General features: G+C 36.3%; 4 protein-coding genes and 2 long non-coding RNA genes across 6 annotated transcripts; 4 read left to right on the top strand and 2 right to left on the bottom strand.

Annotated features, from left to right (window-relative positions):
* Window positions 1-847: 847 nt before the first annotated feature.
* LOC125185699 (zinc finger CCCH domain protein) lies at window positions 848-6219 on the top strand. Its single transcript, XM_048082277.1, has 6 exons — window positions 848-1339; window positions 2884-3063; window positions 3227-3352; window positions 3557-3760; window positions 4589-4753; window positions 5570-6219. The coding sequence occupies exons 1-6, from the start codon at window positions 1106-1108 to the stop codon at window positions 5921-5923; spliced, it is 1263 nt and encodes a 420-aa protein (XP_047938234.1). The 5' UTR covers window positions 848-1105; the 3' UTR covers window positions 5924-6219.
* Window positions 6220-31968: 25749 nt separating this feature from the next.
* Window positions 31969-38974, top strand: LOC125223444 (KH domain-containing protein At2g38610-like). Its single transcript, XM_048126595.2, has 7 exons — window positions 31969-32210; window positions 32296-32384; window positions 34381-34547; window positions 37166-37282; window positions 37363-37479; window positions 37697-37849; window positions 38334-38974. The coding sequence occupies exons 1-7, from the start codon at window positions 32122-32124 to the stop codon at window positions 38475-38477; spliced, it is 876 nt and encodes a 291-aa protein (XP_047982552.1). The 5' UTR covers window positions 31969-32121; the 3' UTR covers window positions 38478-38974.
* A 902-nt stretch (window positions 38975-39876) lies between these two features.
* Window positions 39877-40469, bottom strand: LOC148933369 (uncharacterized). Its single transcript, XR_016129789.1, has 2 exons — window positions 40320-40469; window positions 39877-40247 (listed from the first exon to the last, which is right to left on the bottom strand). It is a non-coding gene; the product is annotated as an uncharacterized LOC148933369 (long non-coding RNA).
* Window positions 40470-43360: 2891 nt separating this feature from the next.
* Window positions 43361-46485, top strand: LOC125223733 (AP2/B3-like transcriptional factor family protein). Its single transcript, XM_048127010.2, has 8 exons — window positions 43361-43416; window positions 44505-44585; window positions 44836-44898; window positions 45088-45180; window positions 45457-45515; window positions 45601-45760; window positions 45852-46058; window positions 46138-46485. The coding sequence occupies exons 2-8, from the start codon at window positions 44508-44510 to the stop codon at window positions 46303-46305; spliced, it is 828 nt and encodes a 275-aa protein (XP_047982967.1). The 5' UTR covers window positions 43361-43416; window positions 44505-44507; the 3' UTR covers window positions 46306-46485.
* An 871-nt stretch (window positions 46486-47356) lies between these two features.
* On the top strand, window positions 47357-49183 carry LOC125219577 (uncharacterized). The gene is made up of 2 exons (XR_007176167.2): window positions 47357-47682; window positions 48719-49183. It is a non-coding gene; the product is annotated as an uncharacterized LOC125219577 (long non-coding RNA).
* A 573-nt stretch (window positions 49184-49756) lies between these two features.
* On the bottom strand, window positions 49757-51747 carry LOC125223201 (large ribosomal subunit protein uL16). Its single transcript, XM_048126225.2, has 4 exons — window positions 51630-51747; window positions 50241-50742; window positions 50068-50149; window positions 49757-49981 (listed from the first exon to the last, which is right to left on the bottom strand). The coding sequence occupies exons 1-4, from the start codon at window positions 51637-51639 to the stop codon at window positions 49916-49918; spliced, it is 660 nt and encodes a 219-aa protein (XP_047982182.1). The 5' UTR covers window positions 51640-51747; the 3' UTR covers window positions 49757-49915.
* Between the last annotated feature and the right edge of the window lie 20342 nt (window positions 51748-72089).

Raw genomic sequence — 72089 nt, 5'->3', positions numbered from 1 at the left:
ACAAATTTAGGCATGTTTCATACAAAATGTTTTACCTTGTTTCAATTTAGTACAAAAATATTAAGTTTACATATTTCATACAAAAAGTTACATTAATATTTTAAATTAATACATTCCGTTAAATATTTTAAATACTGTTAGTTAGTTTATAATTTGTCCAACTTATCATCATAATAAAAGAATAATTAGAGATTTAATATAATTAATCACTCTAAAAAATAACAATTAATATCAATTCTTCCGGTAATTGATTGTGGTTTAAAAAAAATTTGTCTCTCAATATACTTTATTTTTTTATTGTATTCTTTATAGAACACAATATAAAATAAGTCCATATTTCGTCTTTACAAAATGGCTAATTTGAGCTTCAAACAGTCAATAAGTCAATATTTAATTTTTTTTACAAAAAAGATTCAATATCGTTTTAATTGTATTCTCCATTGTTATATGAGAAATCTTCGGCAATAAAATGCAATTTGCTAATTTGATGGTGAAGAGTGATGATTTTTTTCTATGCGTGAGTAATAAAAATAATTATGTTTGAAATAATTAATGGAAAGTTTTAATTTAAATTTTTTTGTACAAATTTGAAATTTTTTGTACAAATTTTTTAGAGTTAACGGAATGTATAATTTTAAACATTAAGTAAATATTTTATATAAAATATGTAAACTTAGTATTTTTTATAGTATTAAATTGAAACAAAAGTACAATATTTCGTATGAAATATGTAATTATCCCACAAATTTACCATAATTGGTTTTGGACTAACGTACACGTAACATACGGATCGATAAAAATAAATTAAATTGGATAATGGATTATGTGTGCAATTAAAGGAATCAGATCCAGATTCCATGCCCAGTCCCCAACGTGAACTCAACTGATCGTCTTCACCGCGTTGACACTCAGTTCATTTGTTCTTTCCAATTTCTCCATTTCGATTCCAATCCACAATCTCATTCAAATCCCCAATGAGATTCTGATTCCAACTTCATTTCCAATTGAGTTGATTTCTCCTCTTCTTCCGGCTAAATCCCCCAATTTTTGAAGAACAAAAACCGTCAATTTTCGCACGAGATCCAAAAGGAGAAGATCTATTTCCATGGCTCTTAGAAGGAGGCAGCAAATCGGGAAGCCAGACGGCGGCTTATCCTTCACTTACGATTCTCCGCCGGCGCCCTCCGCCGACAGTTCTTCCTCTTCTTCTTCCGCCTCCTCGCTCGCCACTAAAGCTATTAGAGCGTCTTCGGCGTACAGGGAGTCGTCGCTGTCTTCTGTCTACGAACAGTCGGCTCTTTCTTCTCCGCGCGGTTCTGCTCCTTCCGCTGCTAATAAGGTGCGATTTTGGCGTTGCTATTTTTTGAACTGAAGTTGTTCCCTCTTCTCTCTCTTCTTCTTTTAGATTTGAGTATATTGTTTTATAATAGCAAAATGTGTTTTTCTGTTACCTAATATGAGTGTACGGTGCAATGTTCCTCGGGGTTTGATGTTTTGTGCTTCTGAATGATGAATGTGAGATCAATTGACAACCTTTGTCGCCGGTACAATTGCATCTGCAGGGTTTGCATTTCCAATATGTTGTGGAATGTAGGATTTGCTCTAGGTTGGATATTTTCCCTGGATAATAATTTTAGTGACGCTATAGATAGATGAAGTGAGTGGGTATGACTTATGCATTCATGATAGACTCAAGCAAGTAATCTCGTTTCCAATCGATACTTGGTTGAATTCTTATAGAATGATCTGAACTGGGACACGTATGGAGAATACATGTTGGATTGGGAATTCCATTGAAATTTTACTGCCATGGTTGTATTTGGAAATGAAAGGTACAATTATGAAAATTTGTGGATCTTGGAATAAGCAAGAAACTTTTATCATAATATCATTTGATAACTTAACTTTGGTACATGCTTAAAGCTAAGAGATTATGCAAGTGAGTTGATGGGTTTAAGGGTTTTGGTGCAAGGGTTGGATGGCCTTGGATTTGGTGGTAGGATGTGTTCTAGCCAAATATTTCCACTTTTCATCCTTATTCCTTGCCTGATGGTTGTTTTCTATAGTTATATAGTCTTATATAGGTAGATCCCACTATGGTTCCCAAAAGCACTCTAATACTCTGTAAATGTACCAAACCACCTTTTGTGATAGTAATACATTAAGTAACAAATTCTAACACTCCATATCACAAGGTGGATATTACCCTTAATTCTAGGCATTAGAAACTTTGTTAAGAGGTTGGTGGCTTAATTTATGATATTGAATAATCTATCTGAATGCACTCTTCCACCCATGCCCGAACCAGTTTCCTTCTCCTTGGCTTTCTGTAGTACTATCTCTCCCCACCTAAACTAAAACCTCTCTTTAATTTCTCTCTGTGTGTGTGTGTTTCAATTCAATGAATGATACATCATTACATTCTGTTATTATAATTTCAGAATTATATACTCCCCCCGTCCCACTCTAGTTGACAAATTTTCCTTTTTGGGATGCCCCACTCTAAGTGACACATTTTCCTTTTTCGGGTGTCCCACTCTAAGTGACACATTTCTTAAAAGAGAAACATCACACTCTCTACTTTATTCTCTCTCCACTTAACTCACAAAATAACACTGCACAATATCCCGTGCTAAATAAGAAATGCTCCACTTAGAGTGGGACGAAGGGAGTATTAGTTAATATTGTATATCGATTGAATTCGATTAAGCTATTGACTTGTTCTTGCAACCACTTCATTTATATAGGTTAGTGAATTTTGATTTAACACAAACCTATATTGATTTGATAATATTATGGTGTTGTTGGAGTACTAGATTGATGGTGCAGATCTCTACGATCATCTTATACCTGCTGAAGTAATATTGTCAGTATTAAATATAGGATCCATACATCTATGACCATGCACCAAAGAAGAGCATAAATGAATCTAAGCAAGGATTCTGGGGGACGCTTGCTCGTAAAGCTAAGTCAATTATTGATGAAGATGATGATACAGCTCAGCAACACGAGACACCCACAGGGACTAATTTTGAGTCATCTGATAGAAGCAAAAAGGATCAGGTGTGAAAATTTTGCTTCAAAATTTCAGCAATCTGAACATACTGAATGTCACAAGCACATTAACTTTATGAAGGACTGTGAAATTTATAACCTTGTTTTATAAAAATTTTCACTTTTTCACATGACTCTTTTACGCAACTTATTTCTGTTCTCCTTTCTTCAGTACTATAGCACATATAATTCTACTGACAACCGTCGAAAGACTGAAGGTCCTGGGATACAGAAGGGACTAGATGCTATTGCTTCATCCCTTAATTATATTGGTGGCACTATTGGAAAATCTCTTGAGGTAGACTTTTGTTCTCTTGTTTCTGATTCACTGGCAAGAGTATGCTTTGTCATGTTATGTCTTTTAACTCTAGTTTTATGCTTTGGTGGAGATTTTATTGATAACTGTTCTACATAATTAATCAGACAGCCGCTGCTGGTATCTTAAAACTACTTTTTTGCCATAAGTCACTCAAAATTAAACATTCACTCTACTTGGTTGCAGGAGGGTATCACAGCCGTTGAGAACCGTACTGCAGGCTTAATTCAAGAGACTCGTAAGATTCAGATAAGAAAAAAGAATAATAACTCTGGATCACAAAACCAGGTGTCAAATTTTGACAGCCTGAGACGACAACCTTTGCAACAGAGTCATGTGCAACCTGAGAATCACAGTACAGTCGAAATACAGCTGAAGGCATCTCGCGACGTAAGGTTGCAACTCTGTAGTGTTAGTTTTAGAACACGAGAAATTTTTAAGCTAACACAATTTTTTCCTTTATGCTATTTTGTCTAGTCCTGCATTTTGAACCAATGATGCACACTATAATCTCTGCCGTATTAATAAAACTTTTACAGTGGTATCTAATATTAATGGAATTATGTTGATTATACTGTATTCAATAACTTGTATGAAAACGTATGATTGTGTTCAAGATACGTTGGATGCTTATTCAGTTAGAATGCACAGAATGATTTATAGAGATTATTGCTTGGTATTATGAACACAATAAATCGAAAACAAGTTATGCTTGATCAGAGGAAACAACATAGAGAAAGAATACATTTAAAGAGAGCTTGTATTGGTCTCAGATAGCCTCTATGTGAACTCTTAATTGATTATACCATTCCTACTGGTGGAACTGGCAAGTTCAAGGGGAACCCTGCAATAAAAAATGGGTTTAAAACACTATCTTATTTTAACTTTGTCACAAGATGAGTAATCAGCATCTTCTCATTTTCCTTCTAATCTTGTGTCTGCCTCTGTCATGTCAGATTGCTTCTCTTTTTTGAAATTTCTGATCAGAAATCCATCTGCATTCTGCACTCATTTGTGCGTGTGTCATTGGTTGCCTTTATGCTTGTCAGGTCTTCCACACAACTTGTTTTGGTGGTAATGTGAAGTATATAGTATATATTGTTGGTCACTAGAAGCATCTGATCCATCTAATTTCATGAAGCTGCTACTTACTGTTTGGAAATCAGAATTTTGGTAATATTTATTAGATGCATGATAGTCTCTGTTCCAAACTCTCAGGTTGCAAGTGCAATGGCTGCTAAAGCAAAACTTCTAATGAGAGAGCTGAAGACAGTCAAAGCTGATCTTTCTTTTGCGAAGGACCGATGTGCCCAGCTAGAAGAAGAAAACAGAATGCTTAGGGAAAGCCGTGAAAAAGGAGACAACACAGATGATGATGACTTGGTAAGTAATCTCTTGCCAAAAGAAGGATATCCACCCTCTAAGGAGGGGGAGGAAGGTTTAAAACTTAAATAATGAAGATTTAAAATCTGAAAACCTTGACCTTGGTCCAGTGTCATTTGTCCCTTTTTTTGAAATCCTCCTCCGTGGTTTTTTCATATCCAAATCATTTTATCAAATGCCTCTGTCAATTTCCCAAACATCATGATGGATCGAGCTATCATCCTTAATTTTATTTCGAACTCTCATGTTTGAAGATATCAAAGGATGTGTATATTTTATGTGCGAATATGTGCTGTATCCAGTATATTTGATGTTTTGCGGACAATTTGTCAAAGTTCTTGAACCATAAACAACTATATTAAAATCTTGTTGGAGCTCAAAAACAAATAAAATTCCGCAACATATTTGTATCTTGTAGGGCCTCTACCTTTTGTTAGTCAGTTGCTTACCAGAAATAGAAATATCATTTGTTGGGCCAAAATCTGAAGTTTCCTAATTCCTTACACAATTATGTATCTGAGAGTCTAGTTACTGTTGCCCGAAGTTTCATCATTTAAAAGTGATGGTGATATTTTTATTTTACTTGAAAATCGGTGATGTTACATATATTTGTTTACAGCGCTGTATAGGGTGCTTTGTTTTGATGCCTTGTTAAGTTTTAACCACAATATTCACAGCAGCTTAGGTGTTTGTAAACTTCACATTCCCCTAATCCATCATATATTAAAAGGGGGTGGTTCATTCAACTGCTAGTACAGATTTGTTCTGGATTTATAAGTACGTAATTAACAAGTGAGTTGCAATATTGTTTATCAGATAAGGCTCCAACTCGAGTCCCTTTTGGCTGAGAAAGCTCGACTTGCCCAAGAGAATTCCGTCTACGCACGGGAGAACCGTTTTCTAAGGGAGATTGTCGAATACCATCAACTTACTATGCAGGATGTTGTGTATTTTGATGAAGGTAGTGAAGAGGTCACGGAAGTCTACCCCATCAAGTTAACCACAGCCACAAATACACAACCCTCGTCAATCTCTCCAACTCCAACAGTTCCCCATGGGGCAATGTCCAAAGCACAGCAGCATGTCTCTCTCAAAACTTCCCCATCCGAAGAGCTCCAAGAGGCTCCACAAACTATTGGCGTGACCAACCCGTATGTTCAGATGCCTTGAGAAGATGTTAGAAAAAAGTTGAATGGATCTCAGCTACGCGTTCTCATCCTATCCATTTATAAATGTAGTTGAGTTGATCTCAGTCTCTCATTTTTGTGAATTTGGATTTTTTTTTGGTTTTATTTCTGTAAATTATTGTATTTCTGATGATCTTCCTCTCATTTGAAGCGCCTAATATGCTCCGATGATTTACTTGGTTTTATTTCTTCTTTTTCCTATAGAGAGAAACTGGTCCAACACTTGTAAGCGTGTCTACTTTTTATGACATTATGAAATTGGCGATTGGGAACTGTAAATTTATATCTTCATCTTGATGAAGCAACTGTAATTCTGCCTACTCTACTTATCTTGCATTCTGTACTGAAATGATACTCCCTCTATTACAAGTCCACATTTAACATAAATATGGGTTTTATGAAATATAGTAAAAAGGAGGTGTGAAAAGGTCAGTGGAAGGTGGCTCCTACTTTTGTATACAACCTTCGTCCCTTAAAAATAGAAACTATTTTCATTTTCGGTTGTCCCTTACAATTATAAATTTTTCTAAACGTTATATTTTTGGACATGGACCCTATAATCCACTGACACTCTTTCCACTACTTTTTCTCTTCTTGTATGTTACTTTATCTATTTTTCTCAACATCTCTCTTACTTTACCAATTCTACATTAAAACCTATGTTGTTCCAAAAAAATTTATTTTGAAGGACGGAGGTAGTATTAGTATTACAATGAAATGTGAGTGAAATAAAATTGGTGGGATGTGGGATTCATTACCATAAATGGTAAAAAGTAAATGCGACTTTTATTGGTGGATGGACGAAAATGGAAAAATGGGACCTTATTGGTGGACGAAGAGAGTAATATTTTTCAGTTTACATGCATGGTGGTGTGGGCCCAAATGAATTATTTAATAATTTTGCCCTTTTAAAAAAATTATAGGGGTTGGAGTAATCCAGATGCCCTTCGATGTTTTGTCTTGACATGTTGACAAGTTTTACATCTTTCAACATAAGCTGCAAGGTTCCTTTACATATTCAGCCACCAAAACATCATTCTCAAGTTTTTATACATTCCTAGGATGAGTAGTGTATGTCCGTGCAATGAGCTTCACCTATAATTTCTTTACCAATTTATCTTCTCAAGGCACGCAAATCCTGATTTCATACATCAACGCATCATACTTGGGGCTCCATTCCTATTTTTTCCCTTTATTTTCTCGAGATAGACATCTTTATGTTGAGCTTCAATGATTCGACCATACAAGTGAGGCTTCATTATCAATGTAGCTATACGTGTACTTGTGCTGATGATATGTTCTTGTTTAGTTATCAAAGAACCCAATTATACTCAGTTCTTTTGGTTAGCGCATCAGAAACAACGTTTGCTTTTCTTGCATGGTATTGAATGTTACCGTCGTAATCTTTGATTAGCTCCAATCATCTCCATTGTCTCATATTGAGCTCGTTTTGATCGAACAAATACTTTAAACACTTGTAATCTAAGTAAATAAAACATTTTCCGGCATACAAATAATGTCTCCAGATTTTTAATGCATGCTGGTCATCAGCTAATTCCAAATCATGTGTTGGGTAGTTGTTCTCATGTTGTTTCAGCTGACGTGAGGCATATGCAATCGACTTCCCATTCTGCATTGAACCAGAGGCGGACCCACTAAGGGGCATGGGGGGCCCTTGGAACCCCCACTCATTTTCGATGTTCCTATATATATAGTATTCATAAATTAATTAGCAAGTTAGTCCATAGCTTAGTTGGTCAATTAGTTGGCCAAGTTACAAGGATGTCACGGGTTCGATTCTTTGAGGTTGCGAATATATGTTTATTTTTGGGATTTTCTCAAAGCTAGGGCAACTAAATAGATTTATTTATCTATTAACTTATTCATGGCTTTTTACTTTATCGGCTAGATTAATTTATTTATGTTTTTTCTAGTTATATAATTTTTATTTGTGTAAAAATTGTCATTGTAACATCACAAAGTAGTAGTAGTAATTTTTATAATCCTAGAATAAAAATAATTATTTAGTTACATTAATAAGCGTATATATTCATATTATTTAAATTTAAAGTTATGCTTTTTATTTAAAATTATATTCTTCAATTATTTCGACATTGACACTATCTTCATATGTACTTTAACTTATATTGCTCATTTTTAAATTATTTATCTCACGATATTTGTATTGTTCATGTCGTGATTGTTTCTGGCCTTATTGATACTAAAAGTACACAACAATTGATAATGTTAGTTTGGACCCCCCAGTATCAAAATCCTGCGTCCGCCACTGCATAGAACACAACCTAATCCCTGCTTTGAAGCATCAGTGAAAACCACAAATCCTTCAATTCAACTGGTATAGTCAATACTGGTGCAAGAAACTTTCTTCACATTCATTTGTCCACCGAAACTTATTCTCCTTCTTCAATAGTTGGGTCATGGACTTTGCTACATTTGTTCGGGTTTTCCATGCACTAACTGCATTTACCTTGGCAGGGTCCACTATAATTCCTTGATTTGAGACAATGTGCCCCAAAAATACATCTTTAACCAGAACTCACACTTATTAAATTTGGCATAAAGTCTTTCTTTCCGTAATGTGTTCAACACCACTTCCAAATGCATGATATGCTGTGCCACATTCTTGAAATATATCATAATATCATCGATGAAGACAATTACAAATCTATCTAGATATGGGTGGAAAATCTGATTCATCAAACTCATAAAATCTGCAAGGTATTGCTAAGCCCAAAAGGCATCACTATACACTCATAGTGTCCATAACATGTACGGAATGCAGTTTTCGGTGTATTATCCTTCCGATTTTTTAGTTGATGGTACACAGACCTTAAATCAATCTTGGAGAATATACCCGATCCTTTCAGCTAGTCAAATAAATTGTCAGTTCTGGGCAGTGGACATTTGTTCTTGATAATTAACTTATTCAACTCTATGTAGTTTATACACATTCAAATTGTGTCATCCTTCTTCTTATCAAATAAAAGACACGTGCTCCCCATGGTGAGATGTTTTCACACCTAAGAACAGAAAAATCAAGCTCACAATTTGGGACAGAAAAAAAAAAAAAAAAAAAAACCAAACTTTCTCTCAGTCTCACATCTAAGAGCAACAAACAACTCGGCTCTCTAACTGAGGAACCGCTACTCAAGCAAACTAGCTAGCCACGACTAGTTTATAGTACAGCTACACCCAGCTCACCGAGGGAATGATCTGGTGCAGCTGAGACGACCTATTCATGTCTCACACTTGGATTGAATATAACCTTTGTAGTTGCACTTTTAACTCCTCTAACTCCTTTGGAGACATGCGATACGGTGCTCTTAATACACGAGTTGCTCCTGGAAGCAAGTTTATAGTGAATTCAGTTTTTCTGTCTGGAGGCAAACCTGGTAGTTTCTCTGGAAATACATCTTAGACCAGAAGTAGTGTCAGCTTCTGTGACTTGTTTATTATCAAACTCAATAAGAAAGATTAACACCCTTCATTTTGAGCATTTTCATTGCTTTCTAACTTTGACCCATGAAAAGTAAATTATGGTTCTTCTGGTTTTTGAAAAATTAACTCTTTTTCCAAGCAATTGATTGTGATGCGGCTAACTTCCAGTAAATCCATCCTTAGGATAATGTCAAAATCTCTTATGTCTAAAACATGTCAATCTGCTATTAGTAATCTGCAAGGTCCAAATCTATGTTTTTGCATATTTCATCCGCAATTAAGATTCTCCGTGAAGGTATGCACACTTACTTCTACGGCATCACTAAGTTTTTCCTTAATTAGTTTTAGCTTAGAGTGTAATGTGGTAGATATAAATGACTGTGAAGCTCAAGTGTCAAATAATTCAAAAGTATAGTCCAAATCTTGTGTGTTATATATTGTGGTTGTATATAAACAAAAATGGTGTACATTGAATATTATTATTTTAGTCATAATTTCGACTTGTATGTCATTTGTAAACTTAGTTATTTTGTAAAAAAAATTTAAAATCGAACTAGTTATATAAAAACAAATAATGTTGATTGTTGATGCAGAATAAACAACATGATCATGCATAATATAATCTGCAGAAACGTAAACGGTTACTTGAGCAAATGAAGTTATTGGGCCGATTGACAAACCCATACGTGTTGTGAATATAATATATAGGCCTTAGATTCAATTAATTTAAATGAAAGCTAAAAGGATCGTTTTTATTTGTAGTTTATGATGTTGGTTCTATTTATTCCATCCGTTTCTTGTTAATAGAGACACTTCTTTCAATACAAAGTTTAAGAATAATGTGTTAAGTGGATGGTCAATAAAGTAGAGTGATAAAGATAGAGAATAAAGTAAGTGAGAGAATAACTTTTTGCCAAAAATAGCAATGTCTCAATTATGTTGGACTTCCCAAAATAGAAAAATAACTAAATAAACATGGAACGGGGGGAGTATCTTTTAGCTTATGATTACTTGGTTGTACCCGACTCGTGGAGCTTTCAGTTTCCTTTTCTTATTATGTTGTTGAATTTAAGTCACTTATAGGTTTGAGCTGTGGTTTGGAATGACCGATTTTGATTTTATTTACGATAAAACTAATAAAATGATCATAATACACTTCTTCCAACTTAAGGTAGTTTGGGTTGTACTCCTTCCATCCTCAAAGAGTATGAACTGTTTTTTTTCAACCGTCTCTGAAAAGTATGAACTTTTTAATTTTGAAAAAGTCAAACAACCCATTACCCATACACATAATATTATTTACAACTTATACCATTTCTATTAACAATTTATACCACTACAATAATGTTTACCCCACTCTCAATTAACATTATTTCCACCACCCTTTCTCTCTCTTTATATTATGTTTTCTCTAATTTATTGAAATTCGTGCCAAATCCATTGTTTATATTTTTTGGGAATAGAGGGAGTATTTCTTTTTAGGTCTTCCAAAAATATGTGAGTTGTTTCCTCTTTTTCGCAAAAAAAAATATTCTCTTATATTGACTCTCTTTTTGTCTCTTTTATTTTTATTGTCTTTCTAGTTTGACCTTTGAACATTTATTTCTTAAATAACTTGTTATAAAGAAATGCTTCAACTAATTTGTATCCAAGGAAGTAATTAATTTTCATAAACAATAATAATGTGGAATTGTGGATGACCATTTTGTGGTGAGATGATATCACATAAATTTATGTGTTTGAAAATTTAGTAAATATGGGCTCATTAAAAGATCAGACTTAATCGTTCTGGCATAGACCATTGATAAGTTTGGATTCTACTATCAGTTAGTCCCTCCGTCCCTCAAATGCGGAGCCAGGATTTTAGTTCAACAGGGGCAAAAATAAATATACAAATTTTTTTTTAAATTTAAGGTAGGAAATTTATAAAGAAAATTAAATAACAAAGTACTAGTATACATAAAATAAATTGAGGTGGGGCAATTGCCCCTTATACACATCAAGTAGATTCGCCCTTGCCCGCAATATGAGTCTTATTTAATTATGACACCGACTTTAAGAAATAAAAAAAAAAAAGTGGATTGAATAAGTTAGTGGAATATGAGTCACATTTATATATATATTAATTTTATAATAAATTGTGAGTGAAATAAATTGATATAATGCAGGACCTACTTATCAACCAATTATGGTAAAAGTGAAATATATAATTCTTTCTTGAGACGAATCAAAATGACAAAATAAGACTCTTATTCTAAGACGATGGATTAATCGTTTAGCCTCAAAGGTAAAATAGATCAGCTAATTTGATCGATTCTAATCCATATTTCATTATTTGAAAGTTGATGGGCCTACCGCCTACGTATTTCTTTTTCATTTCCACAAAAAGTAGATATGCTTACATTACTGATTGCCTCACACAGGTTCTTCATCGGTCACACCTCAGTAGTCCTGATTTTTTATTTTATTCTATCATATTTTAAGAGTTTAAGTTTAAATATTTAATAAATGGTAATAGGTCTCATTCAACTAACCATATTTCACTAATATTAAATTATAAAATTAATATATAAAGTGAGATTCGCATTCCATTATATTTTTTCACCAATTCTCTTTACAATTCTTAAAATCAGTGTCGGACTCAAATGAGATTCCTAAAATGCACGGAGAGAGTATAATTCTCCGTCCACCAAATTCTAAATACTTCCTTTGTTCCATGTTAATTAAGTCATTTTTCTATTTTAGGAAGTTCCAAGATAATTGAGTCATTTTTATTTTTGGCAAATAGTAATCTTCTCTCTTACTTTATTCTCTCTTCATCTGTCATATTTTATTCACTCTTACTTTATTCACTATCTACTTAACACACTAATCTTAATCTTCGTGCCGAAAAGAAACGCATCTATTAACAAGGAACGAAGAGAGTATATATTATTATAGTTTCAGGATACCAAGATAATATTTTAAAAATATAAACTATTTAATTTAAACTTTAAGTAATTCCCTGAAAAGTATGAATTATTTTCTTGTTTGTCCATCCCTGAAAAGTACTCCATTCGTCTATTTGTAGTTGAGTCATATTCCTTTTAAGTTGCCCCACTATAGTTGAATCATTTTTTTTAGCAAAAAGCAAACCTATTTCTTCTCTCTTACTTTTACTCTCTTCCTTTATTTTATCTTCATTTCTCTACCTTTTTCCTTTCACACTTTATACTCCCTTCACTTAAATCACTTTTAACACAATTTTTTAAATCTCGTGCCGAAAAAAAACGTCTCTACTATAGAGGGATAGAGGGACTGAGAAAGTATGAAGTTTCTAATTTTGAAATAGTTAAACATCACATTACTCCTACACATCATTTTATTTTTAACTTATATTATTACACTACACTACACTACTACTCATGTAGAGCTCATTCTCTACTAACACTACTTACACTACTCTTTATCTCCATCCATCTTACTTTATAATTATACATTAAAATCCACGTCGAACCAAATGTTCATACCTTTCAGGAACAAAGAGAATAATGTCTTAAAATTCCTTTTGATCACCTTAAGTCCTTAACCTTTTATACGGAGTAACAACTTTGGACACCACATGAAATCCTAATAGTAGCACTTACAAAATTAAAAAGTTTCGGTCAAGCCTTATTGAATTCATTATCTGGTCGACTCATAGTAACCCGATATATTTAGTTATATTCATTAGGTTCGTGTAAATCAAAATATAATCGTGAAATTAGGTTTAAAAGTCATGTTTAATAATGAAATAACAAGTTTTAATCAAGTCAATTGGTTCATGTTGTTTTTGTGTCATATCAATCCAAATTATATCATTTCATTTAACGGATTCGTGTTGTATGCGTGTAATGTTCGGGTTTGAAGGTCGGATTCGTGTTCGGATTGACAGTTTTCACAGCAATTCGGGTTAGACCTAGTTCTCACATAAATACCTAACTGATGATTGTTAATAGGATGCATCAATATGAATTATGAAGATGAAATAAAAAAAATAAAAATATTAAAAATAAAAGTGAAGCATTGTTTATTAGAAAGTAGGAACAGCTTGTGGAGTAAAATATTGTCAATATAAAATTCATAGGTGAATCATAAAACTATTTTGCAGAGTGGGAGAGAATCTGCATCCTATAAATAAAGTAGCACCTATTTAACTGTTTCTCAGCAACACAATATAGTAAGTTTTCTCTTCAATTAGTTTAGAATATATGCACGGAGAGATGCCAGGAAAGAAAACACCAAACTCTTCTCTAGCACCAATAATATCTTTCCTGGATGGTATCCAAGAGCTATATCACTCTAATAAAATATAGTATATATATCAAATTAGTCTTAAACGCCAAATACCAAACAACAACATTATAAGATAACTCGGAGTTCATTATAATGAACTAATAATAAACTTATAACGTACTCCAGATTTTTGCACTACGCCAGATGACATTATTGTTTTTAAATCTCAGAATTCCCTATAATGAACTACAAATAGAATTGTTATGAACTTTGCTTTGTTTTATAATGATGTGTTAGCGTTTAGCATTTAAAACTATTTTTGTATATAATACAACCCCTAATAAAATATATATATGGTTATTAGCTAACTAAAACAACACATTTTATTAAAAATGTCAGTATAGTGAATATTTTATGCACTTTAATGGACATTTTATATTAATGAACTATCCTCTTGCAATGAACATTATTCTTTTTATTGTTGGAGTCTGATTAGTACATCATACTAATTGAAGTTGTTTTTAATCTCGACCTCAATGAAAATCATGCGTAATGGTGTCGGTATATTTCTAGAATACTAATTTTGAGTGGGTGTGAATTATTAATAATTGGAAGGATTGTTGCCATCCACAAATTTTTGTCTTCACACAACGTGCATTGCCATCTACTTTTCAAATAGATGTCTCAGGTATCCTATGCTGCTTATAAATATCATTAAAATCACTCTTAACAAGTAAAATATTCGGTTGACGAAAGTCTAGATACTTTCTATTTAAGGTAATTTCAACATACATTTAACATTACTTAATGGTTAATTGTATTAACTTTCTATTATTTCAACATACATGTAACATTACTTATTGGTTAATTAAATTGAAAGAGTTATGTTTTTAGTCAAACATTGTATTCTAAATTATTTGAGGTTTGTATTCTTTCAAAATATAATTAGACGGCTTTGGAAATTGATATAATAACATTGGAAGGAGTTTTGCACTAATATTTTCTGCAGTCTCTCTCTCTCTAAAATATCATCCGGCTACTCTCGACATAGAAAAAATATTGTTGGAGTGAGACTTTTGGCAATATTGATATAACAAGTAAGAGGTTTGAAGAGGACCAATGATAAGGATCCATGTGATTTAGATCCATCTAATAACCCTAAGATATGTCCAATGATGTTTAATCTCTAATTAATCACAAATTAAAGTGAATTATAAGTTGGATCTAGCTATGAAAACTAGATCCCAAAGGATTGGATAGAAAGGTTAGAAGATGAAGAAATGGATGTGAGGAGTCATCAAACTTGGGACCTCAAAACCTCAACCAAAACAATGGAAGCAACCCTAGGTTGGATTGTTTAGTGCCCACCCCAAGGTTGATATTAAAGTCTAACAAGCACATTTTACTTATTTGTGCTTGTGGTTTTTCTCCTTTTCGGTGTTTTAATTTTCTCTCATCCCCACTGATGCGTATTTTATAGTATCTAATTCAATTCACACAATATATCAAGTTTAATTAATAAACTTTAGTAATATCGCGATACTACAAGATTACAGCGTCGGTAGTATTATTTCAAGTGTTGATCTACAGGAAGGAGGTGAAAGATTGTTTAAAACATTATAACTCACAAAAGTGTAACATAAAAGATTTAGTTTTGGTTTTCAAAGATGTTGACCAATTATAATAAATGATTAACTATTGAAATATTTCACAAGCGGGAAGAGATATCTCTCCAAGTTGCTCATTAGACTTGCATTGTTCTACACCTATATCCCAGATACATATTCACATACACTGAACATGTATACGATCTGTAGTTCACAATTAGTTGAACACTTCATCAACGAACCAATTTTTAATGATTACAAACTCCTGCAGAAGCACGGGAGTAATACTCATCTACTATGATCTCCTACTTAAAATCTACTATCAATTTATCCTCTGAACAATTGAAATTCAATAGCACACCAACAATTAAACACTCTCAATCTATGTTAAAGAGAATATAGAAAAGGAAATAACAATACTTTATTAATGGCCAAAAACATAGTGCATAAAAATCAAGCACATTGTTGGTGACAAAACACATGGATTCAATGGTGTAGAAACATTCACACTAGCCTAAATTATAACTTGGAGCAACATAGATAGTTTAGCTTAAACACATGGTGAAATTTGCAATAAAAACGATAGGAAGCATGCTCTTGTTGAGTCGAATAGAGATTTGGGATTGGTTCGTCGAAATATTGGTTGGAATTTCTTCCTTCACTTCTTCCTCACCTCTCTCTTTTTTTTCCTCTCATTTTGTGTTTGGAAATCTGGTTATACCCTTAAAAACTGCCCCCCAATCCTATTTGAAAACATAATTTGGCTCTGGACTTCGCGTGCATTAAAAATGTTACCCGGTCGGGTGCCAAAATGGCTTAAGAACTACCCAGCCGGGTGGGAGACTCTGGAAACTTCACGTCTTAAGAATGTGACCCGATCGGGTACCAAGATGGTACAAAAGTCACATGGTCGGGTGAAACTGTTAGAGTTTCTATACTAGAAATCACCTTTCGAGTGATTAAATGCTATAAAAACTCTTATTTTATTTTCCAAGGAATAAAACAGTTTATTTTTGTCATAATGTTGTTATATTTTACATTTAATGGTTGTTTTATTGCATAATTAAATGTATAAGAATCTTAACAAAGTCTAAGTCTTTGTTTTAGTAGATCAGTTGTGGGCGTCGCCCACTTTACGGTAACACAGTTAGTTCTGAACAAAGAAAAAGAAGAATTTCACAACCCGGATAGGTTTAGACTACCTATCGTGAAAGGTTGCAATGTAAGTCCACATATTTCTAAGCCTTATTGAAATAAGATGACATTGGTATGGTATAGCACTGAACGGATCTAACACCAAGATGTGTCTTTATGCTATCTACTGAAAGACGAGGTCTTGATAAATATTTATATCTTAATCAATATATGTTAGCATTGAGCATACGGTATTGATTATGCACTACTTTAACTTATCAAATAGTGCGGGTTTTCGCAACCCAATAATCCTGATATATTGGGTAGTGGTGATTAATATCTAGGAGTGCTAGGATTGCTATTATATTAAAAAGTGTAACATAATGAATTTCTATCCCAATCGGTTAGTTATTCCACTTTGTGTATCCTCACTCACATTTTTTAAACTTAGTGTGTAAGCTAATGGCTCCAATAAATGGGAAGCATTTTAGGCTCAGTTTGGCTACTAAGGGTGTCTTTCCTCTTTGGCAGGTTTATTTAATTCTGAAAGGATTAGGCTCAAAGTGGCTATTCGTATTGCCTTTAATCCTCACTACTTCATGTCAAATCTTCCTCTTAGTATCTTATGGAAACTTCTCTCATTTTGTTTGTACGTAGAAAGTGTTCTACTCTAGACTTTTCTCCCTTTTAAGAGGTTGTCACATTTGGTTAAAACTTAAGCTTTTTTCCATCATACTTAGTTCATTCAAATTGACTCCAGTTTACAAGAAGGGGTTGATGGGGTTGGCAGCGGAAGCACAAATGAATCAGAGAATTAGATCTATTTAGTAGATTATTAAACAAATTATATTTGCATAACTATCACATGTAGCATACTCGAAACTTGAATTAAAACATGTTTTTGATTAAATGAAACATAATACATGTTTTTCTACAGAGATGATATAATACCTTCTTGATTCTCCAAAAAATCGAAGATTGCTTGCTACTTCTCCACGTGATGCTCTTCAATACTAGACCATAAATCTTCTGACGGGTTTTTGAACTGAAATATGTATTTCAGGGTGAGCTGGTCTTATCAAAATACTAGGACTTAAATAAAGAAGACAGAACTCCCACAAATCGGCGCCTTTTGCAGAGAGAGGGAGGGGACGAAAATTTTCAATAATTGTATCTCTGTCTCTCCTTTATTCTCCTATTTATATTAAGTTACATATTGAGCCTAATTAGGGATCTATGGAGGTTTGGATGAGGCCACACTAATTGGCTCTTCTAATTATATTGAAACTCCAATTTAATTCAAGCCTATATTGGATTATTATTATCAGCCACTACAGTAATAATATTGAATTACTCATCCAAATCTGAAATTACAAGTAATTCAGGTTTCCACTTTTAAAGAGTTATTTCCCACGCTAAAGATACAAATGTCTATTAATTAATTAATTCCTGCTATTGAATTAATTAATTAATATTTTTTTAATTCAAAGAGTGAACTCGACAAGAACCGTTTATTTATTGTTCATGTACTAATTAAATTCCAACTATCTAGGTTCTGAATAATAAAACCTTGTTTCGAGCTCCTCTTGAGGGCATTATCAAACCAGACTCACCAGGTGAGCGTTCCAATAGAATAGGAATCTTAGTACCGCTAGATATTAATCACTATTACCCAAGATATCAGGATTATTGGGTTGCAAAAAAATCGCACTATTTGATAAATCAAAGTAATGCATAATCAATAACGTATGCTCAATGCTAAATATTTGTTATGGGCCTGTTTTTCAAAATTGAATGTTTTGGACCAAATTCGTAATTTGGTCATATGTTTGGGACCAAAATTGACCTTTATACATACATAAAATATACACAAAACATGTATACATTTGCGAACTCCCCCCTTCTTACACTTGGTCCCAACTCACTCTCGAAGGTTAGAATTGGTCAAAGTGGTGTTAAGAGAAAGAGTGAATTTGTGACTAACTCAAGAAAATAAAACACAAAAAAGTACAAAACAAAAAATAAAACTAACTTAGTCAATTAGATGGGGGGGGTTACTGCTTCTTCTGACTCATCTTGGAGTCATCTGCCATGGAGTTCTTGGCCTTTTCTTGCTCGATTGGGGGGGGGGGGGGGGGCATCATCACGTCGGTTCTGAACCCTAAACCCTGAACCACCCGACGGTTCGGCATTTCATACGGTTCGGTTCAGGTTCGATATTTTGAGAAACCGGAACCGCCGATTCAAAATCATCAGTTCGATGGTTTGAACCGGCGGTTCAACTTTGACAACTGTCTGACGGTTCGGCGTTTCACACGGTTCAGTTATATTTTGAGAAATCAGAACCACCGGTTCAAAATCATCAGTTCGATGGTTTGAAACGGCGGTTATATAGTTCAAAGTAGGATTCCGCCTAGGGGTATAAGTTTTTAGGCATTGCAAGTATAGGTGTGCAGAAAACCGGTGATTTTCCGACAAAAGCAGGTGGTTTTCGTTAGAAACCGCCGGTTTGAAGCATCGGTTCATACTGGTTTCTGACAGTTTCGGCAGCTTTTCAGGTGGCATGCACAAGGGGAATAGGCCTGAAAATCAAAAACCGTGGACTGAACCACTTGTTTCGGCGGTGAACCGGCCGAATTTGAAATTTGATGTTTTTTTAAATCTAATTTCTCCCAATTTTTCTCCTATCAATACCCCCTTCCTCATTATTTTTACTCACCCTATTCTTCTATTGACAAGGATTTCTCTTCTCAATCTCAATTTCTCTATTTTATATCCTCATTCTCTCTAATTTGTTCAAGTTGTTTACCACTTTACTTGTTGTTGTGCTTATAATTGACTTAAGTTGTTGTTTACTTACCATTCAATATTCATATTCCATACTAGTACTACTTTCACTTTGCAATATGTCTTCTTCTCATGATGATGATCGGGGCAAAGGAATTGCCCAAGATCAAAGCAGTCATCCTCAAAGATTAAGGCGACCTAGTCGTCGAGAAGTTATGGAAGAGGTTTCCCGAGTGGCGGCTGAACGCATACAAGTAAGTTCTAATTTCATTAAATTATTTTTAGAATTCATAATTTCATAAGATTGAGTTCTTAATTTTTTATTTTTTATTTTTATTTTTTGGTTTCTACTTCATATCTTCTACTTATATAATATTTGTGGATTGAAGAAGATCATAGGATTGTCATGCTACTCACTCAAATGCAACAAGGTGGCGGGGATGGTGGTAGTTACCGGGCAAAAATATGACGAGTACAATGTGGCTAGAAATGCCGTTAGATTGATCCATCAAAAGTCGTCTATTGGCAAGGCTTGGAAAAAATATTGTCATCAAAAGAAGGTAAATTATACAAATTTTATCATGGATGTCTCATAGATGGAACTCGACATATGATTGTTTGAAATCTACTTTGGGGCATCAAGATGCTATTGTGTGTTTATTTTAGAACTCGTCCATTTCTGATTTATATCTGTCACATAGTTGTGGGAGTAAAGCATGAGTTTAATTGAATTGTTAAATTTTTTAAAATGCAATAGTTGAATTATCTGGTGTTTATTATTGCACAGTTGTTCATGTTTTAGAACATTCCATGTATATATCACTTGCTTTTAAGACAACGATGAAAAATTCTACATCTTATGCTAAATTGATGTATTTTTTATATTATAAGATTAACAAATAACTTAAGTATTTCAGTGAGATTCCAGCGGTGTTTTTGATTACAAAGGTCTTGGATCCAATGGAAATTAAGTGGTACCTCCAAGATTTTAGATTTTTATTATAACAATCAGAGTACAATTGATCTTGGTCCACTTCAAGCATTGCAAAAGGATACCAATGACGAATTGGGAGTAAACCTATCCGAAACATTTCAAATAAACCTCCTGAATAGGTCAGTGTCCAACATACCTTAGTATAACTTGCATGCACTCTATACCGAATATTAAACCAAGTATAACAGTACCCACTAAGTCAATCTAGACCTACCCCTCAACAACATGATTTTGGCTTCGAATTTCATTATGATGACCTCGACGCGCAATCTTAATCAGCTGATCTATACAACTACAACACCGGAGGAATGAGCTCGGCAAGTACGACAAGTGAGTTAGATTTATATTATGATTCACGTTTTTCCTTTAATGATCCCACCCAAATCGATTTCCTCGATTGGTGGGGAACACATGAGAAAGATTTTCCCATACTTGCGTCAATGACCAAAGAGACTTTTTCTGTTCTGGTTTCCAAAACCACTGTCGTCGTCGAGTCCGCTCTGAGTGTTGGAGTATACAAAAAAAGAAGTAGCCTCTCCACGAGAAATTGGAAGTTGTGATGTTACTTGATGATTGAGCCAAAGTTGACATGAGAGAACAAGAACCAAATTGGGACACTCGTGTAGAATAAGAAGACGAAGAATACACCGAGGATGAAGAATAGGACAACTGCCAGCCGTCGGCCAAACCAAATAGGTAAGTAAGGTAAGAGAACTACTTGGGCTTTGATTCCCAATGCAATTAGCATTGAGGATACGTAGGCACCTCAAGTCCTTTTTCCTTTATTTATTTATTTTTCATTTGTTTCAACTTTAAAAATATGCAAATACAATCAAATAATTGTATTTGTATATACTCTAGTCGGTGAAGGAAACTTTTCTATAAGACTAAATCCGGGAAACTTTTGAAAATTCTACCATAATTGTTGATTGTTAGACTAAACTCAACATTTAAGGTTGAACTGCCAAAGGTGTCTACAATTTAGTTATATAGAAACATCTCCTTCGTCGACCAAGAGTATATACTTATAAATTTATTGTTCAAAACTTCAAGTCTTTTATAGGTCTAATTGAAATTTACAAGTATATTTAAATTTATTATTTTAATACTTCAAGACTTCAAGTCTTTTGTAAATTGTAATCGTTATAACTTATAATTGTAACTTGTAGTCTCGTTGAAATTTATATCAATAAAATTGCAACTTTCATCATTTCCACCGCTTTGTTCATTCTTCTCATCTCCACTTCCCACTACTTAAGTTTTCTCCTAACTCAACACTTTGTCCCTCGCTATCACCAACATTTTCTTTGTTCGAAGCACTCTTTTCATTACCAGACTCATTCTCTTTAACATCCTCTACTACTCCTTCAACAAGCTTTGATTCTTGCTCAGGTTTTGTTTTCAATATCCTCTCCGTGTCGGCCAACTCCTCCTCTGTCTGAACAACCATCTCGCTCCCAACATTTCTCTTACTCACACCCTTCTTATCCAATGTTTCTTTTTCGGGTAGGGTTTCAATATGTTTTGTACTTGGTTCAGGAAGTTTTGTAGTAGCTGTGGAGGAGATATGATGGGTTGTTGCTCGAGTATGGGGTTGGTGTTTTAAACTGCTAGAAGGGCTAGGGGTATGCTCCAAGTACAATCCAGGGCTCACACCTCTAAACAATTTCACAACATGGACTAGGGATATCAAAGGGATTTGTGGAGTACTTGATGTCATGGTACAATCTGTTCTTTGCGGCGCTGGAGTCTGCTCTGCATGCAATGCTCCGATGGCCTTTTCTTTCGTCGATGAAGCTTTCATGACTATCCTCTTCTTTCCCATAGTCATATTTGCTCCGATTACGGTCGGTGGGTGGTTGATGCATGGAGAATTTCGGTCTTCCTCGAAGCAATCACTATCTGGTGTTTGAAGTTTGCAGTATTTGATGGTGGGGAGACTGGTATGGTAGTTAGCGCTTGTCTTCTCCGTTTGAAACTGTGAGCTGCAGACAAATTGAATAGGTGAGTTGTGGAGTAAAACTAGGGTTTACCTTTTTAAATGAAGTAAAAATCGGGGAAACTGTTGAGCTTTTTCGGAAAAAAAAAATCAAAATTTTTAGCTCAAATTTCTTCCCCCCGCTTTCCTCTTCGCAAACAAGTTTCTTTACTAGCCTCTAGCACATTTTCGACACTTAGAAATATTTTACTTTTCATTCCATAGTTCGCACTTCCTACTTGACTTAGCGTATTTTAAAAAGAAAGTGAAATTTCTAAACAAACTTATCAGTTGGATAAATAATCCAAAAATTTAACTTCATTTAAAATTACTTCACAGTTAGTTTAGAAAAAAATTTGAAAATCTTTTTGGCGTAAAAAATTTCATTACATTCTCAGTTTGATTAAAAACCCAAACAAACACAAGAATTTAAAATTTAAGGAATCTGATTATTTTCCCAAACAAAATTATGGCAACCAAACATAGCCTAAGAGATGTTAATGGGGTCAAGTTATAAAATTTTGGGTTATTTTTACTCGGACTGCGGGTTAATAGGGTTAAAATACAATTTTATCAAATTATAAATTTTTTACTCAAATTTATAACATTTGAACTAGGTATGCATTTGTCATGAGTGGCTTATAAGGTAATTCAATTCGATGAATTTGTACTATTCTTTCATCTCAATATAAAATATAACACAAAAAAAACAATCTATAATTATAATCCAGCAATGCATCACATATTTTCTCTCATCATTTGAACATTTGAATGTGGTGTCCAATAGTAGTAAAAATTAAGTAGAACAATTAATAAAAGACATACCAAAATAGAGAATTGAGACACATATTGAGAGACAAAGGGAATACATTTATTTCAAACTCTAAAAATTAAACAACGCTAAATACTAGTAGAAATTATCAACAAAACACAGGACATGCCTTTGTTTTTGAAGATTCCTCATGATTTTATTTTGAAAGTAGGTTAGTTTTGGAGGGATTTCGTGAAATGGACAAGTTCTTCCACGGGTCTGCCTTCAAAATCCGTGTTAAGTGTATTCTCAAACTGTGTATTGCACTCTGAGCATGCGTGTCCAATACAGTTACGCATTTTGAGAACGCCTTAGAGCATCCGCGCCGCCATCTCGATGCGGGCTCGGACTCGTCTCAACGAGACGAGCCAGCATCAAGATAGCGATGCAGCCCTCCTGTCGCGTCGCGTGTCCCTCCGCCTCGATGAAGCTGACGAGCTATGGCGCGAGGCGTAACACCCACTTGCGGGCGCGTGATGCCCACTCGCCGGCCCGCGAGTGGGTGTCGTTATGCTAACGCAATAAATAATTTTATTTTTTTTTTAAATCAATTTTCCAAAAAAAAATTTTAAAATTAAAATTTTAAAATGGTAATATTACCGTTTGAATTAAAAAAATTATTTATTTTTTCTTTTTTTATTCTATAAATACTCTCATTACCTCTTTCATTTTACACACAAACACACTATCTCTCATCTTTTTTTCTTCTCATCACTATCATATCATCTCTCTTTCCTCTCCAATTTCTGCAAAAATGTCCGGTGAAGAGGACGGCTACGAATTTAACGCATTTTTCGACTGGGGGGCATGTACTATGTTTTGGGTACTTCCAGTATCGGTTCGTCGCCAGGCACCCAAGGCTCGTCGACGCCGGCGCACCGAACACCATCTTTTCCAATTGATGCATACTATCGTTCCTCCGCCCCGAGGTATGGGCAAACGCAGGGATTATCCCAAATTAGGGAGAATATTCCGGAGGAACACACTCCGAAAAACCTTCCGACTAGAGCTAGAAGAGGAGGAGGCGGAGGAGGACGAGGAGGTGGAAGCTCCGCCAGTCGCGGATCCGAAAACGAGGAGGAAGAGGAGGACGAGGACGAGGTGGTGGAGGATGTAGGCCGTCATCCATACAGCTCTGCGGAGATGATGGCTCTGTTCGACGCTTGGATTAGCACGTCGTACGATCCCATCGTCGGGAATCAACAATTACACAAGTGTTTTCGGGATAAGGTCACCGACGTATGCAACCAGCAAAAGCCGAGGGGGACCCACAAGCATGATGCGGAGATATCAAAATATTTTGTGGGATCTACAAGCATGATGCGGAGAATTACCAAAGCGGAGCCAGTGGAGCCGACATTCTGAGAGCGGCTTTGCGAGTCTTTAAAGCCGACACCGACAAAGATTTCAAATTTGCCGATGTTTGGCAGTCGATCAAAGAGCTTGATAGGTGGGCTGGCAGTGTCCAGTTCAGCACGGGCTCGAGCTCGAAACGCACGAAGCACGCGGCAGGTGGCCAATACTCGTCTAGTGAGGGCGGGGAAGGCAACACCTCACAAGAGGTTGAGTTCCCGACATCCAATGCAGGGGGCTCCTCCGGTACATGACGTCGGCCGCAAGGGAACAAGGCAGCGAAGGCGGATAGAGCTCGCGCAGGGAAGGACCGAGGTGAATCAAGCCAGGCGGGCTCCCAAGGCACGCCGCCACCCTCCCTAATGTCCATGTACTTCACTGCCACGATGGCTAACACTTCTTGCATGACGCCTGACCAATATCAAGTCCATTTTGTCGGCACTGTGTATCTGGCAAGACAACTTGGTATTCCGCCTCAAACGGGTGCATCGCCACCGCCTTCAGGGGATGATTCGACAGCGGAGTAGTTTTTATAATTTAAGTGTGCAATTTTTTAATTTCTAGTATTTTAAATTATGTCTTTTTTTAAAGATTTTAATTATGTGTTTTTTTTATTTTTTTAGGATTTTAAATTGTAATTTTTTTTATTTAATGAAGTGTGTTTTTATTAATAGAATTTGTTGGAAATAAAAATAAAAAATGAAATTGAATGAATAGTTAAATGATGAGATGGTTAAGAGATGGAGGGTTGCAGGTGCTCTAAGTTAAGAGATGGGGTAAAAAGTGTAGTGAGGTAGGCCCATGAATAGTTAAGGGATGAGACGGTATTGAGACAAGATGTGGATGACCTTATGCAGAAAAATATAATCCAGGCCAGTTCGAGAATCCGCTCTTGAAATGGGTCTATTTCGAAAATTTTGCCAAAAGTTGATACGTGTAGCTTATTCATGACATTAAACTATAGCTTATATTTTAATTATTTCAAACTTGAAAGTTGAATAATTTTGCTTTGAGTTAAAAAGAATTGATGACACAAATTTAACAGGGGAAAATATACCATATCAGACTTATTATAGTGAAAATATTGAAAAATATTATATTGAAAAAAATATACTTGAAAAAGTTTTAAAATTTTGGTACATCGTGATTATCGATACAATATGATCATGCCGAAAGATTTTAGTACAATAACGGTATGAATTTTTATATATCGCGACATACCAAAATTTCAAATATATGCCATAAATTATGGTATACACCGTAATTTACAGTGTACCTATATACTAACACCATAAAAACAATATATACCGTGAATACCAAATATGTTTATAAATAAGCTAAAATATTTAAAATATAATATTATATAACAATATAATGGTATTACAGTATACCGTACCAATCCACTCATAAATATACTACTCCATCCGTCCCAGCTTAAGTGAGACGTATTCCTTTTTTGTACGTCCCAACCTAAGTGAGACGTTTCCTTTTTTGGCAACAATTAACTCACTCTTCTCTTATAGTTTATCCTTTTATCTCTCCAACTTTATCATCTCTCTTACTTTATTTACTTTCTCTTTTTTACTTTATCATCTCTCTTATTTTTTTTTCTCTCTTACTATACTATTAATAATTTAATTCATTAAACACCACTACCTAAATTCTTGTGCCAAAATAGAAACGTCTCGCTTAGGTCGGGACGGAGGGAACACTACTCTCTTTGTCGATATGGCAGGGAGAGATCCAGCCCGGTATGCATCACGGGATGCAGAGGTCACCGGGGGACAAGGTCTATCTTCCCTCTCTTGATTTTTTGACGGCTTCGTCTCACACGTCAACCCCAGTGGAGAAGCAGTTCACTGGGGATGACCGTTTCTCATTGCATGAGCTAGGGATCGATATCGGGGAGGTGGACACTCCCGTTCCAGAGGGACGGGCCGCGCCGAAGAAGAAGAAGAAGACTAAGGGGAAGAGCAAGGTGGTCGGCAAGTCGTCGCAGCCGGCTCTTGACGACACCCCACGCGGAGGAAGTGGACGGAGGATGAGTATGTCGCCCTGGCCAAGGCGTGGTTGTCGGTTTGCGACGATCCGCTGGTTGCGAACAACCAGCGGATCGTCAACATGTGGGCTAAGATTAGAGCAGCCTACAGGAGGTACTGCCCGCACGGAAAGGACTACAGTGAAGAGGAGTGTCGGAAGCTGCGGTCGGCCGATTTTCGGGGTTGTACACCAACGCCCTCCACATGATGACTAATGGGCAGACTGAGGAGGACGCCCGGAGGGTAGCGGAGAGTCAGTTCCCCGTGAAGGGGACTTATAAGGAGTTCATCTTCTGGGAATGTTATCTGGTGCTGAAGGACTCCGAGAAGTTTCGGGCGGGGGTCGAAGCTGGGTGGGCAAAGAAGCAAAAGCTGAACTATTCCGGCGATTACAGCGGCAGCAGTGGCGGATCCCACGACCTCCCCCCGGATGCTGAAGAGTTTCCGACCGCTCCATCCTTTGCTTGTCGCCCTCGCTCGGTTGGCCAAAAGCGGGCGCAACGGGCAGCAAGGGGATCCTCCCCCCTATCGCCCCAGGAGGTCATCTCGGCACCCCCCCACGCGCGTACACCTTATTCTCGAGTCAAAAAACGCGGGAACAGATGTACAAGGTCTTCCAAGAGTGGAGGGCCGCAACTGACCCCACGGAGAAGAGGTTTCTTCGCTCGATGCTCGACAGCATGCAGGTATATTTGGATGCCACGAGGGCACTGATGGGGGGCTCAAACGCGGGCTCAGATGGCACCGATGTGGAGGTCCCGCGTGGCAGCGGCAACGGCGGCGAGGACGACGACGGCGGCGACGGCGATGAGGAGTAGAGAGAGGCGGGGCTCGTGTGTGGAAGCCCGGTTTTTTTTTATTATGTACTTTTTTTTGTCTATGTATCTTTTTTTTATTTAAATGAAATGAATGCATTTTTCCGTATATGTCTCGTAAATTTAATTCCGTAATTTATCGTAAATTTAATTGCGTAAAATGTAGTTGTTTTTGAATTATTTTTATTGCGGCTAGCATGTGGCTGGCCTTAGGCTAGCCTATTTGAGTAAAATGATGATATGGCAGGTGGATTTTTAGTGCTAATGACGTGGCAGGGAGAGAGAGTGGCTAGCCTGTGGCTGGCCTATTGCCATTGCGGATGCTCTTACTGTAGATACATTTCTTTTGGCACAAGATTTTTAAAAACTATGTTAAGTGAGTTAAATATAGAGAAAATAAAGTGGGAATAGAATAAAGTATAAAGATAAAGGGAGAATAAAGTAAGAAAGATGTGATGTACAATTGTTTTTTTGACAATAAATAAAATAACTCTATTATAATTTATAATGGAACACCCCAAAAAAGAGTATTCCCTTTATCCCAGCTAAGATCTCAAATTTTATTGCTGACACAGAATTTTAGGAGTTGTTGATTAATATGTTTAATGGAGAAAGAAATGTAGGTATAATATTAAATTGAGAAAGAAATAGAATAAAATATTCTAATATAAAAGAAAAAAAGTGATTGGTGTATTAATTAGAGAGTGAAAATTACTTTATTATTTTAAAAAATAAAAATATATCAAAATAAAAAAAAGTGTACTCCGTAATATCAATATGTGTCTTATTTGTAATAAAGAGAGTACAACTCAGCTTATAGTCAGACGGAGATAATTAAATATTGAAATGATGAAATTATGAGGAGTAAAAAGAATATGTTATACTCTATATAATTAGATATTCGAAATAATATTTTCCCATTTAATCATATTTTCATATCTTGCGAATTTATTTGAAGATTTATTTAAAGAACGTAATTGAAGTTGGAGATGCATATAACAAAGATGAAAGATTCAGTAGCGGTAGTTACCAGAATATAAGGGCATCCACTATAGGGGCGGCGCGCCGGCCGCCCCCTTCCCGGCTACGCCGCGGCGGCGTATAGTGGCGGACGCGTTCACCCCGGGGGCGGACGAATTTGTTGGGGCGGAAGGGGTAGCGCCGGCTTTGCGGCGAGGACGAGCCGCTGGAGAGAGAAAAGCGGCGGTCGCCGCGCCTACCTATTGCGCGGCGACACCGCCGCGGCGGACCGCCGGTTCCGCCTTTTTTTTTTTTTTTTTAATTTCGATTTTTTATTTAATTTATTCCACTCCACACCCATTTAAATTAAATACCCACCAATTTGTCTTCCACTCCACACCCATTTTCACTCCACCCCCAATTTCACAACCCTAAACCCTAGATTTTACCGAGATGCACGGGAGAGACGAAGATTCACCCGGCACGGATGAATCGGGATATGGATACTATCCTTCTTCCCAGCCATCTCAGCTGTGGGGATCGAGTCCCACCCCCCGGGGATCGAGTCCCAGTCCCCCTCCATTCCAGGCGTGGTCACCGTCATCCCCGCCATGGCAACAAAGCCAATATCGGGCTCAATCTTCTCATCAGAGGAATTTGGGTCGTTCGACGTTTGGGGATTATCGACCCACTATGGACTCGCCCAACCATCCGCGGCTGGATACCCCTTCTCACTCTTTCCAGCGCACCCAGACTCCCTTGTCTGATTTCGATAGGTTCACACTAGAGCAGATGATGGGGATGATGAGTCCGGGCCTTCCGGAGACCCCGCCGACGAGATCTGGCGGCGACAGCGGTGGTGGGAGAGGCGGCGGCAACGGTGGTGGTGGGAGGGGCGGCGACAACGGTGGTGGTGGGAGGGGCGGCGACAACGGTGGTGGTGGGAGGGGCGGCGGCAACGGCGGTGGGGGGAGAGACGATGGCGGCGACGGCGGTGGGGGGAGGGGCGGTGGCGACGGCGGTGGGGGGCGGGCCGGTGGCGACGGCGATGGGGATGGCAGCGGCGGTAGCGATTCGCCGGTAACAAGTCGGGCCGTGCACTACACCAAAGACGAGTCGATTGCTGTAGCGAGGGCATGGGATGCCGTCACATCCGACCCCTGTGTTGGCACCGATAAGACCGAGATTGGCTTTTGGAAGCGCGTTTTGTTGACCTACAATGAGTTCAAGCCGAGAGGCGCCAAACCGCGTGACGCGGAACAGATCCGGAAAAAGTTTGGGAGGATTCTGACACCCACCAGGAAGTTCGCGGGCATCTACGGCAACAACCTTATCAACGCTGAGAGTGGTCGCAACGAAGCCGACGTGAAGGCTCTCTCCGTGTCCCAATACAACGCGCTATACAAGCCTAAGTTCACCTAGTGGGAGGAGTTCCGCGTTCTCGAGAACTGCCCGAAATTCAAGGCCATCTGTGCAGAGGAGACCGAGGGTCACGCGGCGAAGCGCAACAGACGCAACAGAGCCGGGAACTACAGCAGCAGCAGCGGCGGACACTCAATCGACCTCAACGACGCCCAAGCGGAGGTGCCCTCTGATACACACACCAGGCGCTCACGCCCTCCGGGGCAGAAGGCCAGTATCCGCAGCGCCCGGATGTCTGCAGGTTCCTCCCGCTACTCGGCGGCCGCGTCTGGATCGCGGGGCGCGCAGGCGCCTTCTGGAGCTCAGTCCGTGGACCATGGGGCCCATGTGGTCTTGAACAGGAACCTGAATGTGCAGTTGATGAAACAACTGCAAGATAACTGTCGTTTCTACGAGTCGGCCACCGACCCGATCACCAAGTCGATATACTATGAGCTGATGTGTAGGATCAGAGAGGAGCTGGGGCTGACTGGTCCAGGGGCGACACCGGGGGCGACGGGGGCAGGGGCGGCGGCGCCGGGGGGAGTGGGCGACGAAGATGAGGCCGATGTTTCCGACTCCGCCACCGAGTAGATGGTGGCGGTGTTTTTATTTGTTTTTGTATGTTTTTTTTTTAAATGTTCGTTGTGTAATTTTCCGGTATCCATGAATACAACGAATATTTGGTCTCATCGCACTTTTTAATTTTATTATTTATTGTCTTGTTCTTTAATTATTTTTAGTCCGATAATTTTAATTGTAAAATTGAATTAAAAAATACAACAAGAAAAATAAAGAGAAAGTTGTCCACCAAAAAGTGTCCACTATTGCTGCGGACACTTTTTTTTGGGGCTGTGGACAAATAAAATGGGGCTATGGACAAAAAAAAAAAAGTTGTCCACCAAAACTTGTCCACCTATAGTGGATGCTCTAATAGTATAATCTATACATATATAAAAGACGAGTTTTGGGCTATTTTGAATAATATTTTATGCTGAGGATATAAATGCAATTTTAAAACCGTTAAAATCTGATGACCAATTGTAAAAACCACTAAATTACCAAGTTTTGGGATGTGAGATCAGATAGTAATGTTTATAACCGTTACAATTTAATCACCAATTGTAAAAATCACTAAATTACCAAGTTTTGTGATGTGGGATAGTAATGTTCGATCGGTTACACTAATTATTTAATACTAGCATGTAATTCAACCATGGAATCAACGGCAATGCCATGATTATAAAACATGTGATGCAAAAATTTAGGGCTATAATCCCAGGAAACTTCAATAAAGCCGTTTAAATTGGCCAAGGAAGAAACGGAGCAATAATTGTCCCTATTAAATTAGATACTCCGTATTTAGTGTAGAGAATTGAATTAATAATAATTTAGTATAAATTTAAATCAATCTATCTTTATATTTTTTGCTATAAATATGTGAGATTACAATAGAAATGTCGTAAGTATTGTGAATACATAGATGCAGGATCTATAGGAGAGCGAATGTCGTCAATTTCGATAAAGTTCTGATGTATGACGTTGGAGGTTATAGGGTAGTCGGTTGTAGAGAATTCGTTTGATGTTTTCCGTCTTAAACTGATTATGTATAATGATGATATGTAGAAATAGGAAGGGAAGATGAGTTGTGTTTGTGCTACAAAGTTTTATGTTTATGTTTCTATTTCGCCGTCAGCCAATTTATTTAGGTGAGATCGAATGGTTGGGTATTTGGTTTATGCATGTTGTATGTTAATATATTGATTTAGGTTTATAATCGTGGTGTGTCTCAATTGATTCTAATATGGTATTCTTAATTATTATATTATATTTGAGCATTAAATTAATATTGTAACTATTATAATTGGAATATTCTATTTGTTATAGGTGATGTAAGTAGATACATATTTTCTTCTTAAACCTTAATCAAATGATCTTTTAAATATCCTTATTCATGTATGATGAATCAAAGCTCTCCAAATTTCAATAATTTATTACTACTAATTTTAAGTTTATGGTATGTTTTAGTTGTATAATTCATAATTAATTTATTTATAATTTTTATATAATAATATTATTTTAATTTTATTCAATCAACTAAAATTTAAAACTAATATTTTAAAATATTTTAATCTGTGCAATGCACAGGTGAGATACTAGTATAATATAATAAAGGAGTATTTTATAAGTATATACCACGAGAAAAGTGATGACAAAGTCATCCGACAAATGCATTGAAAGCCTTAACCTACACAATCTTGCGGCAGAAACCTTTCCCCTTCACCATCTCATCTCTCTCTTCCACTGCAGTAAAAACACAGGAATTCATTATTCATCTCTCAAAAACACCATTTATTTACAGTTTTCGGAGACAAAACTCCAGCCAAGAATCGTGTGTATTATATACCATATGCCCCACACCTATTTATGCCTCCAACTCAACACACCCCAGAAATAGCTCATTCATTTTTCTTATTTCATTTCCCCTATTTTTACTCTTTCCTTCCTCCTTTTTTAGGGTTTTTCCTTTCACACTACACTCTGCCCCTCCCCTTCCTCTTCTACTCCTCTTTATATGCTTAATCTGCCATGTCTAGTTTGTATCCTCAGAATTTGAACTTCTCTCCGGCCAGAAACATCCCTTCTCCCCATCTCAGGGCCAACCCTGATGCCGAGAGGTACTATTTCTTTTTTTTCTTCTTCTTCTTCTTCTTCTTTTTTATCCGCTGCGTTTTGTTGTTTAATCGTGTCGATTCCTTGCAGCCAGTATTTGACGGAGATGCTGGCGGAGCGGCAGAAACTCGGCCCTTTCATACAAGTCCTCCCTATTTGTAGCCGCCTCTTGGATCAAGGTTGGCATCTTTGATCCACTTTTGGATCTGATTTTATCCCTTTTTTATTATTGCTTTGATTTTACTGCGATTCTATGGCTCTGATTGTTGCTGTTTTACATTAACATTTACCCTTGCTGTATTGTGTGATTGGATTGTTGCTATTGAATCGTGTGTTTTTTTTATAATGTTTTTCTGCTTAGAGCAGTTTGGTTCTGTGACGAATTAGTAATTATGCTTCTGGATTTATTTCCTTGATCAATAGCTAGGTTAGTCGGTTTTTGCGATTTTTTCTTAACAATGGTAGAATCAGTAGTGGTGGTGGTTAGCATCATTTGATGAGTGTGATATCATGCATTATGCAATAGCGTTATTAAAACGATGCTTTTGCTCATGTCATGAAGTGGAATACGAAACTGATCTTCTGGGGATATGGTGATAGCTGTTGAAGCACACCCATAATCTTCACGTCATGGAAGCGCCGAACTCTTCACATGATTATGCAATGTTATTATTAGTAGTTTTTGTCGTGTTATGGTATATACGAATCATAATAACACCGAGGTATACAAATGAATAGGCATACCAAATGGCGTTTGTGGTGATGCGGTGATAGTGACTTTTCCTAATTTGAGCATGGTCATCACACTTTATGGTTGATGAGTAAGGTTAATATCTTTGAGATCTTTAAAGTTTCTTTAAACGATATTTTTGCTGTACTACTTTGTCATACGTTTATACTTTCAATTGGTATGTATAAGGTTACTTTTCCTAAATTAAGCATGGTCATCACACTTTATGGTTGATGATTAAGGTTAATATTATTGCAATTTTGAAAGTTTCTCTGAGCAATAATTTTGCTATACTACTTCATCATACGTTTAATTTGCTTATACTGCACATGTATCAGTAGTATTTTTTGCTGGTGACTTTTCATCATCCATTTATCACCTAGGATTCACATTCTGATTAGGAAATGGAACAAAAAGATCATCTATATTTTAGCATTAATAAACAGTTCTGGTGGTAATTGCCATTGGCATTGGGTTGCAGTCCTACGTGTCTATGGGGCCACCTTATCTGCTTTGTGTGTGACATGTTAATCAGCAAACATATATAAATGCCATTAAACAAAAGGAGATACAGTCTCTTAGCTGCATATTATTGACAATTGTGGTTTGATTTAGATTTTGAACATCTGAAAGTATGCACATGCTTCACTTAGAAAAATCATTCTTAGTGGTATTGTCTATGGTTCCAGATTATGCATTGCTCGACTGTAATTGCTACTAATATCATATCCAATTCAAGCCATGAGATTTTATCTTTTGTGATTGCTGGAGACTTCGAGTTTGCTTGTCCAAGAAATTTGACTGTCGTATCTCTCTGCTATAATTAAGCAGCAAAATCTGGTTTTTGATATCTTACTTTCTCTGAAGCAATATTCAAATTAATCTTGCTTTTAAAATATGGGAAAGTTTGGTTTTGTTCTCCATTTGGCAATGGATTTGGTTTCGATGAATTAAAAATATACATGTTTTTGCTAGGTATTCAAGCAATACACATGTTATTACATACTTCCATGAGAAAGAGAGATTAAACATCACACGATCGAATTAATGTCTGTTTGATGATGCCCAATTTGTTTGATTCATGATTATATGTAAATGTTCAAATTGACAAATTACCATATTCTCGTTATAAGCATAAGTTCTGGACACTTTACCTTGTGTGCCGTGCCCTCTGTTTAGGAAGTTGTGACACATATAGTCTTAATGGCTCACATTCCTTTGATGCATTTAGTATAAAATCTTTCTTCACTGTTTCTTAAAACATAGTACCTGCAAATGATTTGCTTCTTGGTTATTTCTAGTTCCACTCTCTTTTGGAAATAGATTATTCTACTTTGCTTTTTTCCCCTTATTGTTATTTGAGATTTCAAAGCACTGCCTGCATTTTTATTGGCTGCTTTCATGAAAAAAATATTTATTGAAAAAGGGTTGTTTCTGATGGGCAGAAATACGCAGACTTACTGGAAGAATCACCAACCATGGGTTTAATGATTATGACAGGCTACAACGTGGTAGTCCTAATTCTGTGCCTTCTCTGGACGTGATGCCTGATGTTGGTGGAAAAGGTTTAGGTAGCTGGAACGGAAATGGCTGGAACAGCATGCAACATGAGGTGAGCTAAGATTTCATCACTAACGAAAGCCTACAATTCATCTTTTGTGTACCCTTCTCTACACACTGATTCTTGTAGATCCTCTCAAATGTCAAATCCATTTACTTCTTTTAAACTCAATTCCTCATGAATAGATTAGTGTAAATACTCAAGTTACTGCCTCAGCTTGGTATTGTTTCGTTGAGAAAGTTACTCACTTATAATGCATGCATGATAAATAAAACCAACATACAGCTTGGTATTGTTTTGTTGAGAAAGTTACTCACTTATAATGCATGCATGATAAATAAAACCAACATACAGCTTAAGGATGTACAGAGTTGGTTTACCTGTATATCATTATTCATTGACTAGAAATCTGGGGCCTATATTTCAGAGGTTATACATGTTCGAGCAAAAAGTGTTTGATGCTGTCTATAACTAACCAAATATAGATTAGTTACTTCTAGGTGACATAATTGATAAAGAAGTAAGATTGTAGTGTTGTAACATGCATTGCTATTTGCTTCTAGCATGTATTACAGGAAAAAAATTGACTAGACTGCCTTGTAAGTGGATGCACAAATAGGTTAATTGTAAGAATTCAAATCATATGCACACCTAAATGCATTTGCTTTTTCGCTCTAAATCTGCTTTCAATTCCTGTTGTTAGAGAAGGTGATATTCTCATAGGAACCTGTATAAAATAATGCATTTTTTTCTAATTAAGGATGAGATTGGTGAGATTAAGTCATTGAATTATTAGTTACCACACTAAGTCATAGCAATACATACAGGCTACAGCTAATGTTAGAATCTGAGTCATCTGACAATGAACAAAATGTTGTAGGTTCACGAGTTCATAACTTTGTTCAAGTATTATAGATTTCTGCTTTTGCTATCTCTATAGATTTACATTTCATTTCCTTATAATATGCTTACTATTAAATAACCTGTCTTGTTTTTTTCAAATTAAGGAACCTGTATAACATAATGCATTTTTTTCAAATTAAGGATGAAATTGGTGAGATTAAGTCATTGAATTATTAGTTACCACACTAGTCATTGCAATACATACAGCTAATGGTAGAATCTGAGTTATCTGACAATGAACAAAATGTTGTAGGTTCATGAGTTCATAACTTAGTTTAAGTATTAGGCAATTTAGCCTAATACCTTTGACCAAATCTAAGTTTGTCTTGAACATTTAGATTTCTGCTTTTGCTATCTATATAGACTTACATTTCATTTCATTCTAATATGCTTACTACTTAAATAAGCTATATTGTTTTGAAGAGAGGTGACATGACGAATTACTACTATTTTACAACTGCTATGGAAATTTTAGAGTATAAGAGTGGAAGGAATCCTCTATAGTTGAACTTTGTATTACATTCTCAGAAGCAATAAAGCATGTGAACTTGAACTAATGCTATAACTTGACACCTTGTATATGATCTTTTCTGTTGCTCCACAATGTTCCCTTAAAAATGTGACCTAATATTTTAAATTGCTCAAAGAAGGCTATTTTTTTTTTCTTTGATGTTTCAACTAACCTGAGAAATATATTACTCCCTCCGTCCCCCATTAAGAGTCACACTTTTCCATTTCGGTCCGTCCCCAACTAAGAGTCACACTTCAATTTTACCACAAATAGTAAGTAGGTCTCACATTCCACTAACTCAATTCACTCACATTTTATTATAAAACCAATATAAAAAATGGGTCCCACATTCCACTAACTTTTTCAACCAACTTTTCTTTACATTTCTTAAAACCCGTGCCTGGTCAAAGAGTGACTCCTAATAGGGGACGGAGGGAGTAGTAATTAAGATTAATGCTTTATAGTCCAGCAACACCTGCAGTCCTCAAGACTATATCCTCCAGGCTCAAATAGCTGCAGGAACTCTTTCTACCATCTAAAAATGTTTTGACTTGATTTCAATCACCGGTATAATTCAAGAGAAATTCTCCACCGTGTTGAGTTGAATGGTTCTTCTAGATATGAGAAACAAAATGTCCCATTCATAGTTGAGTGCATTATCTGATTGTAATGCTAGTAATCTCTAGATGTCTAGGTGGGTGGTCAGTATATTATCAGGATCTACTTCATGTCCAAACTTAGGCTCATTGAGTATACTCTTCTAGCAACAGTATTTGCCATCTTTTACTTTTTTTTCACTGTAGTTGCACTAGAGAACAATTAAACAACCAATACCGAAGAAAGAAAATGTCATGTCCGTTTCATTGTGAGGTATCTGTCGTTTCTATTCCATCATGTACTTGAATATCTTGACCTTTGGAATCTCAAATTTTACTCCCTCCGTCCACAAAAAATAGGGCAATTGGTGTATGGCATGGGTTTTAATATAAAATTGGTAAAGTAAGAGAGGAGAAAAAAGTAAGAGAGAAGAAGAAAAAGTAAGAGTCATGTGTTAGTGTAAGAGAGAAGTTTTAATTCTAATGGCATAAGTGGTAAATAAAATGATGTGTAGGGTTATTATTTTGTTGAAAACTTTCCATAAATGAATGTGCTCTATTTTTTGTGGATGGCCAGAAATGGTAAATGTACCCTTTTTTCGTGGACGGAGGGAGTATTTTTAATGTGGTTTGCTAAGCATCGGTGTTCTATTTTGCAGCATATGCTAGGAGGTCCACAGGGTATGACAATAGACTGGAAACCACCTGGAAGTCCTAGTTCGTTCCTAGTTAAGCGTGTACTGCGCTTGGACATACCAGTTGATAGATATCCGAATGTAAGCCTTTGGAACTCTCTCCTTTTTTTTGTAGATCGATTAATGATTACTAAGTTTGACAAATTGTTTCTGGACGACAGTTCAATTTTGTGGGAAGACTCCTAGGTCCACGGGGCAATTCCTTGAAGCGTGTGGAAGCTTCTACTGGATGTCGTGTCTTCATCAGGGGGAAAGGTTCAATTAAGGATGCTGACAAGGTAAGATCCTCTTCTTGCCTTCGTAATTGAGATTACATTTTGCTATTGTCCTTCTACTACTATTTGTCTGTGAATTACGAATATAGGAAGTAGGCTGAACGTGATGTTGATCTATTGATGTACAATCCAAATATTCTACAAATTGATAAAAAAAATTGCTTATAATTAGCCATTATCTTTCTCATGATAATAAATGCCTTAATATCTTCTATTGAAGGAGGAGAGCTTGAGGGGAAAACCAGGCTACGAACACTTAAATGAACCGTTGCATATTCTAATCGAGGCAGAAGCGGCCGAAGTACCTGCTAGTATCGTTGATGTAAGACTGAAACAAGCCAAGGACATCATTGAAGAACTGCTGAAGCCTGTGGTAAGTTGTGATGCTCATTCTTTTCAGCCACTATTTCATCCCCTCAGATTAGGCAATGCTGGAATTCGACTTCGCATAAAAAAAAACTGTCTTCTGATACTATTACTATCCGTGGGTCAGAAATAAATTAATCTTGAGACCACTACACCAGTTTTATAGATAATTTTTACGATATTAAGATTTTATGCTCATGCAGATTGTAGGAGCTAATAATAATTATGCAGTCCCTTTTGGCTCCTGTACTATTTTCCTCATCCTAGAAAACTGCACAATCATAATTTGGACCACGAGTTTGCGTTTAACTAGTTATTTTGTAGTAGAATATAATATGACCATAGTCTTCAGTATGGAATTTGAGGGGATAAATAAGATCATATATGAACTTCAACATTTTTAAACGGCTGTGACCATTGTTATCAACTTCCGAAGTAGGTAGAGGAATATAAGATTCAAAACTAATTTGATTATATATCTGGAAATGCAGGATGAGTCCCAAGACCTATACAAGAGACAACAGCTTAGAGAACTGGCGATACTTAACAATATCAAAGAAGAGAGCCCTCAGCCAAGGGGGAGCGTGTCTCCCTTCAGTTCCAGCGGGTTAAAACGCCCCAAAACCAGTTGGTAATGGTAATAGATATCTCATCTCATATTCTCTACTGGTCTAGGGGTTGGTTCCTTGAGAAGAAGCTGTGAAGGTTGTAATGCCATATCATAGTCGAAGAAGATGCATATCTCCGATCCAAATGTTGGCAATCAAGACTAGGCTCACAAATGTGGGCCCATGAACTTCAAATGCAACATGGTTGTGATGTGAGAACGAAGGTCGGGGAATGGATTGCTTTACTACTGCTTTGTCGATATAGGTCTTGTTAGAGGAGTCTTGTATGATAATTATTGGATTTATTTGTTGTTTTTTAAAAAAAACTAGTTATGCCTTCTTTTTTTTTTCATTTTTCGCTTTCGTTTAGATGGTAGAAGATGCATTTTGAACCTTTTTGGTACAATTTCTCAGCCTATTATAGGGTTTGAGTATATGTTTATGACATCTAAAACCATGTCATAATAATGATGTTACGGATGCTTCGCCGTTGCCTTATTATATATGCTACTCTTTCTCGGCTATTATAACTTTTAAAGTGTCATTTTTCAGTTATATGCTTGTTCTATGACTATTGTATGTAGATTGAGGGATTATTGCTTTTGAGAAGAATGGTTTAATGAGTGATTAAATTTCGATGTGTAATTCAATCACCATATTAATTTATAAATTTATTTGTTGTTCTTTCGTTTTTAGGAACAGCTTTCTTAAATATTTTGGTGTAATATCATGAAATTTTTAAAAATTTATTTTTCCAATAAACTTTGACATAGACATAGTATTTTGAACTTAAATACTTGTTGAACTTTTTATCGACTACAGAATTCGACTATTATGTCTCATTTGACATCAAATCACATTAGATATTGTTATAAAAAATAATAGTGATTTGATTACAATGTTCCTAAAAGTTAGATATGGCTATTCATCTAATTTTATGTAGCTGAATTTCTCGCGGTGTGAAAAAATTCAACAATTATTTAAACCGGTAATATTATGTCAAGTTTAAAATGTGGAAAAAACATAATTTGAAAATTTTCGTAATATTAGGCGCGGATTACCCGTTTATTAAATCTATATTGTGTTCGTATACCTTATTATGGATTGTAATCAAATGATAATTCACATCTTCCGTAAGTAACTAATAATTCTGGACCACATATTTTTTAGCTATAGTGGTAGCAATTAATTTCTATTTTTCCTTAATTTTATAAAAAAAAAAAAAATAGTTCTGACATTTGAATATAATATCTCAAACAATGATTCATGTCAAATCCTATGTCGAAATCAATTTCTCTCCCTTAGGGCCTGTTCACTTTGTTAGATATAGTAAGATTTGGATCTATTTCTGGTCGTAAAAGGATGTTCACTATACTTGATTTAATTCTGGGCGGCCCTACAAATACAACCGGCCCGCACTGTTGAGTGCGTAAATAACCAATTTTCATTTCTTGGGAGGAGGCTGCTAATTGAAACAACATCGAAAACTGCGTCAAGAATTGAGTACAAAATGTCGACTGTGCCCTTTAACTGTTCAATTTCCACCCCCAAATTGAGTCACCCCTTCAAACAAAAAGGACATTTGATGCCCTAGCTCTGCATCAGCAGTGATAGCTGGAGAGTTCTTGGCCATCACTGGATCAGTAAAACTTCGGCGGTCTCACGGTTTGTCGAAGCTAAGTCCCCTTTTTTGTTGTTTTGTGTAGAAGCTTCCAAGCTCAAGTACTCCATGGTCGAGCTCGACAAGCTCAAAATCTACTGCCACAGCTTGAAATCCGAGCTCGAAAATGGCGGCACCTATTTTAACAATAAATCGATGAATTACAAGCAAATCAAAGTGGGGGATCAGTCTAAAGTGATCGAGTTTACCGCGGTGGGATTAGCGACAATGAGCATATTTTGAAGTTGGAGGGGTATACCGAGATGGGGATAATGAAGTAGTTTTTGTTTGTTGATACAATTAGCAATGGAAAGTAATGTCTGCTACATTTTCTTCATTTTTTTGCAAGGTTAAGACAAGTTTCATTCCAAACTGCTGGAATTTTTTCGTCGAAGCTAAACTCCCCTCTTCCGCATGGAATTTGGAAATCGGAATGGTGTTAGGGGCAATCTAGTCAGTTCAATTGAAAAAGCCAATTAAAAATTAATGCAAAAATCCACCAACTCAAAACTGAAGCTCATTTCTTACTCACTGAACAACCATGAAAGTTTTCAATTGTGTGGGCCCATCAGTTATAAATATGGCCTTGTTTCATTTCTGTTCAACTCATCTCTTACCTAGTGAACAGGCCCTTAAAATGTAAGATTTAAAATTTCACATAAATTTTTAATTTAAATTATTTTTTAGCAAAAATAAATTAAATTAAGGGTAATTTTGTGACAATTCTAATGAAATCATAATTGCATATTTTGTATGTTAAGTAAAGAGAATAAAGTAAGAGAGAGAAATAAAATAGAGATGAATGTGTTTCTATTTTTAGTAATGAATCATCTTGAATGAGACAAATTAAAAAGGAAAATGAGTCATTTTCAGTGGGAAAGAGGAGTATCAAAGATTAGAGAACCCTTGAGAACCCCATCATCTCCTTTATTTGCTTAATGGGCTCCCTATCCCCGTCATTTCCCTTTGGAAACCCTAACCCACCGCTATCACCACTCTTTCAACACCACATCTCACCTCCGTCACCACTCTCCCCACACTTTCAACCACCGACGACTCCATCGGTGGATTGGTCATTCTACCCAAGTTTGGGACAATTGAGACTTCGATCGCCATCCATCTGTCCCCAACCCTCATGTATCCGTGGGAGGACACTTACTCCATGTTCACTGCCACTCTAAGGCACAATGCTCTAGAAACCCTAGCATGTCGCCTCCACCCCTCTCTTCGTCGACCGATTGGTCATTCGACTCCACTTTGGAGTCAATTGAGACAACTAACGCGATCAAGCTGTCCCCAATCTCAATAGTCGTCCTTAAAAAAACACCGGCCGAAGGAGGGGGTGTGTACACCGAGGAAGATAAGCGTATCCTTCAGTTTCTAGCTATCCAATGTCCATGTGTTTTGCTACTCTTCTAATTTTGTGAGTATGCGTTTTGAATTTGTTATGCTTGGTATGATGGAATGGAATGAGGGTGGAATGGAATGGAGGTTTAAATGGAATGAAGATAGGAATGAAATGTCAATTTCCTTGGATTTCCTTTGCATTTTCATCCATTCACAAATTCATTCCATCACACCAAGCAAATGAATAGAATGAAAGTAGGAATCACATTGCATTCCATCATACCAAGAAGCCCCTTAGGATTTCTCAGGGATTTGGCCTTCGGTGGTCATCCCTATGAAAAGTACAGAGTATCCTTCCACTCATTTAACATGGGTGCTTTAGGAGAAAAACTACACGATTTTATTCTTCATTTACTGCTCAGGTTTAGATTATCCCTCTGCTCATCCTCCATTTCCAATTATGAAACGATTCTAAGGGGAATGCTAATTTGAATTTAATGAAATGGGCTTTTTATACTCTCTCTGTCCCATAATAGATGACATATTTGGAAAATGACACTAAATTTTAGAAAATGTTGTTTTGTGTGTTAGGTGGAGAGAAAATAGTAGTACTATATTTATATTAATGTGAGAGAAAGTTTTTTTCACAAAAGAAAATGTGACATCTTTTCTGAGACAAACTAAAAAGGAAAGTGTCACGTATACTATAGGACGAAGGGAGTATTGCTTTAATGCTAGTGGTAGTTCTGTGTAAAATGCAAATGATAGAATGTATTTATTGGGAGTTTAGAAATTTAAATTTCTCTCTTAGAATCTTTAAGAGGGAAATTTGAAATATGTATTCACTATTCCCTCATTTTTTTTAGTTATGGAATGAATGAAGATTTTCTCTAGAACTTATCCATTTCAGTTTATTCAAATGATTTTTAATGTTAATCTTTCAAAACCTAAAAAAAATTCAAAACAAATTTGAATTATAAAAAAACGTAAACTAAAAACTTAAATATAAAAAGAGAAAATTAACCCTAAAAATGTATATTTGTGGTTCCCAAATTGTACTACCACACTTAATGATTATATACTGAAACAATTTCTTAAAACATAGGATTCAACTGGGACTCCAAATGGGAGGAGTATTAGATACTCTTATGTCCTACTCCCTCCGTCCCGCTTAAGATGACATGTTTTTCTTTTTAGTGTGTCCCAACTAAGATGACACATTTCCTTTTTTGGTAACTTTCTCTCTCTAATTAATACACTCAACCACTTTTTCTCACTCCTATTAAAATATCATTCTTTCTTTATCTCTCTACTTTAATACTTACACCCACCTTCTCTCTCTCCAATTAAACACTTTTAACCAATAACTCCTAAAATCCCGTGCCGGCTAAGCAATGTGTCATCTTAGCCGGGATGGAGGGAGTATTAAAAATGAAACAGCTTCCTTTTTGGGTTGTCATTTTAAAAACGAAACATATCCTACAATGGAAGAAGCAACATCCTTTTTATTTTTCATCTCTATAAAATAACATTACATAAAATTCTGTGCCGAGAGCCAAATATTTCATATTTATTAGGATAGAGGGAGACAACTGACAAGCAAGAATGATATGACTCAATAGTGAAAATGATAGTGTAGAGTGGGTCTCATAGAGAGAAAAGAGTTTTCAAAATTAAAAGTGTATTTTCTTGTGGGACGGAGGAAGTAATTTGTAATGTATAATATTTAATTATAGTAAAAAAATTTTAAAAAAAATTACTAGCAAAAGTAAAAATATGCATGACAAAAACCATTTTCTATTTAGGTAGTCCCTTTATCAAGTTGATCTGGGCTTGACCCAACCCATTTAACGAACTCCACTGAGTTGCGACAAAGGCCTTTTCAAATTTCAAATAGTGGAGTACTTCCATTCCCTCTCTCCGCCTCGGCTCCCTCTCTCTCTCTCCGCTGATTTATCCGTCAGTGTAAATGATCTTCCTTTGATTCCGCTTTCAACGTCAATATCTCTCTGTTTAATGTTTATGTTATTTAAATTTGAACTCGAAATCTATTAATACACTTCGTAATCATATTATTGCGTATCGAGATGTTTTCGATTCTTTTACTGACTTTGACTCGTTTTGTGGAGTATGTGTTTATAACTACATTTTGGTAGATTTCCGTCGCAGCTTGTGAAATCTAATCACCCCTCGTGTTTTGTAAAATGAAGAATTTCATCTTCTTAAATCGATGGTGCAAACCAAATTGATTCGACTCTAGAAGATAAAATGTCGACTTGCTCTTCTAAAGATGTACAATTTGCATTGTCAATCTCAAATTACGCCTATTTTTGAAGCTTTCACGAAATAAAAGTTTTAATTTTTTTTAATAGTAACAGGGATTTTGAGAGGAGAAAATGTAAATGATATTTTCTCCTTGTTTTTTTCCCCTAGTAGAGAGGGCTTCTGCCAATTGTAGGTGCAAATGTTGGTATTACTTTCAGGAGGTTTTGTTTGAATTGGTAATGTATAATGATGTTATGCGCCATTGATTCTAACTTCTAACTGCATGTCAATGTCCTTTATAAGTGTATGTTAACAGACTTACATTATTAAGATCCTATTTAGTTACGATACGATTAAATTTCCAGCAACAGCTAGTGACACATTGTTCGTGTGATCTACCTGTTGTTTTCTAATTCTTGAGGCTAGTTGGTCCTGTTATTTTGTACCCAATTATACTGATATTACTAATGATTTGGAGCTTGTCTGGCTGTATGAGTGATGCCACGCTCGCTCTGTATGAATACGTCTTTTAGATGTTTGGTGATTCTATTATTGTTACAGCTCTGTAGTCTGCACAGAGAAACAAAAAGAACATAGAAAACAGACTAAACTTGATTGCTGAATCCTTTTAATGAGTGATTTTAATGACGTGTACAAAGGGCACAATGAATTTAACTGAGGTGATATTGAAGATTATAGCATATGTTAATTGTATCTTGTGTTTGAACTGATACCCGAGATAAATATTTTGTCATAATTCAGGTGCTTTCCTGTTGGTTTAGGTAATGGTGGAAAATCAAAGTGGCAACACTTATGAAGATGCTAGGAAGCAGAGGCTGATAGAAAATAAAAAGAGATTTGAGGTAATAATTTGCTTAGTTTAAAATGCTACGGGAATTTCTGTTGAATAATAAACCAATATTAGCAATTGGTTTGTAGATGAGTACCTCTTTTGTCGCTAGGCTAAAGATTCTTCTTCCTACAAAAGTTTACTGGTGGCTGAAAATCTCTATATTTCAATTGTAGTTCCTAGTTACTTCAAGGAGCAGTTATGAGAATTTGTGCATTTGTCAAAAGTCGATGTTGTTGGAAAACATTCTTTTTCTTTTACAGGATTTGGGATTAGTGAAGTTGTCTAAATGCCTCACAGATGTAACCAAGTCAGTGAAACCCCAGGTGATAAAATTTTCCTGTATTCATATGACGAAATTTTGTGTCTTGATTTTTTGTGTGTTTTATAGCATTTAGTATAATTATGTTCCACATATGAAGTTGTCTAAATTCCTCACAGATATAAATAACCAAGTCATTCATATTGATATTTTAGCATTTAGTATAATTATGTTCTATATTTCTCATATGCAGAACAGGCAAGTTCGTTTGAAACAAACAGCGACTTTCTCAGCAGAACCAAGGCGCTCATCACGTGCTCGAAATCAAGTTTCATATTGTGATGATGTAAGGCTTAAGGCTTTTAAACTGACCATGTTAGCTACTTCACTGAAATTGAAAAGGTCAACATTCACAATGTGATCAGTCCAGTGGAAGTTTTCTATGTTGGTTGTTGATTTAGTGTTGTGAAAGTATTATCAAAACAAGGAAATCAATTTAAATATGTATTGATCTATGTTGATTATCAATTTTTCTGTGTAAAGGAGATTCATTTTCTACTGTCTCATTGGACTTGATTTCCTTCATTTATGGACACACAGTGGTAACTAATCATCATTGCAGGTTGATGCCGAGCTTCCTGCAGTTCGTAAGAGCTCAAAGTTTAATTCTTCATGGACAAGGTTACATGTTTGTACTTACTACTGCACAGCATTCAATCATAAAAATAAATTATTGCATATGAAATTGATAGTTCTAGAATGATAGATACCTTGCCAGACCAGCTGAAGAAGTTAAAGCCGCATCATATGAGGAAAGAGCTCGAGCTTTTAATTGTGCAGATAAGATCAGAAGCAACCTACAAACTGGCAATCCATCCTTCGTCAAATCAATGGTCCGATCTCATGTATACAGTTGTTTCTGGTTGGTAAGTCCCGAATAACTACGCATTTGCAAAATCTTCGAAACAGCTCAAGTTCAAGTTGAGATGGAGATGTTATGATTTATCTTGTGAGTAGGGGCTTCCGAGTAAATTTTGTGAAGAACACCTTCCCAAAGAGACAGTGGATATGGTGTTAGAGAACGAGGAAGGCTCCGAATATGGAGCCGTTTTCATTGGCAAGAAAGCGGGGCTTAGCGGTGGATGGAGAGCATTTGCACTCGATCATAAACTGGACGATGGCGATGCTTTAGTCTTTGAATTGATTGAGCAAACAAGATTCAAGGTAGTTTATGCATGATGTATGATTTTGAATGATGCATCAAGTTTTGGTAACAAAGTGTGTATTGTTTCTTCTTCTGCAGGTTTACATAGTTAGAGCAGTGGAGTGCCAAAATGGAAATGCTAGTGTCGATGCATCGGATGCTGACGAAAAACCAAAGAAGAAGAGAAAGACGGAAGACAGCGACCAGACGGAGAAACTGGAAGTGGTCTCAGCAACAAGGAGAAGTTTGAGAAAGAAAGGCAAGTGAATTTGGGAGATTATGAGGTTCTCATTCATAGTATATAAATTAATGGGAGCTTAAGAGATTTGGTTGAGATGAGCCATTTTGTGAATGTACTGTATGTCACAGCTTTGAACATCATATGTGTGTTCCCAGTTCGTTCTGCTTTCTTAATATATTTTGTCAACAAAATTTTACCACATCAAATCTAGTTAGTGGTTCAACTTGCAAAGATCAAGAAACAACTCTTTCATGAACCAAGAAATTTACAACCGATCATATTGCCAGGTAATTACTGTTACATACAAAATACTTCATCAATGTTTTAATTTAGTACAAAAAATTTTATATTTATATATTCTAAATTGATGCATTTCGTCAAATCTTATCTAACTCCCGTTACTTTTTTTTTTCATTTGCTTCCTACTTCTCTTTTTTTTTTTTTTTTGCTTCCTACTTGCTTTTTTTTCAATCTAATTCAATAAGAAGATAGTAAACGATGATTTTGTTGCTTAGCTTGGTTGCATTTAGTTAGATACTCGTAAATTTATTCCTAATTTCTTGATAAGATGGTTGTCATAAAAATTTCTTAAGATGAACATGTAATTTATAGTTGTATTTCTAGTTGGAATCTAGAATAATTTTGTATAAGTGATTATTATAAAGAAATTTTGTATAAATGATAATTATATCAGTTTTTTAACATTTTAGATATAATTTGGGAGTGAGTAAGATAAAAAAACGAAGACAAGTATCGATGTTAGATGAAATTTGACGGAATGTATCAATTTGGAACATCAAGTAAACTTCCTGTATAAAATATGTAAACTTAAAATTTTTTTGTATTAAATTTAAATATTTATTTGAACATTTTGTATGTGTCATGTCAGATATTATCAGTCATAACACCAACAACTTTTCCAAAAAATCCCAGCTATAGTTCTTTTATTTTAAATTCATCATTTTTTTATCGTACAATTAAATATATTTATTTAAATTGAGATATTTATAAAATGGAAATGTATAACAAATTTTTCAACAAATGAATTATAGATTGGTTGTGTTTGGTAAATGGAATTCAACTCATGGAATTGGAATTGGAGGCTCCAATTCCAGTTTTATTGTTTGGTACTAGAAAAAAAAGTGGATTTGAAATTGAATTGTAATTCCAAAATTTTGAATTCCATGATTTCAATTCCAAACTTTTAGATGAAGAATTCCAAATCCAACATCTCAATTTCGCAGGTCAAATTATAAATTCGCGGATCCTAACCGGGTCAAAACAAAAAAAACGGGTCAATCCAATTTTACTTTCCCATTCACGCTCTTCTCTCTCTCTCTCTGCGTGATGGGAACCCAAATCTCTCGTTCTCTGGAGAGCTTCCTTCATCAACAATCAATCAGGTATTATTCGTCATCGAAAATTTGTTCTTCTTAATACCATCTTGTGTTGTGCTTGATTTTGTTTCAATTTTGCCAATTTTTTTAAATCTCCATTTTTGCAGATCTGTCAATTTTTTTATTCAAATTGATTGTAGTTGTTAGCTAGGGTTTATTTGTTTAATTGCTTGGGATTTGAGGGTTTGAGTGTTTTGTTAGCTATAATTTGATTGCCACATGCTTTGAAAGTAATGTTACTTACTCACTCCCACTTTCCTTCATCTCACCTCCAGAAATTGCAAAATTGCAAAAACCATCTTCCCAAACCAATGTCCTAATCCAACAAAATCCATCACCACTAATCCAACAAAACCCAAAAACTATCTTCCCAAACTCTTTGCTATTTCTAGTCTAGCAGCATATAGAGGATTTGTATAGCACTCTGCCCAAGCTTTATTTTGAAATGGTTAAAGAGCAGTAGCTATTGCTCTGTTATTGTTATCCCTTTGTTGCTGCTCTTTTCCTGTGCAAAAAATGAGTTTAAGTTTACATTACAGATTATATCTAAAATGAATCTGATTGTTGTGTTGGTCTTTGTTTGGGTGTCTTTAATGGTAACTTATTTGCTTATATCATTTGTGATTTTTGAACAATAAGATAAGAGTCTCTAGTTATAACTTAATTTGTAGCAGCCCATTGTTATTGTTATCTCTAGTTGTTTTGTAGAGATCGTGAACCCTTCACATGCATTATATGACTAGAAATGATTATGTGAAGTTTGTTTGGTATGTTAAGTGTTGTAGTTATAGTAGCAACTAGCAAGTTCAAATGCCTAAAATAGTTTGAGTATCATTACCTGTGGTTGAAACTTGAAATGCTATAACCTGCCTTTGCTGTTTAAGTTTTGTTCAGTAAGTAGCTCAACTTACTTTTAGTGTCCAAATATATTTTGGTATCAAAGAATGAAATCCATTCCTTTTAGAAATGTTATATTTCTTGATGTACAGCTGCGGATACATGATTTATATTGTGATTGAATATGCTTATTATTGTTTTGAAGGCATATTCAAAAATTGGACCTTATAGTAGAAAAATTGTGATAGAAAATTGGGAAGATATATATGCTCTTTTCTCTCAAGATCGTGCTGACGGGCAAGGTGCAAAAACACATCAGGCAGGATGATCAAAACATGATTAATATGGTGCAGATTATGGATTGGGGGGCAGTTAAGTATGAATGCATTCATACATACTTTCATGGAGCAGTTAATATTTGTAAGTTAAAGATAAGGAGGAATCAAGCTGGGCTTCTCAATGTCTAAGGCTAAGATGGACATTTTGTGGATATGTTTAACACATACTTACACACCATTAGCAATTTGTAATTTTCTGTTTATTTTCCAACTATTCTCCAACTAAGGAGAAAATACAAAGTTGGAAGTTTTATCAAACATGTGTGAATGCTTTGTATGTAGTTTACTCCACATATTCTGGTTTAATTATAGAAGTTTCAGTTTGTTTGCTACTCGATGTTGTGTGTGCGTACCAATTCTAAATCAATGTCAATTATTTGACATATCAAACAAAGGTTTTGAAATTATAATAAAATTCTATATCAATAATGCTATACCAAACAAAGGATTTGGAATTGAATTATAATTCTATGTCAATTCTTTAATTATACCAAACAAAGGATTTGGAATTGAATTGCCATCCAATTCAATTCTATAGAATTCCAATTCCAATTCAATTCCAATTTCGCATACCAAACAGAGCCAATAAGTTTTAGATAAAATCTTCTCAAATCTAATCATTGTCTAGTTTCTTCTTCCATCCGCCGTCGCCCAGGGATCTTCAGAAATGCTAGAAATTGTTTTCAGGAAAAATCTTCTCAAGTCTAATCATTGTCTAGTTCTAGAAATGCTAGAACTACACCAGCGAAGAGGTGGGGTTGAGCTAACAAAGTGTTTGGTTTTGTTTTCAAGATTTCTAGCCAAGTGCTGGGGTTGAGTTAACAAGATTTTGTTGAATAACATGGTTTGAATTGTATCAAAAAAAATAACCCTAAATCAAGGAAACCTAAAGGACAACAAAAAGCTCAACATAAATCTACTCATCATAGAATAAGAACAAAATACTGATCTGATAATAGTTCCAAAACGAGTAATCAAAAAATATTACATGAAAAAAGAAGTTGAAAGTAGCTCAAACGAAATGCCTCAACACAATATTTTGATAGCTATCTATCTTAAGCAGCTTAAACAGCTGTCAAAAACGCACTTCCTGGCTTCCGGTTAGCCAATATCCCATGACAACCCAACAGCTGCAAAAAAACATTCCCAAATTGAGTAACACAAAATAAGTTCATAAACGTCTATGAATAAGAGTTGGAATTTTCAAAATACAAACCTTGGCATTGACACCATCTGGTTGAATTCTGTTCTCTGATTTCCACCTCACGTAATCACTACGGTTGAATTTAGTGAAGCCCCTAAATTTTATACAAGCAAAACATACGCACATTAGAGGATGGTCACGAAGCATCAAATTATGAAGTTTTAAAAAGGCAATACAAGTTATACCACTTCCTGCTGACAATGATCTTCTGACGCCCTGGGAACTTGAACTTAGCACGACGCAGAGCCTCTTGGGCGTGCTGGCTGTTGTTATCCTTGCAACGGACAGAGAGGAGAACCTGCCCGATGGCCACACGAGCACACACACCCTGAGGCTTGCCAAAAGCACCCCTCATACCAGTTTGGAGCCTATCAGCTCCAGCGCACGACAACATCTTGTTGATACGCAGCACATGGAAGGGATGCACCCTGACCCTCAAGTGGAAGGCATCCTTTCCAGCAAACTTGGTCATGTACTTGTTGCAGGCGATACGGGCAGCTTCAAGTGCCTCACTGGACACATTCTCCTTCTCCCAACTGACCAAGTGGACACAGAATGGGAATTCATCCACACCCTTCCTCTTCATACCCACATCATAGATCCTGATCTTTGGATCAGGCACACCACGACAAAACCGAGATTTTGGGTAGGGCTTGTTCTTGATTTGGCGATAACACCTTGCAGGCCCTACAAAGCAAGAATATACACATTACAAAAACATATAAAATCATCCTAAAAATGGAATTTAGCAGAGCAATTCATGCAATATCCCAACAAAAGGAAAATATCAAATATCAATACAACTATAATAAAATTGGGAAAAGGTATGCACATGTGGTAATACAAATTCAAACTAAACTTTCATGATGGCGAATCAGATAATTATAAAGGGAGAATGCAAAGCAGGGAAGCAGGTCTACAAAAAGTTCCCCAGATTAGAAAGCACTAGAGCATTGCCCTCTCCCAACCCAACCCCTCTAAGGCTCTGGCCATCTCTTTACACACAATGAGAGTTCTAACCAGCCACCCATCTCCAATCAATTACCACTATTCATTGTTTTCACTTCAAATAATTGTAAATTTAATATTCACAACAGTATAAAAACGAATTCATATAATTAAATTTCATAAAAAAAATACAAATCCTAAAAAAACAATAGAAGTCCTAAATAATTAAAATTTACAACTAAAATTATTTTTAAGAAAATTATTTTTTTCATTCATATAATAATAATAATAAATCAATTTTAAAAAAACACTCAACCCCCAATCCCCTTCTTCGGTACTGAAATGGATCGGGCCAACAGCGCAGCAACTCCCAACCCTCCCAATTGGTGATTCTCTAAGTTAACAAAATTAATTCACGATACGCTAACCCAAAACTCAGGATATATTACATGCTCCTATTCATCAACAAAAGCAATCATTTTTTCAGACTAGCGGTACAAATATTTCAGAATCCAAAATCCTTAACAAATCTCCGTGACAGTTATCATGAGGAAATATAGCAAATTTGCGGAATTGACAAGTATAATCTAGTGCAGAAGGCCCCAATATCTAAGAAAAAAACTTACTTCTTCCCATGGCGATTTGTGTGTAGTTGCAAAATGAGAAAATTAGGTTTTGGGAGAGAAAATGTTTGATTTATAGGTAATGGTTGATTGTGGGCTTACGCATGGGCTTATGTCATCTATACAATTAACCGAGTCCAGAAGCTTCCTGGATTTGACTTTCTTGGGCTATATTTCAACATCCCAATACTACATTAATTCAATCACGCGGGCACTGCGTGGTCAGCCACACAATGTCCTTTTCGTAAATATTTAAAGACAAAATTTGCATAAGCACTTCAAAATACATTTGTCTTTGCAAATTTATTCAAAATTAGTACCCTCAATCTCAATTAAGTTGAGTCATATTTCTCTTTTAGATGATGGTTTAACTAAGTTGAGTCATGTATTTTTTGATAAAAAACAAAATATTCTATTACTCTTATTTTATTCATTACCTACTTTATTCCTCTTTTCTATTTTCAACACAATTTCTTAATCTCCGTATTTAAAAGTTTTGACTCAACTTAGTTAGGACGGTGAAATAATAGTTAGTGCTAAGACGATTTTACTTAATAACCCTTTTCCCAATTTTTTACTTCATATTTAAATTTACAATATTCTCACTCTACTAAGAATTATGCACAATCTTCCAAAGGTTAAAACAAATTACTCTCTTCGTTCCAAGGAAGATGACTTCTTCCTTGGGCGGAATGAGATTTTATATAGTTTTATTATGTATTAATCGAAGAGAATAAAGTAAGAGAGATAGAATAAAATAGAGATTAATGAATTTCTATTTTAGTAATTGATCATCTTTGATGGGACAAATTAAAAGAGAAAGTGAGTCATCTTCAGTGATACGGAGGGAGTAGTATATAATGTATAATTCGTTTTTCATGTTTTTCGAGTAAAGGTGTAGAGTTAATAAGAAAATCAATTTAAGTGGGTGATAGCCATAAAAAATTAAGTATACACGCATTTTTTATTTTATTATAACTAACAATCCTATGAACTATTTAATAATAAAATAATAAATTGAGAATGACTATCATGAATTAATTTATTTTTTAATATTATATATCATGTATAATTTGTTTCAAGATTCTTGCATAAAGATGCAGCGTTTATAAGGAAATCGACTATTATCCATTTGATTTATATTCAATATTATAATCCTATCTAATTTCATTTTAAGATTTTGCATAAGGAAATGATCACCAATTATTCGGTGATATCACTAAAAAATAAGTATGTATATATGTAGTCACTTTTATAGTTTACAATACTAAGAAATACATTTAAAATTAAAATTTGGGTGTGAATGACTATATCATTTTAATTTTTTACCATTGTATATCATGAAATATCTAATTTCATTTCATGAATTTTACGTGAATGTAGAGTATACAAACAAAATAGACTTAATAATTATCAATTAATTGAGTGATAAAACTGAGAAATTAATATATATATATATATAGTCATTTATAATTTATAATATTATTAATAATAAAATAATTAGATGTGATGACTATTATCATTTTCATTTATTTTTGATTAAAAATAAAACATTCAATTACTCTTATTTTATCCAAATACCTACTTTATTCCTCTTTTCTATTTTCAACACAATTTCTTAATCTCCGTATTTAAAAGTTTTGACTCAACTTAGTTGGGACGATGAAAATAATAGTCAGTGCTAAGATGATTTACTTAATAACCCTTTTCCCAATTTTTACTTTATATTTAAAGTTACAATTTTCTCACTCTGCTAAGAATCATGCACAATCTTCCAAACGTTAAAACAAATTACTCTCTTCGTTGCAAGGAAGATGACCTCTTTCTTGGGCGGAACGAGAATTTATGTAATGCGTTAGAAAAATTCTACAACAAATTCCCACAAAAAGATGCGTTAGAAACATAAATAATGCACTGTTATCTGAATGTAATGCAGCTTAATGGAATACCCTCAAACACGCACCAGAAGGGTGGGTGTTTTCCCATATTTTGCCTTGAACGATTTGTGGGAGTCTGCCAATGTGTGGTCGATGATGTTCATGTTGCCATCTGGCAGATCGAAACACATCACGTACTGATGTGTAAAACCCCAAACCGGGAAGAAAAACTATACAATTGAAATTACGTTAATGTATGTACATCAGATGGGTTAAGCGTAATAGAATTTACCATGTCAAAGTTCTCCCATTTAAAGATTCCCGTTCCAAGTACATCATCGAACAACCGAGTCCATAATGTCTCCCTCAACTGGTCCTCTGACCATTCAGCCGGGGTATCAATCACGGTGTGTCTCTACAGTGTAATGTGGTAAACAAGTTAATTATTTATAATTGCAATACTAAATAGCAACCAAGCAACAAGGTGTTTCACTAACGCATGGTTTTGTCGAGAAGAAGACCCTAGCAACTGTTTCCGGAGCCTTGAGCTTCTCCATGTTATTCAAGTAGGCGCTCCAAGTGTCTACAATGGCTGGACTCACGCTCTTGAACGGCGCCAGCGACGCGAATTCAAGTTGCACTGTCTTGATACAATCGTCTATGTAGACAACCGTCTCCCTGCACAATAATAAAGTGTGCATAAGTAACCCATTTCCCAGCAAATAGTCGAGCAAAACTATAAAACTTACTTATTCACTTCCGTTGTGCTCAGTACCCAATAGTATAGCGACTTGTCCGGATAGTTTGGCTTTGCCGTTAGTGTAACCGCCCGGTTGTTGAATGGAGAACGGGCAGCCAGACTGGCTTTCTTGAAACGGGATGATGCCAGCTTCCTAGGATCCTGCAATAATAGGTGATACGGTTAATACAATTCAGCCGCAACCCCACATATTAAATACAACATACCTCATGTCCAGTCACTTCAAAATCACCATCTGGAATGTCCAAGCTCGACAAAGCAACACCCTTTCCCTTTCCATCAACAACCTTTGCAGCAAAACCTTCAGATTTGTTTGGTTTTTCCAAGCCAGACACAGCAACACCCTTTCCCTTTCCGGCACCCACCTTTCCAGCACCCACCTTTCCAGCAAGACCTTCAGGTTCGTTTGGTTTTTCCCCAACACCAATCTCAATACCCTTTTCAGTAGCTGGGCCAATTTTCTACATGGACAAAAGTAAGGTTCCATTTAATGCATAATAAGTACTGTATAATTAAAAAAACCTAAATAATGTGCACTACCAACAACATTTAATGCATACAAACAACCATATTGTTATGCTTAATACAAGCTATATAATGCAAGCAATTAATATTTTTGAGAACTCCAACATAATACTTTTAATGACTAAACTGTTGAAAACAATGCACGCAGCCTGTCAAATAATGAACAACATAACAACTAGTTGTAATTCATAATATTTATTAAAGGAATTACTTTTGTATGGGCAGCCCATTTTCCCTCCACCTCCTTACGATCTACATCCTTATCAGATGGAATCTCACTGCGTTCCAGGTTTTGTTTTCCTGCCTTCTTGGCCTTGTTTTTTACTATATCTCCGCTTCCTCCTTCACTTTCACCTCTAACCACAGCCGGCTGTACACAATGGACGCAAAGTTAAGTATTTTGAAAAATGAAGAATGAGTACACATTCAATGATGTAATGTTCCTACCCCATTGTTGATTTCCACACCACCTGCGGCTGTCCCAGATGTCGTTCCAGATCCACCAACCGAATTAGGCTTGTCTCCTGACACAAGTAAATAATGCGTGAATTATGATTTAATAAAGCAAAAACCTTTGTATACAATGCGTTGTAAACTTTACAAAAATTAGCATCAGCTTCATGCTCACCTCCAACACCATCATCTCCTGTCTCCTCAGCATTAGTGTTTTCCTCTTCCCGACAACAACCCTCTGCCCGTTGTTCTTTCTGCGTAGCAAAAGGGTCAGGACACTCAAAGCCATCCAAGACGAACGATGGCCTATCAAATCCTCTGCTTATTGTTTTCTTTTTGTCGTATGCCTGCATCATCTTCTCCATTTCAGCAATCCACTCGGGACTGTACTCTTCCTCGTCTTCCCTCGTTTGTGTTAGTGTTGTCACGATTTCCTCATCTTCCACAGGCTTTTCATCTTCCATCCCTAACAACTTCAACTCAATCTGACTCCTCAATCGGAAGCACCCATCGTCAAGCAGTTCAATAGGTATCTGCTTAAAATCGTCGACCCACCTCGAAATAGCGTGTCCCATCAAAGAACTCGAAGCGACAAAACGATCTTTGAGTCTCTTTGCCTTGTACCTGCTGGGGGATCCACTAACTCCCCTTTCCACAGCGTCCACCCTCCTTGCTTCCTCGTCGGTAAGATACTGATGTTTGTCAATGCGGCCCTCTAACCTCCCAGTTCCGAACTGATCAAGCTCCACATCCTCCCTTTGTTTGAGGGTCTCTGCTGTCCAACCCTTTATAGTGGGCCAGACACGCTCGACTCGCCTCCGTATGTGAACCACACGGTCCACGTACGCGCACTGACAACAACCAAGCAATGTCAAATATTAGTAGCGCAGCGCGACACAAAAACAATGCACAGTAAAGGCTATTATAATGCAACAGATTGGGTTCATTAATGCAGCAAAAAGTAACGCATGTACTCTAACATATAATGCACTGACACTATTACATACCAAAAGAAAATGGATTAGTCCGGTGAAGTATGCAGTTTCCCCCCCTGGCCCAGCCCGGATAAGTGACTTCCAGAACGGATAAGACGTAACCACACCAATTCATGTCACTGATAGCCTCCACATCGTCGATAAAGTATAGTATCTTTGGCTTGCAATTGCCGTCTGACGGAGTCTCCATCAAGGCATTCTCGAGTAAGAACATGAATAGACACTTGAAGACCGGACCACCATCAGTTTCATCCTTAATCATATTCGCAACATCTGTCGCGTTCAGCTTGTACCGAGACTTTTTACACTGCGCAGCAACCATATGGTTGAACTCGAAGTTTGACTGATATTCTTCTTTGCGTGCAATCGGAGTCCGCCCTCTCGGGAAGCCCAATGTCAGGTGGACATCCTCCTCATCTAGTGTTAGGCGCTCGCCACCAGATAATGGAATCTCGCACCGAGCCAAATTTAACGACTTCAACACCCGGTAAGCTAGGTAACCTGGGATCTCCCTGATGTTGAACTCTAGGACAACGCCGAATCCCAGTTCGATCACGGCTTCCTTCTGTCGGGGAGTCAGGTTTTGTATACATGAAATGAACTCGGTGGGGTTCTGTCGACAGTACAGGTGGTCGGCTTTCTTTCCCCTGGGTTTCTTTTTCTCCACGTCTTCATTGCGTGAACTTGTTGCAGCTTCTTCCTCGTCTAACCTTTGCCGAAGTGTCTGAGCTAATGCTATGGGAATAACATCGTCTACTGCTTGGTCAAACTCAGGCCGACGGTGCTTAGAACCTGTCCAGAACAGGTAAAACCATGGTTTAGAACAAATAATCTATTTGTTTCAGTAAGTAATGCATGACATCTATTTACCAATGCACAGAACTGAAGATGTAATGTACAAACCCAAACATACTAATCAGTCACTTGCTAAATGGATGCATCCAACAACTTCATGCCAAACTCCCACATAACAAAAATGCCAAATAATCTATGCGTTTCAGTAAGTAATGCGTGACATCTATTTATCAATGCACAGAACTGAAGATGTAATGTACAAACCCAAACATACTAATCACTCACTTGCTAAAGGGATGCATCCAACAACTTCATGCCAAACTCCCACATAACAAAAATGCAAAATAATCTATGCGTTTCAGTAAGTAATGCATGACATCTATTTACCAATGCACATAACTGAAGATGTAATGTACAAACCCAGACATACTAATCAATCACTTGCTAAAGGGATGCATCCAACAACTTCATGCCAAACTCCCACATATAAAAAATGAACAATAATCTACAAAAATGATGGAATGATGCATAACCTTCATTCGGTTCTGGCTGGCTTTTGTAGGGGCGTCGTCTTTTAGTCATTCTAAATCTGCGCGATGAGAGGGCCAAAATCGGTTAGTTTTCAACCATAACTCAGTGTGGTATCACCCAAAAAAACACGAAAAGTGTACATATTGGCCAGAAATCCAGCATACATTAAATAGAATGCTCACAATACCAACTTCTCCAACAAAAAAACAACAACTTTTGTGCATTACACCAACTGGAAAGTAAACCGATGCAAAACCCAGATCCAACTGAGAGAACTAATTGTTATAGCAAGGATGAACAAAACCCTAACTCTAATGACCGCAATTTCATCTTTTTCCAACAAAATCGAGCAAAATAATTTTGTGCATTATTTCGATTATAAAGTATAAATCGATGTTTAGGAGTGTTTCTGCATACCAAACAAAAAAACAGAACCACACCTTTTTGTTTGCAGGAGAGGTATCGACTTTCAAGAAGCGCGCGAAGTGATTTCACAGCAGGAATCGTCGACCGACGTAGATTTCACGGCGGGAATGGTAGACGGACAAAGATTTCACGGCGGGAATGGTCGACCGACGGAGACACAGCGGCGGCTAGGGTTTGTTCAATTAGGGAGAAATTTTGTGGAGAGAATGTTGATGGGATGGAGTGAGAGAGAGGGTGTTAGGTTTGGTATACTGAAAAGCATGTTTCGAGCAAGTTTCGCTCGAATAGAATCTTGCTTGTATACGTAAAACTCTATAATCCACTTTTAACCTGATTCAGTATTATTCGAGCAGTCTCGCACGAATAGAATCACTATTATTATTACATTGTGTTTGCTTGTGCATTTATAAGATGTTTTACAAACATTTAAATGCATAAGAAGTAAACAAAGTCTAAGTCTTTTGCTTAGTAGACCGGTTGTGGGCGTCGTCCACTTTAAGGTAACACGGTCAGATCTATGCAATGCTTTGCAAAAGAAAAAGAAGAATTTCACAACCTAGATAGGCTTTGGCTACCTATCGTGAAAGGTTGCAATGTCAGTCCGCATATTTCTAAGCCTTACTGAAATAATTTGACATTGGTGTGGTATAGCACTGAACGGATCTAACAGCAAGACGTGTCTTTATGCTATCTACTGAAAGACTAGGTCTTGATAAAATATTATTTCTTAATCTACATATGTTAGCATTGAGCATACGGTATTGATTATGCACTACTTTGACTTATCAAATGGTGCGGGTTTTTCGCAACCCAATAATCCTGATATATTGGGTAGTGGTGATTAATATCTAGCGGTGCTAGGATTGCTATTATGTTGAAACGTGCACGAGGTGAGTCTCGTTTGATAATGTCCTCAAGAGGAGCTCGAACAAGGTTTTATTATTCGGAAAACTGGCCAGTTGGAGTTTTATTACTCTATGAATAATAAATAAATGATTCTTGCTAAGTCCACTCTTGGAATTAATAAGATATTAATTAATTAAGTCCATAGCAGACATTAATTAATTAATGGACATTTATATCTTAAGCGCGGGAAATAAATAATAAAAGTGGAAACCCGGATTACTTGTAATTTCGGATTTGGATGGGGAGAGTTCAATATTACTTCTGTAGTGGCTGCTCGTAATATTCCAATATAAGCTTGTATTAAATTGTGGGTTCAATTTAATTAGTAAAAAGCTAATTGGGCGAGCCCATATCCAAAACCTTCCATAGATCCCTGTCTGGGCCCAAAAGGAACTTAATATAAATAGGAGAATAAAGGAGACAGAATTATCACAATTTTCATTACTGAAATTTTCGAAAATATCAGCCCCATCAGCTGTAGGAATTTTCGAATTCTACTCCTTTTCCCAAAAGGATTTCTTCTGTCTTCTTTATTCGAGTCCTAGTATTTTGATAAGATCAGCCCACCCTGATATCGAGATACAGTTCGGGAACCAGTCAGAAGATCCGTGGTCTAGTATTGAAGATCATCACGTGGAGAAGGCGCGAGCAATCGACGATTCTTTGGAGAATCAAAATCGGTAACTCTAAACCGTAGAATTCATGTTTTAGGATTTACTTTCTTTGAGCATGAATTATTTGCGTTCTAGCATGCAATTATCTGTTTAACATGTGAATTGATTAATCGCATAATCGGTCAAATAGATCCTACGTCTGATTTATTTGTTTTGTACAAGTCTTCCGCTGTGCAAGGGGCACCAAACCCCATCAATTGGTATCAGAGCCAATTTTTGGCTCTGATTATGTGAATTAATTTCATGTTATGTGAATTGCTTGAATGCATGATTTCTTCGCCGCGTGTTTGTTTGTTTGTTGTTTAGTTTTAATTGACAAAACGTAAAACACGAAGCATCGAAGAAACTAATTCGGTGGAATCTAATTCATTTATAAAGCAATCATTGCAATATTGCAATGATTACTTGGATTAGATGAGTTTTGTTTATTATTTGCCTTACGTGAACTAAATTTCCAAGTCGGCAAATTCAAGAACTGCTGCGTGTTCACCGCCTTCGGTAATAGATTGTCGGGAATTCGCGACAGCTGCGGAGAATTGCTGCGGAGAGGTGTCGACGCAGCAGCGTCGGAGATCACCGGGCAGCAGCGCCGGCGGCTGCAGAGACGACGTCGCACAAGCGACGACGCAGCAGCAGCGCCAGAGGCGTCGCAACAGTGAACAGCAACACCGGAGCAGCTGCGACACGGCGGCAGCGACGTCGGAGATGTCGCAGCAGCAGCAATGGTGGTTTCACGAGGCAGCAGCACCGCTGACGCCGGAGACGCGACAGCAGCTCCATCGGAGCGACGTCGACGCAGCAGCGTCGGAGACGTCAGGCTCGGTGGATGCGTGAGACGGAGAGGGAAGGCTAGCTTGATGCAGGCGGCGATGGCGGTCTGAGTAGGAGCCCTTCGTGGGCAGTTCCCGGGCTCGAAAGACAGCGACCTTCGTGAGCAGCCGGCGTCGGAGAAGTCAGGCTGGCCAAGCTGCATCGGCAGCTCAAGCTCTCGAGCTTGACAGTTTGCGTGAAGCATAACAGCGGCTGTGATTCGAGTGGGAGCTCTTCGCGGGCAGTTTCCCGGCCTCGAGTTTGACGTCGCATTACCTCGTTCCGTGACTTCGCTTTCCAAATTTGATTAGGGTTTCCTAACCCTTGCATTAATTTTGGAAAGTATTCCGGATTAATTTGGAAATAAGATTTGAATATATCTTGTGGACTTTATATATTATATAAGATTTGATTTTGTATTAAATCATGGATTAATTATAGATTTTATCCTTATTTTATGGATTTGTAGGGATTTAATTCCTAGATGAATCCTAGTTAAATTTGGATAATGACAATTTAATTTTTATTTATATCCTATGGATTAATGTGAATATATCCTAGACAAATCCTAGTTGGATTTAGATAAATATAATATTATTTTATTCTTATCCTATGAGTTTATATGAATTTTTTCATAGATAAATTCTAGATGGATTTGAATAATGATAATATAATATTTTATTCTTATCTTATAGATTTATATGGATTTGTTCCTTGATAAATCTTGGATAGATTTGAATGATTATAATATAATATTATCTTATTCTATGGATTTATATAGATTTATTCTAAGATAAATCCTAGATGTATTAGGATAAATATTTATATTAATTTATTTTATCCTATAGATTTGAATAGATTTAATTCTATTAAGACAATCTTAGATGGATTAAAATAAGTATTAATCCAATTTATCCTTATCTTATGGATTTATATCCTAGATAGATTAGGATAAAGATGATATATAAGAAATCCTTATTTAATTGAATTTAGATAAATTTATTTATCTAAGAAATCCTAAGAAATGTTTAATATATTCTGGATGTCTATTCTAAATAGAATAAAGATTTGTATAAATCTTGGTTGATAGGATTTTATTTTTATCTTATGGATAATGATGGAACTGATTCTATCTAGTAATATCCTAGTACGATTTAAATAATGATAATCTTAGATCAACGTTATCTTGAATTGTAGGATTGATTTTATCGAAATAAAATCTTGAATAATCCTAAATGGATTTAGATAGTTAACTCTATCTTGATAAATCCTATCAGTAATTGGATAATTATGATCCAATATAAAAATTAATTATTTAATTGATTCTCCCTTGACTAGATTAAATAATTTTCGATAATTATCCTGTGTGTTTAAATGCCATGCATTAAATGGATTTATCTGTTTATTTGGTGTTTTTCTATTTTAAGTGGATTATCTGCTTTATCTGCTTATGTGATAATTATGCAAAAACCATATAAAATATCTAAGTGATGATTACAACAAGTGCGTTGTATATGGTCTCCATCGGTTGGACTGCAAAATTTTGTGAAGCTGATTTTCTAATATTATCGCCACCTACAGAGTAGGGACAATAATCCTACGAAAACAGTAAGTTCATAAGGGCGGACTTCTCACATAATAAATAGAATGAACTAGAAAGTGGTTCCCAATATTATTGCCACCTGCAGAGTGGGGACAATAATCCTAAGGAACTGCGAGTTTCAGGGTTCAATCAGAATTTATGAGATAGCTTGATTTTGTTATCAACACATGAACATTGTTATGGGAGTGTGTTGTAGAAATAAAATTCTGTAATGCTAAATCTGATGGTCGTGCTTAGGCAGCATTAGGCGTGTCAACCTCCAGAGGAGGAAGCTATTGATGCGTCGGTGTTGTGACTAGTAAAATTGTCAAAATTTTAATGCGTATTAACCTCCAGAGGAGGATACAATTTATTAATTTTGCAGTTGTAAGATACATAATTGTTTTGTGGTTATTTGTGATTATGTATTGAGCATGAGTATGTGATAATAAGTTTATTTGCCAAATCTTCATTATGTCTTTTAATATTTGTCTGCGATCCTTATAGAAAGTAAACTCGAATGCCTAAATTATGTAGACCGAAAACGAAAGTGGATAAGATTCTCATAGCTGAAAGCTTGAAGTTTATACTCAAATGATTCATGTCCTCCATTTCCTCGACATAATTCCACGAAGAATGTTCAAGAATGCATTATACATGTACTTGACAAGCTCTTTGAGGAATAAGGTCAAGCTATTTTCCTTTAAGTAGCTCGACAAGTCTTGGTTAATGACGATGAAAGATGGATATCAATAGAATCTGTCAAGATGATTCGATTGGAATATCCTAGAGTGACAGAATGTTTTGAGTGATCAACAGATCCTCAAATAGTTTCTGACACAAGTCATCGCCTAAAGTAATAAAGAATGACTATAAGAAGGTTTAGCTAAAAAGTAGAAAATCTTCAGAATAATAGTCGTTATATTACTGTTAGAGGAAAGTAACATGATAGATGACGAATTCATAAAGGCTGCATTTTTCTTAAGTCCTAGTTCATTTGAACAAAAGACTAGATATGGAAATGGGAGAGCCTGGATTGTCATCGAAGTTTGTTTAAAGCGAGTAAAGATGTTTTGTGAGTTGGATTGACCTATTTTATAGAAGGACAATGACTTACATGACAATGCAACTTCTAAATAAGAGATCTTGATCCAGTTAGGTTTTTGTTGCAGTGGGAGCTATTAATGCTCAACTATTGTTTTATGGTTGATGCTTAAGGCATCATAGTATTAAAATAATATAATTGCGACAAGGTTGAGTATTCAACAACACATCAACTTCTTAATCATTGAATGATAAAGTATTTATTGCTCTTAGTCTTAAGGCCAAGAAAATACTTAGAAATTGTTCGAACTGATCTAGACTATCAAGATTTTAACATTTCGTTAAATAGCTTGACAGTTGAGAAAGTCTGTTTAATGCACTTTGAGTTAGAATCATTTGATTTTTCAAGAGATTCAGAATACTTATAGAAGTGCAACATAGAAAGACTAGCAAGTCTTAATGGTTTACACCATAAGGAGACGAGCAAAGGGTTATGATCAGTAGTGGGAGTCTAATCTCCATTAACGAATCCAAGCATTCACCTAATGAATGGGATAGTTATGTAAGAAGGAATCAAAGTCTTTCTAAGACAAGTTTGATTAAGTGATGAGTTGTACTCATTAAAATCTTATCATTGATGGGATAAACATTAAAGAAACTACCAACATCAGTACCTTCTACAAAACACGAGTTGTGGACTAGAGCGACTCTAGTCTAGCACATCTCAAGGTGTAATGTTGTTCCAACACGTGTTGGAAAAGTGTCCAAGAAATTGGAGTTGAGTACTGAGGCATGTTTTAAGGTTTGTCCCAAATGATGTATTGTTATAAGTTCTGTAATCTTCAAAGATATAATTCTTGTATGAAGATCAAGATATGAACTACAAAAGCCTAACAACGTGATAACTCTCAAAATAAAGAGAGAGATATCAGATATTCCACATTACCAAGAAGTCATACCATTAGAAACTTTTGCACTAATAAAATCAACTTCAGTACCTAAGATTGTAAGAACCATATCGTAGTGGGAGCGTTCCACTGGAACACAACAAGTTCTTGGGTCTAAGAGTGTCGTAAGACTCGGTCTTAGATTAACTTGAACATAATCCCTTTAACTACAATGTAGTATTGGTTCATTTGGATATTCATCTTTGAAAAGGTGATAGATTTCAAATTACAATCTAAGATAGACAACATGTTTTACAAGACTTGCAATATTACCTACAGGCTGTGTCAATCAGTGGGAGCAAGTATCTTTGCAAGTGTAAATGTGGATCTCAAATGGCTAGACAATGACAATGGGTTATGCCCAAAGAGAATTATCTTCTCGCTATCGTTGTGCCAGGATTTATTTGATCCTATTGTCTATTAGAACTTACATAAATTAGAATGTATGTATTATGATTGTCAAGACAGCCTTCTATAAATAGAAGTCTTGAGGAAATCATCTACTAGAACATTCTAATGGGATATGTAATTAAGGGCAAGAAACGCATGATTGGAAGCTTATATAGACCTTCGTGGTCTTAGGCAAGCATCTAAATCAGAGTATATGTGTTTTATCAAAATTATCAAATATTTGGAATTTGACTTATGTCCTTAACAGTGTTGTAAGCACAAGGAAGTTGAAAGTGCATTATGTATGGTATTATTGGTACTCTACGATGATGAAATCTACAAAAGTTGCAAACAACTAAGATTGGCATCTAGCGTAGGAAACTGGTTGTCTACCCAGTTAAAGATAAATGATTTAAGAGAAACTAATTACATTCTTAGCATCTAAGTCCTTTTAAGATTGCTAGAAAGAATGTTGAGATTCTCTTAGGAATCCTATATCTACACATTGCTTGGAACATTTAAGCATTAGAAATTCCATGAAAAGGTTTATACCTTTCAAGGTGGAATTGTCTTGTCTCTAGTCAAGTGTCATTTGACGCTTAGTGAGATCAAGAATTATGAGACTAGTTTCGGAGATAGTTGTCTCATGTATGCTATAGTGTGTACTAAGTTTGATATTAGTTGTGCTTTTGCATAGCAAGTATATATCATAATAACCATGGCAAAGGATTTTGATTGAGGTAATGAATATACCCTAGTGCTTGAGAAAGACTAGTAACTATATTCTAGTTTACCAGTCATTCATGTAATGTCCTTGGGGTTACACTGTCTTAGTTTTATGACTAATCAGTGATCGAGTAAGTCATCCTCTGAATATGTGTTTACCTTAGGAATATCTTCCTAATAGCTTTAATCGTAAGTTTGAGTATGCCTATGAGTATTATTTTTTTGATTACTCTAGTGAAGGCTAACTCAAGGGACACACGAGTTTATTAAGCTAAACAATCACATATGGGGATGAAATTAATTAAAGATCAAGTACGCAGCAAAGACATTATGGTGAAAAAGATATTATCAGAGAACAACCAAGCAGATATTATGGTGAAATGAATGGTAGTTCGATATATCTAAAATCAATACCTGCTTTGTGTATAAGTGGGAGAGTTTTTGGCAGTGGGTATACTCGAAAGCATGTTTTGAGTATAAGTGGGAGATTGTTAGGTTTGGTATACTGAAAAGCATGTTTCGAGCAAGTTTCGCTCGAATAGAATCTTGCTTGTATACGTAAAACTCTATAATCCACTTTTAACCTGATTCAGTATTATTCGAGCAGTCTCGCACGAATAGAATCACTATTATTATTACATTGTGTTTGCTTGTGCATTTATAAGATGTTTTACAAACATTTAAATGCATAAGAAGTAAACAAAGTCTAAGTCTTTTGCTTAGTAGACCGGTTGTGGGCGTCGTCCACTTTAAGGTAACACGGTCAGATCTATGCAATGCTTTGCAAAAGAAAAAGAAGAATTTCACAACCTAGATAGGCTTTGGCTACCTATCGTGAAAGGTTGCAATGTCAGTCCGCATATTTCTAAGCCTTACTGAAATAATTTGACATTGGTGTGGTATAGCACTGAACGGATCTAACAGCAAGACGTGTCTTTATGCTATCTACTGAAAGACTAGGTCTTGATAAAATATTATTTCTTAATCTACATATGTTAGCATTGAGCATACGGTATTGATTATGCACTACTTTGACTTATCAAATGGTGCGGGTTTTTCGCAACCCAATAATCCTGATATATTGGGTAGTGGTGATTAATATCTAGCGGTGCTAGGATTGCTATTATGTTGAAACGTGCACGAGGTGAGTCTCGTTTGATAATGTCCTCAAGAGGAGCTCGAACAAGGTTTTATTATTCGGAAAACTGGCCAGTTGGAGTTTTATTACTCTATGAATAATAAATAAATGATTCTTGCTAAGTCCACTCTTGGAATTAATAAGATATTAATTAATTAAGTCCATAGCAGACATTAATTAATTAATGGACATTTATATCTTAAGCGCGGGAAATAAATAATAAAAGTGGAAACCCGGATTACTTGTAATTTCGGATTTGGATGGGGAGAGTTCAATATTACTTCTGTAGTGGCTGCTCGTAATATTCCAATATAAGCTTGTATTAAATTGTGGGTTCAATTTAATTAGTAAAAAGCTAATTGGGCGAGCCCATATCCAAAACCTTCCATAGATCCCTGTCTGGGCCCAAAAGGAACTTAATATAAATAGGAGAATAAAGGAGACAGAATTATCACAATTTTCATTACTGAAATTTTCGAAAATATCAGCCCCATCAGCTGTAGGAATTTTCGAATTCTACTCCTTTTCCCAAAAGGATTTCTTCTGTCTTCTTTATTCGAGTCCTAGTATTTTGATAAGATCAGCCCACCCTGATATCGAGATACAGTTCGGGAACCAGTCAGAAGATCCGTGGTCTAGTATTGAAGATCATCACGTGGAGAAGGCGCGAGCAATCGACGATTCTTTGGAGAATCAAAATCGGTAACTCTAAACCGTAGAATTCATGTTTTAGGATTTACTTTCTTTGAGCATGAATTATTTGCGTTCTAGCATGCAATTATCTGTTTAACATGTGAATTGATTAATCGCATAATCGGTCAAATAGATCCTACGTCTGATTTATTTGTTTTGTACAAGTCTTCCGCTGTGCAAGGGGCACCAAACCCCATCAGAGGGGAGACGAGAGGTCGATGAAAACGCCGCGTAAATTTAGGACCTGCCGTTTCGAAACTGATTGTGTAGTATGTTATGTTACTCCTTTACCATTTTAATGCACGAAAATGCACTAATAATGCAACACGGGATTGGATTGGGCCTTTTAATCTAGTCCACTCATTCCATCCATCTAATGGTTGACATTAAGAAGAGAAAAGATACTTAGGGTGTAATAGGACCCTAATGCTCCCCTATATATATATATATATATATATATATATATATATATATATATATAGGGATGTATTCAGGTCAGAACGCTAAGTATAAGTAAAACTCAAAACACTTGCAGTTCATTGGATCCTATGATCTAACGGTTAGATTAATGCCACGTGCCATCTAATAATGTAGAATTTTAGACTAATAATGTAGTTCAGACGGGTTCGGCCGGCACGAGCCCCTTTTCCGTCGACCCTCGGCTCCCACTCTTTCGACTACCCTACTCCGATCGTACGTAGTGCGATTCGTCCCGGCGCAAGCGCCGACGAATCGCACATCTCACACGTTCGAATAATTCAAGTTCTATGATTCGAATGTTCTTGAGTTCAACTTGCATAAACATAAATAATAAAACAAGAACATGCTTCGTAATCAAATAAGACATGCATACATGAATTTCGCGAAATTTAAATCCAAATAATCAGAGCCAAAGACTGGCTCTGATACCAATTGTTGGTGCTGGCAGCGGAAGCGGGCGCATAAATCAATCACATAATAATCAGATCTATTTAGCAGATTATTTAGACAAAAGCTATTCGCGTAATTATCACATGTATCATGCTCATAACTTGAATTAATCATGCTTTAAGAATATTGAAACCTAAAACATGCTTTTCTACGGAGCAGAAAAATACCTAATTAATTCTCCAAAGAATTGAAGATGGCTAGCTTCTTCTCCACGTGATGCTTTGAGTACTAAACCACAAATCTTCTCTCTGGTTCCCGAACTGTATCCCAATATCAGTGTGGGCTGATCTTACTAGAATACTAGGACTTAAATAAAGAAGACAGAAGAAATCCTTTTTGGAATAGGAGAGGAATTCGAAAATTCCTACAGCTGGGGAGCTCTATGATTTTCGAAAATTTTAGCAAATAAAATTGTGTTATTTCTGTCTCCTTTATTCTCCTATTTATATTAAGTTCCTTTTGGGCCCAGACAGGGATCTATGGAAGGTTTTGGATATGGGCTCATCCAATTTACTTTTTACTGATTAAATTGAACCCACAATTTAATATAAGTTATAATTGGAATATTACGAGCAGCCACTACAGAAGTAATATTGAACTCTCCCCATCCAAATCCGAAATTACAAGTAATCCGGGTTTCCGTTTAACTTTCATTTCCCGTGCTTAAGATTAAAATGTCCATTAATTAATTAATGTCTGCTATTGACTTAATTAATTAACTTCTTATTAATTCCAAGAGTGGACTTAGCATGAAACGCTTATTTATTATTCATAGAGTAATCACACTCCAACTAGCTAGGTTCCGAATAATAAAACCTCGTTTCACGCTCCTCTTGAGGACATTATCAAACGAGACTCAGCTCGCGCACGATTCAATATAATAGCAATCCTAGCACCGCTAGGTATCGATCACCACTACCCAATATATCAGGATAATTGGGTTACGAAAAACCCGCACCATTTGATAAGTCAAAGTAGTGCATAATCAATACCGTATGCTCAATGCTAACCTACATTGATTAAGAAACAAATATTTATCAAGACCTCGCCTTTCAGTAGATAGCCTAAGGCAAGTCTTGCTGTTAGATCCGTTCAGTGCTATACCACACCAATGTCATCTTATTTCAGTAAGGCTTAGAAATGTGCGGACTGACATTGCAACCTTTCTCGATGGATAGTCAAATTCCATCTAGGTTGTGAAATTCATCTTTTTCTTTGTTTTAGAACTGACCGTATTACCTTAAAGTGGACGACGCCCACAACCAGTCTACTAAAACAAAGACATAGACTTTGTTAAGTTAACTTATACATTTAAACATGCATTAACATCCATTAAATGTAAAACATAACAACATTATGACAAAAATAATCTGTTTTATTTATTGGAAAATAAAATAAGAGTTTTACAGTATTCAATCACTCGAAACGTGATTTCTAGTATACAAACTCTAACAATCTCCCACTTATACTCAAAACACTTTCGAGTATACAAAAAAATGTGCTAATGTCTAAAATCTCCCACTTATACTGAAAGCGGATTGAGGTCTTGAATTAGTCGAACTCCCATTCCTTCAACATGGCTTTCATACGGCTTTACCGCTAATGCCTTCGTGAAAGGATCTGCCAGGTTGTTCTCTGACTCAATCTTGACCACTTGTATGTCTCCTCTCTGCACTATATCTCGAATGATATGATACTTCCTCTCTATGTGCTTGCTCGCTTTATGAGCACGTGGTTCCCTCGAATTTGCCACAGCACCAGAATTATCACAATAAATGGTGATGCTCTTGGGCATATTCATAACCACACCTAAGTCCAGAAGGAAGTTCTTAAGCCATACAGCCTCTTTTGCAGCCTCCGAAGCGGCCACATATTCGGCTTCCATGGCAGAGTCTGCAATGCATTTCTGCTTTACACTCTTCCAAATTACGGCTCCACCTCCTAAGGTAAACACATATCCGGAAGTTGATTTTCTCGAATCTACATCAGATTGAAAGTCTGAATCTGTATATCCTAAAGGACAGAGCTCGGCTGCATTGTAAACTAGAACATAGTCCTTAGTCCGATTAAGGTACTTGAGTATGTTCTTTACGGCAGTCCAATGTCCTTGGCCGGGATTAGATTGATATCTTGCTACCATGCCAACAGCAAAGCAGATATCGGGTCTAGTACAAAGCATAGCATACATGAGACTACCAACTACCGAGGCATATGGTATCCTTCTCATCTCTGCTATCTCAGATGCTGTCTTAGGACACATCTCTTGAGATAAATGGATGCCATGTCTAAAAGGTAGGAAACCTTTCTTGGAATCTTGCATGCTAAATCGTCTAAGTACTGTTTCGATGTAAGATTCTTGGGATAAGCACAACATTCTCTCACCTCGGTTCCTAAGAACCTTGATACCGAGAATGTGTCCCGCATCTCCCATATCTTTCATCTCGAACTGGCTGGACAACCAAGTTCGCACTGATGACAACATCTTTTTATTGTTTCCAATTAGAAGAATGTCATCTACATACAAAACTAAGAACACAACATTTCCTTTTTCAATCTTCTTATACACACAGCTTTCATTAGGGCATTTTTCGAATCCAAACTTTTGAACGGTTTGATCGAAACACTGGTTCCATGATCTAGACGCTTGCTTGAGGCCATAAATGGCCTTCTTAAGCTTCCAAACCATATGTTCCTTGCCCTTTATCACATATCCTTCGGGTTGTTCCATGTAGATGGTCTCCTCAAGACTCCCGTTTAAAAACGCAGTCTTAACGTCCATCTGCCATACTTCCCAATCCATGTAAGCTGCTATAGACAAAAGTATACGGATCGATTTGAGCATGGCCACTGGGGAGAAGGTCTCATCGTAATCGATGCCTTCCTTTTGGGTATACCCCTTAGCCACTAGTCTTGCCTTGAAGACTTTAACTCGTCCATCGGGTCCACGTTTACGTTTATATATCCACTTGCTCCCAATGGCAGTACAGCCTTCGGGTAGGACAGACAAATCGTAGACGTCTTTGTCTACCATTGATTGTAGTTCCGAATCCATTGCTTTCACCCATTCGCAATGATCGACATCTGCCTGCGCCTCTGCAAAATTCCAGGGATCAAGTACATTGCTGTCCGAGGAGTGATCCATGCACTCACCCAAACCAATGTATCTATCGGGCTCATGAGAGACCCTCCCACTGCGGCGCGGCACTACAATATCTGGAGTATTAGTTGAAATTTCTGGAATTGTTGTTACACTAGGTGATTGTTCTTGGTTAATGGAAGTTGTGACTTGAGTTAGCTCTTCAAGAGCTATCTCACTGCTGGACTTATGATTCATTACATAGTCTTCCTCTAAGAATGTGGCATGAGTGCTCACAATCACTTTCTGATCTCTGAGACTATAGAATTCATAAGCTTTCGTTCCTCTGGGTATCCTATAAACACACAAACCTCAGTCCTAGACTCCAGCTTAGTTGGATCCTTTTCCAATACATGAGCCGGACACCCCCATACTCTGAGATGTTCTAGATTGGGTTTCGCCCATTCCACAACTCATATGGGGTAGTGGGAACTGATTTAGAAGGTAAGTGGTCTAAGAGATAAGTTGCGGAAAGCAACGCATGCCCCCAAAACGAAACAGGTAACCGTGCATAACTCATCATCGAGCGGACCATATTTAATAAGGTCCTATTCCTTCTTTCAGCTACGCCATTCTGCTGGGGTGTGCCCGGCGCAGTCGTTTGGGATTGAATTCCCGCCACTGATAAGTAGTCCAAAAACTCGGCACTTAGGTACTCGCCTCCGCGATCAGATCGCAGGCATTTGATAGTCTTTCCATGACGCGTCTCTACTTTAGCCTTAAACTCCTTGAACTTGTCAAAAGTTTCAGACTTGTAGCGCATCAAATAGACATATCCAACTTTCGAGAAGTCATCTATAAAGGTGACAAAGTATCGATAGCCGCCCCTTGCCTCGGTTGACATTGGTCCACACACATCAGTATGAATGAGCTCAAGTACTTCCTTGGCCCTATTCCCCTTTGACCTAAAAGGTCTCTTAGTCATCTTGCCTTCGAGACAGGATTCACACTTCGAAAACGGTTTCTTCTCAAGACCTTTAATAAGATCTTGATCAACCATCGCATGAATCCTTCTTTTGTTGGCATGACCAAGTCGTAGGTGCCATAAGTACGTATCATTCATTGAACTTGAAGGTTCTTTTCTTTTCTTAGAAATTTTCGATGTAACATTGAGTTCAGATTTGC

This window comes from Salvia hispanica, chromosome 1 (assembly GCF_029641045.1).
Source record: "Salvia hispanica isolate PSC_SH4W2 chromosome 1, Shi_PSC_v1, whole genome shotgun sequence".
Lineage (NCBI taxonomy): Eukaryota > Viridiplantae > Streptophyta > Magnoliopsida > Lamiales > Lamiaceae > Salvia > Salvia hispanica.
The sequence above is the reverse complement of the archived record's forward strand: the minus strand, read 5'-3'. Positions and strand labels throughout refer to the sequence as shown.

Bases quoted from the DNA above. Each gene is read 5' to 3' on its own strand.
- LOC125185699 (XM_048082277.1), top strand. From the start codon at position 1,106: ATGGCTCTTAGAAGGAGGCAGCAAATCGGGAAGCCAGACGGCGGCTTA. The intron at 1,340-2,883 runs GTGCGATTTTGG...TATTAAATATAG, and splicing joins CTCCTTCCGCTGCTAATAAG to GATCCATACATCTATGACCA. The intron at 3,064-3,226 runs GTGTGAAAATTT...TCCTTTCTTCAG, and splicing joins ATAGAAGCAAAAAGGATCAG to TACTATAGCACATATAATTC.
- LOC125223444 (XM_048126595.2), top strand. From the start codon at position 32,122: ATGTCTAGTTTGTATCCTCAGAATTTGAACTTCTCTCCGGCCAGAAAC. The intron at 37,480-37,696 runs GTAAGATCCTCT...CTTCTATTGAAG, and splicing joins CAATTAAGGATGCTGACAAG to GAGGAGAGCTTGAGGGGAAA. The intron at 37,850-38,333 runs GTAAGTTGTGAT...CTGGAAATGCAG, and splicing joins AAGAACTGCTGAAGCCTGTG to GATGAGTCCCAAGACCTATA.
- LOC125223733 (XM_048127010.2), top strand. From the start codon at position 44,508: ATGGTGGAAAATCAAAGTGGCAACACTTATGAAGATGCTAGGAAGCAG. The intron at 44,586-44,835 runs GTAATAATTTGC...TTTCTTTTACAG, and splicing joins AAAATAAAAAGAGATTTGAG to GATTTGGGATTAGTGAAGTT. The intron at 45,516-45,600 runs GTTACATGTTTG...CTAGAATGATAG, and splicing joins TTTAATTCTTCATGGACAAG to ATACCTTGCCAGACCAGCTG.
- LOC125223201 (XM_048126225.2), bottom strand. The intron at 50,150-50,240 runs GTATAACTTGTA...TATAAAATTTAG, and splicing joins ATCATTGTCAGCAGGAAGTG to GGGCTTCACTAAATTCAACC. The intron at 49,982-50,067 runs GTTTGTATTTTG...GTTTTTTTGCAG, and splicing joins CAGATGGTGTCAATGCCAAG to CTGTTGGGTTGTCATGGGAT.